The 72,089-nt window shown below is 41.3% G+C and overlaps 3 protein-coding genes across 3 annotated transcripts in view; 2 read left to right on the forward strand and 1 right to left on the reverse strand.

The window, feature by feature from the left end:
* Nucleotides 1-33,022: 33,022 nt before the first annotated feature.
* Nucleotides 33,023-35,354, reverse strand: LOC110492911 (cytosolic 5'-nucleotidase 1A). Its single transcript, XM_021567373.2, has 6 exons — nucleotides 34,963-35,354; nucleotides 34,724-34,846; nucleotides 34,318-34,447; nucleotides 34,103-34,225; nucleotides 33,758-33,927; nucleotides 33,023-33,506 (listed from the first exon to the last, which is right to left on the reverse strand). The coding sequence occupies exons 1-6, from the start codon at nucleotides 34,996-34,998 to the stop codon at nucleotides 33,234-33,236; spliced, it is 855 nt and encodes a 284-aa protein (XP_021423048.2). The 5' UTR covers nucleotides 34,999-35,354; the 3' UTR covers nucleotides 33,023-33,233.
* Nucleotides 35,355-35,818: 464 nt separating this feature from the next.
* Nucleotides 35,819-47,397, forward strand: syt8 (synaptotagmin VIII). Its single transcript, XM_036934029.1, is given in 8 exon segments — nucleotides 35,819-35,828; nucleotides 41,477-41,511; nucleotides 41,778-41,864; nucleotides 42,585-42,752; nucleotides 42,888-43,055; nucleotides 43,230-43,347; nucleotides 43,648-43,781; nucleotides 46,142-47,397. Coding segments are annotated over 8 exon segments (960 nt in total). The 3' UTR covers nucleotides 46,382-47,397.
* A 15,084-nt stretch (nucleotides 47,398-62,481) lies between these two features.
* The window catches only part of LOC110492948 (troponin I, fast skeletal muscle), a 12,001-nt gene continuing 2,393 nt past the window's right edge, over nucleotides 62,482-72,089 (forward strand). The window contains exons 1-3 of the mRNA XM_021567377.2: nucleotides 62,482-62,564; nucleotides 70,862-70,894; nucleotides 71,014-71,050. Coding sequence (XP_021423052.1) covers nucleotides 70,887-70,894; nucleotides 71,014-71,050 — 45 coding nt within the window. The 5' untranslated portion in view covers nucleotides 62,482-62,564; nucleotides 70,862-70,886. The remainder of the gene's footprint in view (nucleotides 62,565-70,861; nucleotides 70,895-71,013; nucleotides 71,051-72,089) is intronic.

The raw sequence follows: 72,089 nt of genomic DNA on the forward strand, positions 1-72,089 counted from the left end.
TGTATTCTAAATCTGTAACTTAACAGTAAATTGAGACCATGACTAAGTTCCTTCTGTAGGGCCAAACCGAATAATGTTGTTGCGGGCCAGGTTTGGCCCATTTTTTGGGGGACCAAAGTATTGGTTTTCAGACAACTGCAAACTTTATGGAGAAGGGCATCCATGATGTCGTCGGCCTCCTCCTTGCTTGATAAACAATAGAGGAGCAATCGAGAAACAAAGAGGTAAAACCACTCCATCGTCTGTGTTATTTCATGACTTACCTGGACCACCTATTGAGATGTGCCTTTTGTTATGTAAATCAGGATTTAAATGAGGTGGAAAGGAGATTTGAGTGCCACTTTAAAGAAAAGTTTATTTACCACAAGTTAAAAAGGCTTCCCAAATAGTGGTGAATCTGTTGCTATGGCAACTGGTTACTATCACCAACAGTATACTTTTCTTGTCCATTGAACTTCTTTGTCTCCAGTGCAATCTATTGTGTCTGCTTTGTTCTTGTGGTGTAACATTTGCATATAGAGTATAGTATTAGCGTGATTTAGATGTTAGTGCTGACATTTAAACAAAATGTTATTTCTTTCCTTATTGGAACTCTTCCTTAAGGCTAATGCAGGAAACAACTTGTTTTTCAACCACTCCACAAATTTCTTGTTATTAACAAACTATAGTTTTTAGCAAGTGGATTAGGACATCTACTTTGTGCATGACACAAGTAATTTTTCCAACAATTGTTTACAGACAGATTATTTCACTTATAATTCACTGTATCACAATTCCAGTGGGTCAGAAGTTTACACACACTAAGTTGACTGTGCCTTTAAACAGCTTGGAAAATTCCAGAAAATAATGTCATGGCTTTAGAAGCATCTGATAGGCTAATTGACATAATTGAATTGGAGGTGTACCTGTGGATGTATTTCAAAGCCTACCTTCAAAGTCAGTGCCTCTTTGCTTGACATCATGGGAAAATCAAAAGAAATCAGCTAAGACCTTAGAAGAAAAATTGTAGACCTCCACAAGTCTGGTCCATCCTTGGTAGCAATTTACAAATGCCTGAAGGTACCACCTTCATCTGTACAAACAATATTACGCAAGTATAAACACCATGGGACCACGCAGCCATCATACCGCTCAGCAAGGAGATGCGTTCTGTCTCATAGAGATAAACGTACTTTGGTGCGAAAAGTGCAAATCAATCCCAGAACAACAACAAAGGACCTTGTGAAGATGCTGGCAGGAAACAGGTACAAAAGGATCTATATCCACAGTAAAACGAGTCCTTTATCGACATAGCCTGAAAGGCCGCTCAGCATGGAAGAAGCCACTACTCCAAAACCGCCATAAAAAAGCCAGTCTACGGTTTGCAACTGCACATGGGGACAAAGATTGTACTTTTTGGAGAAATGTCCTCTGGTCTGATGAAACAAAAATATAACTGTTTGGCCATAACGACCATCGTTATGTTTGGAGGAAAAAGGGGGAGGCTTGCAAGCCGAAGAACACCATCCCAACTGTGAAGCAAGGGGGTGAGAGCATCATGTTGTGGGGGTGCTTTGCTGCAGGAGGGACTGGTGAACTCCACAAAATAGAGGGCATCATGAGGAGGAAAATTATGTGGATATATTGAAGCAACATCTCAAGACATCAGTCAGGAAGTTAAAGCTTCGTTGCAAATGGGTCTTCCATTTGCAAGGTTTGATAGTGTAGCTGAAAGACTACTCAATTTAACTGACTGATAAACCCCATAGAGTACATTATGTTCCTATGTAAAATAAGTCAAATCTTTCTTGCTTTATTTTTGGATTAATGCTTAAATGTCAAGGGCGTACAACTGATTTAGAAATGTTTTTTTTGACCCCAAGCATACTTCCAAAGTTGAGGAAAAATGGCTTAAGGACAACAAAGTCAATGTATTGGAGTGTCCATCACAAATCCCTGACCTCAATCCTATAAAAACTTTGTGGGCAGAACTGAAAAAGCGTGTGCGAGCAAGGAGGCCTACAAACCTGACTCAGTTACACCAGCTCTGTCAGGAGGAATGGTCCAAAATTCACCCAAATTATTGTGGGAAGCTTGTGGAAGACTACCCAAAACATTTGACCCAAGTTAAGCAATTTAAAGGCAATGCTGCCAAATACTAATTGAGTGTATGTAAACTTCTGACCCACTGGGAATGTGATGAAAGAAATAAAAGCTGAAATAAATCATTCTATTTACTATTATTCTGACATTTCACATTCTTAAAATAAAGTGGTGATCATAACTGACCTAAGACCGGGAATCTTTACTGGATTAAATGTCAGTAATTGTGAAAAACAAAGTTTAAATGTATTTGGCTAAGGTGTATGTAAACTTTCGACTTCAGCTGTATGTTGAAAACGTTTTTTGAGATACGATGGATCATTGGGGATCATTCAATATTCCCATTATTTTGTTGTTCAGTGAAATCACCCCATGTGAAGAGTCAACTCTTTTAGTTAAAGTTCAATTCGTAACAATTGTTTTTTTTCTATTGTAAGGATTTAATCATTTGCAATTATGTCTACTTATAATAAGGTAAAAGGTTTATGTTTCTTCCTCAATAGGATATGGTAAATATATCTAATGCAACTGGAAACCCGGGTATCTCAGACTTCAGTGAGCTCAAGACGACTGGGAACTCTGAAAAAAGCTAGCGCCTACTGGGGAAAATACAGAAAATTATTTTGAAAGGTCATCCAACTCGGAATTCCAAGTCGGGAACTCTGACCACTTTCTAGAGCGCACAAGATGGACCGCCGCACCACCTTCTTGTTCAAGTGAGCACAGCACAACAAGGTGAGTCCAAACATTTTTTGTATGCTGCTACATAAATTATGTAATATGCCAGGGAGATATGTACAGTATACAGTAGCCAAGAAAGTAATACTAAGTGTATGTTGTGTAGTAAGCTGTTAGTAGCCCATGTGCCTCAAGCTAATAATTTGGTCCCTTTCCCCCTCAGAACTTAGCCTACTGTTCTGACTTGGTGGTGCACATATAGCCTGTTTTAAAGAAATGTAATCATTGAACATTGTAAGAGCTTTCATTGTCTGCTTATATGCCCCCTTTATTTATCCTATGGCTATGACTTGGTGTACAGGGAGAACACTGTAAGTACGGCAGTGTTCTGAATTCTGTCGCTGTACATTTCAAAAGTGCTGAACACATTGTTATATTGACTACGTCCGTCCTAGCTCAGATTGCCTCTTATCCGCTCATCGTTCCCTTATGCCATTGTTTGTACATCTCAGAAGAAACCAAATTTGTTTCAGCAAGTCACCCATATCCACAGTTTTTTTTAAAGACAGTAAATGAGGCTGAATTAGCTGTTTCGCTGCCAAACAAGGCTCCGCTGATAGCCAGGTGTAGCGGTGATAAGGATTCACTCCATGGTGCTGAAAGCTCTGCTGTTGGAAGTAAGGGGCCTAGCCCGAATCATGAAAAACAGCCACAGATGATTTTTCCTCCTCCACCAAACTTTACAGTTGCCACTTTGCATTCAGCAGGTTGCATTCTCTTGGCATCCTCCAAACCCAGATTGGTCCGTCGGACTGCCAGAATATGAAGCGTGATTCATCACTCCAGAGAGTGCATTTCCACTTTTCCAGTCCAGTGATGGCGAGCTTTACACCGCTCCAGCTGACGCTTGGCATTGTCCATGGTGATCTTAGGCTTGAGTGCTCGGCCATGGAAACCTGTTTCATGAAGCTCACGACTAACAGTTATTGTGCTGATGTTGCTTCCAGAGGCAGTTTGGAACAAGGTAGTGAGTGCTGCAACTAAGAACAGACAAGTTTTACACGCTATGCGCTTCAGCACTCAGTGATCCCATTCTGTGAGCTTGTGTGGCCTACCATTTTGAGGCTGAGCCATTGTTGCTCCTAGATGTTTCCACTTCAGAATAATAGCACTTACACTTGACCGGGGAAACTCTATCAGGGCAGAAATGTGACGAACTGATTTGTTGGAAAGGTGGCATCCTATGACAGTACCAGATTGAAAGTCACTGAGCTCTTTAGTAAGGCCATTCTACTGCCAACATTTGTCTATGGAGATTGCATGGCAGTGTGCTCGATTTTATACACCTGTCAGAAATGGTTGTGACTGAAGTAGCCGAATCCACTATTTTGAGGGGTTTCCACATAGTTATGTTTAAATAGTATATGTTTTGAATTAAGTATTGCTACCTTTTAAAGCCATCCTACTCATACATCCTAGTGGAGCTAGGCCCTGCAGTGCCTAGCTCCACTCCTATTCCACAGGCGCTCTCTTTTGATGACTACTGTAACCGTAAAAGCCTTGGTTTCATGCATGTTAACATTAGAAGCCTCCTCCCTAACTTTGTATTATTCACTGCTTTAGCACACTCTGCCAACCCGGATGTCTTAGCCGGGTCTGGATCCTGGCTTAGGAAGACCTCCAATAACTCTGAAATCTCATCCCTAACTACAACATTTTTAGACAAGATAGAATGGCCAAAGGGGGAGGTGTTGCAATCTACTGCAGAGATAGCCTGCAGAGGTCTGTCCTACTATCCAGGTATGCTCCCAAACAATTTGAACTAAAAATTCACCTCTCTAAAAACAAGTCTCCGTTGCTGCCTGCTATAGACCACCCTCTGCCCCCAGCTGTGCTCTGGATATCATATGTGAACTGATTGCCCCCTATCTATCTTCAGAGCTTGTGCTGCTAGGTGACCTAAACTGTGACATGCTTTACACCCCGGCCATCCTACAATCTAAGCTTGATGCCCTCAATCTCACACAAATTATCAATGAACCTACCAGGTACAACCCCAATGCCATAAACACGGGCACCTTCATAGATATCATCCTAACCAATTTGCCCTCTAAATACACCTCTGCTGTTTTCAACCAAGATCTCAGCGATCACTGCCTCATTGCCTGCATCCGTAATGGGTCAGCGGACAAACGACCTCCACTCATCACTATCAAACGCTCCCTGAAACACTTCAGCGAGCAGGCCTTTCTAATCGACCTGGCCCGGGAATCCTGGAAGGATATCGACCTCATCCCGTCAGTAGAGGATGCCTGGTTATTTAAAAGAAAATGCCTTCCTCACCATCTTAAATAAGCATGCCCCATTCAAGAAATTTAGAACCAGGAACAGATAAACCCCTTGGTTCTCTCCAGACCTGACTGCCCTTAACCAACACAAAAACTTCCTGTGGCGTTCTGCATTAGCATCGAACAGCCCCCGTGAAATGCAACTTTTTAGGGAAGTTAGAAACCGGTATACACAGGCAGTTAGAAAAGCGAAGGCTAGTTTTTTCAAGCAGAAATTTTCTTCCTGCAACACAAACTCAAAAAAGTTCTAGGACATTGTAAAGTCCATGGAGAATAAGAGCACCTCCCCCCAGCTGCCCACTACACTGAGGATAGGAAACTCTGTCACCACTGATAAATCCACTATAATTGAGAATTTCAATAAGCATTTTTCTACGGCTGGCCATGCTTTCCACCTGGCCACGCCTACCCCGGTCAACAGCACTGCAGCCCCCACAGCAACTCACCCAAGCCTTCCCCATTTCTCCTTCTCCCAAATCCAGTCAGCTGATGTTCTGAAAGAGCTGCTAAATCTGGACCCCCACAAATCAGCAAGGCTAGACAATCTGGACCCTTTCTTTCTATAATTATCTGCTGAAATTGTTGCAACCCCTATTACTAGCCTGTTCAACCTCTCTTTTGTGTTGTCTGAGATTCCCAAAGATTGGAAAGCAGCTGCGGTCATCCCCCTCTTCAAAAGGGGGGGACACTCTTGACCCAAACTGCTACAGACCTACATCTATCCTACCCTGCCTTTCTAAGGTCTTGGAAAGCCAAGCTAAAAAACAGATCACCGACCAGAACGTTTCGAATCCCACCGTACCTTCTCCGCTATGCAATCTGGTTTCAGAGCTGGTCATGGGTGCACCTCAGCCACGCTCAAGGTTCTAAACGATATCTTAACCGACATCGATAAGAAAGAAATACCTAGGTGTCTGGTTAGACTGTAAACTCTCCTTCCAGACTCACGTTAAACATCTCCAATCCAAAATGAAATCTAGAATTGGCTTCCTATTTCTCAACAAAGCATCCTTCACTCATGCTGCCAAACATACCATCTTACCGATCCTTGACTTTGGCGATGTCATTTACAAAATAGTCTCCAACACCCTACTCAACAAATTGGATGCAGTCTATCACAGTGCCATCCGTTTTGTCACCAAAGCCCCATATACTAACCACCACTGCGACCTGTACGCTCTCGTTGGCTGGCCCTCACTTCATACTCGTCGCCAAACCCACTGGCTCCAGGTCATCTACAAGACCCTGCTAGGTAAAGTCCCGCCTTATCTCTGCTCCCTGGTCACCATAGCAACACCCACCCGTAGCACGCGTTCCAGCAGGTATATCTCACTTGTCACCCCCAAAGCCAATTCCTAATTTGGCCGCCTTTCCTTCCAGTTCTCTGCTGCCAATGACTGGAACGAACTACAAAAATCTCTGAGATCTTGTTCTCAACCTGCCTACCTGGTTAAATAAATGTAAAATAAAAAAATCTATTACAGAGTTCAAATTTGTATCTAATACATAATAGTAGATCATGATGGCACGGAATGTTTTCGGTCGTAGCCTGCAAAAACTGCCCATTGATAGTATGGCTGAAGCGGCAGAGACCACAGTGGATTAGCACATACGTTATTTCAACAAACAAAAAAATGTACCCCCTTTTTCTCCCCAATTTCATGGTATCCAATTGTTAGTAGCTACTATCTCCCGACCCGCCACAGGAGTCGCTGGTGCGCGATGAGACAAGGATATCCCTACCGGCCAAACCCTCCCTAACCCGGACAGCGCTAGGCCAATTGTGCATCGCCCCACAGACCACCTGGTCGCGGCCGGTTACAACAGAGCCTGGGCGTGAACCCAGAGTCTCTGGTGGCACAGCTGGCGCTGCAGTACAGCGCCCTTAGCAACCCGGGAGGCCTTATCAATAACAACGTATGTGCTTTCTACACTTAGGGATGGTACATTTCATGCTAATACCATGATTTTATTTGTGTTTGGAGCTCATTATCAGTTTATAAATTAGAATATTAAAAGCAACATCTCTCTTACCTTGGGCTAAGAGCTCATGGGGGAGCTAAGCCCTCATGGGGCATTTAAGTTCTGAACTAGCCTGACAGGCAGCCCTGTCTCCAAGGCTGTGTTCCACCCCCAAGACCAGAGCCAATCGCACGCAAGCAGCAACACAGATAACTTTGCTGGTCTTGTTAGCTAAGTAGTCTTGTTAGCTAGATAGCTAGCTAGTTATCTATGTTGATTGTTAGCTTGCACAACTGATATGTGTATAATTGCAAGGGACAAATCTACAGAGTGCCGTGAGCTCCATTTCTGACAAGCTGATCAGATTCAATTTCAGCCTCAGAGCTTTTTCAGATTCAATAGCAACATCAGAGGCTAACAAGTCAGGATGCTGCCTTGTAGGCTGTCTGCAAGGAACCTTACATATGGAACAGCCTTACAAGGCAGCATCCTGATTTATCAGCCTCTGAGGCTGCTATTGTATCTGATCAGCCGGTCTGAAATAGAGCTCACCAACTGTACATTTAAATAAAAAAATTACAAATAAAAGTAACACAATTAAAGAGCAGCAGTAAAATAACAGTAGTGAGGCTATATACAGGGGATACCGGTACAGAGTCAATCAATGTGAGGGGTCACCGGTTAGTCGAGGTAATATGTACATGTAGGTAGAGTTAAAGTGACTATGCATAGATAATAGAGTAGCAGCAGTGTAAAAGGGGGGGGGGGGGGGATCATTGCAAATAGTCTGGGTAGCCATTTGATTAGCTATTTAGGAGTCTTATGGCTTGGAGCTAGAAGCTGTTAAGAAGCCTTTTGGACCTAGACTTGGCGCTCCGGTACCACTTGCCATGCGGTAGCAGAGAGAACACTATCACTAGGGTGGCTGGAGTCTGACTATTTTTAGGGCCTTCCTCTGACACCGCCTGGTATAAAGGTTCTGGATGGCAGGAAGCTTGGCCCCAGTGATGTCCTGCACTGTATGCACTACCCTCTGTAGTGCCTTGTGGTCAGAGGCCGAGGAGTTGCCATACAGTCAAGGCCACGTTGTCTCCTAGCTCATAACTGTGTGCAGCAGTATGTAAATGCTTTTAATAAAACTCCAACACATATGAAGATGCAACTGATTAAACCATCAAATTAGATAGCAACAATCTCCTATTCTCCTTATTCACAGCCACAGTATCATGTTGATGATGATACTTTATTAACGATTTGTAATCCGGTGCTTCTTAGTCTGGTGATATTAAACGTGGATCACGCCAGCCAGGCTAAGTGCTTAAAAGACAGAGAGGGAAAATTAAAACTGCAGTGATGATCTACATTTCAGAGGATCCTTTGAGAGTGAAAAGAGAGGGATAGAGTAAAATCTCAGCTATGAATGTTATTTGTAAATTGAAAAAAAAATCCTGAATACATCTCCCTGTTATTGTCTCTGAGATCTCCACAGGTCAAATCATAATAAGGAATTTGACTTTGTGGGATGGAGTGAGTTACACAACCAGAATATTATGAAAAGTATTCAATGGTATACTGCACTTCCCAAGAACCTGACTTGAGGGGAGAGTGTGAGTTGCCTGAAACCATTATTTTGGGGGGAACTTCAAGCAGCTCACAGTAAGCTTCTGTGTTTGAGAATTTATCAATATACTGCAAACACAAAGTCTCATCCATAAAACTTTAAGTTCAGCACCCATGTATTTAATTTTTTAAATTTTTTTTAAGATTAGCTGAAGAATAAGCAACTCCACTTGAGACCAATGTGTATTCTTAGAAGCAGAAAACCACTGAACTGTGGCAGACGAGTCTCATTCTAAATGCTTGACGTTATCTCGTCTGTTCCTGTTGTCTCAATGCTGAAATAAATTGAGTATTTACCTTGGGGTCTTTCGTTGCCTTGCACCTGGGTTTGTTGTGTGTATGCAATGAAGTATAGATGTACTTGAGGATAGAAAATATGGTCCCGTCCTACTTAATAACTTAATTGAAGTTGTCATAACTTAATCAAAGTTATTTAAATATTTGTACAAAGTTATTCAACACTGTAAAGGGGTTGCCGTCAATTTGACAGTCACTTACAGGCAGCTAGTGAGGTATTATATTTCATAATGCAGTACAGCTACTGTAATCTAAATACAGTATCAAAGCAAGTACTGTGTAATGACACACAGTACAGTATCATAAAATGTAATTCATTATACTGTACAAAAAAGTACTGTAAATGCTACTGTACTTGTAATGAATGGATTAATTAATTAATGGAATTCATTGAGGGGAAATGGTGTTTGTATTTCACAGTATTTTACTTTAATTACATGGGATTGGTGAATGCATGTTGACTGCGAGGTATTGTGCTTACACATCACAGTGTTTAATATCACTTGCACTTCTAGAGGCCTTAACGAAGGCTTCCAAACTGACAGTGTCCTACTTAGCAAAATTATCAACCATCAAAGGGTTAATAAGACTTGCTTCCACTCCAATCTGTCCCCTACACATTTAAAGTGGATGGGGCACTACTACCACATAACAGCTAAGTTGGTATAGCACTCTCACCAAAGGGGGCACCAAATATAACCTCCAACAAGGCGCACCTGATAATGATGCAGGAAAAACAATACCATGCCCACAGTAGTGATCCAAAGTTTTTGGCACTTCCAAAAATATGGCATGGCACTGTATTCTGAAGGATGGAATGACAGTACCATTCAAAATGTTACTGTCGATAATACCCCAAATTACTATAACGATGACAGGTTTCCGTTGCAGTGAAGTTCATTCAAGTTTATTCAAGTTCACAGAAGTTTATTTAAGGCTTTATTTTCCTGAGGATATTTTTTTTTTCTTATCAATTGTATGTCCTTGAGGATTAGACTTTGAATATGGCCTAATTAGAATAACATTTGAATTCCCATTGAAAATGATGGAGGCTGACATTTGCTAACTGTTTAGAACACACACACACACACACACACACACAGGGAGAGAGGAAGAAAAATGCTACTAGAAGAAGCTCTATATGCCTTATAATTACTCTCTCTGTCCTGAATGGTTATGGAGGCAATAACATGTTCAGCCCGCATTGATGATTCTGGCTATGCTGGCTCCGTGCTGCCATCTACAGTTGTTTTTGTTCCCAACTATATTTATTATTGTCAAATACTGTAGCAGATCCAGCATGGACAGATTGTGGACTGAAGGATATTTCCAGAAACATTTAACCAATCACACAATATCACACTCATAGAGACATTTGTTGTTGAACCTTACACGGTCAAAACTGACCTGACTGGTCAGAGATTCTTACAGTACTTGTAATTGATACATCTGCCACATTAACGTGTCTGTTTTCAGTGCCAATGAGGCAAAATACCCACTGGGTTAAAACTGGTTGAATCAACGTTGTTCCACATAATTTCAACCCCAAAAACCTATGTGAAGACTTTAAATCAACATGGAAAACTGATTGGATTTGCTAAAAGTCATCAACGTCAGGGCATTTAGTCTTTTAACCTAAATCCAGTGAAATTGTTTTTGTTGATTTCATGTTGAATTCACGTTAATTGACAACTCAAACAAATGTAAATCAAAACTAGACATTGAACTGACATCTGTTCCCAGTGGGCAAGTACTTGATAATCTAGGATGAACTCCTACATTTTAATGTATGTCAAGCAATCAGTTCTCTGACATTTATTTTTTCTCAGATTTCATCATGTGAAAACACCCATATGACATGCCAAACAGTAGCAATCTGCAGCAGTTCAAACCAATTAAGGAAGTGAAGACCGGTAATGTGATTGATCTCTATTAAATAAAGTAAACACGAACATCGTGCCCTGATTAGAACACCAACTACACAGAGATTTAATGACTTTAGCAAATAGGAATGACAATAAAAGTATATGACAGAGGCAAAGAGGGTTCGTTTGATTGTGAAGGTTGCCGCTGACATCATAGCTCACCGGTTCCGTGAAGGGGGTCAATATTGTCCAGGGCTACATAAGGCGCCCGCTCAAAGGGACCCTGCATTCTCTCTGAGGTGAAGGTCACTCTTCTGCTCCACGCCGCTCCAGCCCAGGGTGAGTAGCTTACTGCCCTCATTCCTCTCTGTTAGATCTGGAGAGCCGCCACCACCACTTCAGCTGAATGGAGCAGCTCAAGGTACTTCTAAGGCATTGAGACTCTTAGTGCTAGTCTGGCGACTCTAGCCGCTAGGAACCGGGTGAATCGCATCTGGGATTGTTAGTGTTTCACTGTTGTGTTTCTGCTCAAATCTGGTGAAAAAGGTCTCATGTAGGCCTACAGTATGATTCATTAGACTTGGACAACATCTTTGGTCAGATTATGGGACTTGAAGACTAGATATACTGTAGGACACAGGTGATTCTCTTGTTAGTCCCAAACTATTGAAGGATTGTATTTTTCCAAGGTAAAACCATGGCCTTTCTCATCACCTTGGGACAGATGCTACTGCTCACAACAGTTATCTTCCACCACACAGGATCCCTTCCTCTGTGGGAGAGGTAAGATTCTCTTTTCCACTAATTTAGAGATCACCTTCACTCCATTTGGTCCTCTGCAACTACATAATTTCAACCAGTTTTGCCCGCTGGGATCATACATAGGTAATATAATAATTGATTTGATTTAGCAGACACTTAACTTGGTGGTTCCGGGAATCAAACCCACTATCCTGGCGATGCAAGTGCCATGTTCTAGCAACTAACCTATAGAGGACCATGTGTAATGGGTGTACGTAGCTGGTGTATGTTATCCGACAACATAATATCATATCATCTCATCACCACAGTAACCAAGGGGATCTGGAGGGGATCATTGGGAGTGAGATTAGTCGTTTAAACACCCGGTCCCTGTTCGCCAGGAACTATGTGAATGCCCTGGTTGAAGCCAGACTGAGGTAAGTTACAGAGCACATGCTCCTCATATCAACCAGTCTCTCTTACTATGGGGGCTTCATGTGTGACATAACGGCATTAGTTAAGTATCCTAATAAGACCATATTGGCAATATAAGCAAGAGTACTCACGTTTTCACCATTTCAATTATCCCCCTGTTGTTCCACTCAATCCAGATCGGGCCCACAGACGAGACAGTTGGGGGACATTGAGTTTTCCAACCGATACGCTGAGTACTTGAGGTCCAAAGCTAAGCACAGCTCAATCTGCGCGTTCCTCCGACGCATGCAGAGTGCTAAGAAAAGGTAACGTCAGTGTCACCCATAGAAATATAACTACTATCACAGAATGTTGACTGGAGTGTGGATGTCAGTTGTATAGGTTCTAGTTCTGATGACGTCGCCAGGGTCATCATAGTGTCTCTATCTCTCTGTAACAGAACATGAACTAAGTAACAGACATCTTCATGACCATGATGCGTTGGTGTTTCCTGCTGTACGTATCACAACTCATAATAGTTTAACACAGGGATGGGCAACATGCCCTTTTTGTAGGCCCGCTGATTTTTTCCCCCCCATGGGCCTACAAGTTGCCCATCCCTGTGTTAAACTGTTATGAGTTTTGATACGTACAGCAGGAAACACCAACGCATCATGGTTCTTAACCAATCTTTTGAATTGGTAGGGTAAGTCTAGTCAGCTATCTAAACTTGTAGAAATCATAGTCGAATTACTGACCGGGGGTTCATATTGAGTTTGTCACTCCCACTCAGATATCAAAATTTCACTTAGGGCCCCCAAATGGCTAGGTCTGGCTCTGACTGCATGTGTGGGTGCGGATGTGGGTAAGACCGGGCAAGCAGACCAGGCCGTGAGCCACTGTGGCTCCTCATGATGAGTTGATTTCTTTTTTTGTGGCCCCCACCCGCATCAAAAGTTCCCCATTCCTGATTTAATATATCATAATATATCACTCTGTATGCTTGTCCACAGTGGGTTAGGAGGAGATACAGAGAAGGTCAACCTGCTGTTGAAGCAGTACATGTGTCCCAATGTCTACCACTGGGCGGCTGAGTTATAACTGGAGGACAACAGGGCTGGAAATGTGGGAAACGACTGAAGTCTCCAACCTGGACTACTATGGAAGTCTGACTGCCTAATGTTACAGTAGTAACCAGTGGGCTGTTTGAACATTTTAAGATACTATTCTATTAGATTATGTTTAATCAGTCATGGAAGGTTATGACATTTGGAGGTCTCAGAGGGTAATAAATATGGTTTATTAATTTGACTAATCTGTAGTTATTTGAATGACTTTATTCTTCCAGAAGGAACTTCAGTTGTGGCAAGTTGGATAAGATAAATCTAACGATATATAGTGAACATATAAACAGCAACATTCACACATGACAGATATAAACGCTTACAAGGTATATATGCAAGGTAAATGTAAGTTACACAACTCTATTTAATTAAAGAGCTGTGCTCTACAAGACAAACACAAGTCACACAAATAAAATGTTCACTTAAAAACTGTAGTGGCTAAGAACCTGAGTCTGTGCCCTGATGGCAGTACCGTATATTGGCTGTTCAGTGGATGTGTAAGATCCAAAACTATTTCTTTACCCCTCTTACATGTGCACTCTTTGTAAATGTCTCAGAAAGCCATATCTATCTATCTCCTACCTGTACCACCAGTGTCAGTACCACTTTACAAATAATGACGTTCATGATTAAGCATTAACAAACTATTCATAAATATGTACTTCATTATCTGTAAACATATGAAAACATTTATAAGCATGATTATTTATGAGTATTTATAACACTTTTAAAAGTAATGGCTAATTTATGAAAGTTATTAAAAAAAACTTTACCCAAGAATCTATAGACTGGGTAGGTAAAATGATACCTGAACCTGATACTACACTCTTAGAAAAAAGGGTTCCAAAAGGGTTCTTTGGCTATCCACATATGAGAACCCTTTTTGGTTACAGGCAGAACTCTTTTGGGTTCCATGGAGAAAACCTCTGTGGAAATGGTTCTACATGGAACACAAAAGTGTTCTTCTACCTGGAACCAAAAAGGGTTCTTCAAAAGGGTTCTCCTATGGGGACCTTTTCGGTTTTAGATGGCACCTTTTTTTCTAAGAGTGTATATAAAGACTGTCATGGACTTACCCTTTTCTTTGTAAATGTACCTGATAACAATTCTGAAATGTCACATGATGTTCCTTCCTTTATTGTCATTGTTGTGAATAAAGAGTACTTGACTAGTTGTATGTTGTTTATGTCCATGTGTTCGGTGACAACACTGAAAGCACAAACTAGTTTTCCTCAAGCCAAGAGACCCTTGTCAACTAATTTGCACCATTTTATTTTTATTTCACCTTTATTTAACCAGGTAGGCCAGTTGAGACAAGTTCTCATTTACAACTGCGACCTGGCCAAGATGAAGCAAAGCAGTGCGACAAAAACAACAGCACAGAGTTGTAAGTTACACAAACAAATGTACAGTCAATAACACAATATAAAAATCTATGTACAGTGTGTGCAAATGTAGAAGAGTAGGGAGGTAAAGGCAATAAACAGGCCATGGAGGCAAAACAAATACAATTTAGCATTAACACTGGAGTGATAGATGTGCAGATGATGATGTGCAAGTAGAGATACTGGGGTGCAAAAAAGCAAAAGGTTAAGTAACAATATGGGGATGAGATAGTTGGGTATGCTATTTACAGATTGGCTGTGTACAGGTACAGTGATCGGTAAGGTGCTCTGACAGCTGATGCTTTAAATTAGAGAGGGAGATACACCTGCATTGCTTGCTGTTTGGGGTTTTAGGCTTGGTTTCTGTACAGCACTTTGTGACATCAGCTGATGTAAGAAGGGCTTTATAAATACATTTGATTGACTGAGATATAGGACTCCAGCTTCAGTGATTTTTGCAATTATTTCCAGTCATTGGCAGCAGAGAACTGGAAGGAAAGGCAGCCAAAGGAAGTGTTGGCTTTGGGGGTGACCAGTAAAATACACCTGCTGGAGCGAGTGCTATGGGTGGGTGTTGCTATGGTGACCAGTGAGCTGAGATAAGGCAGGGATTTACCTAGCATAGACTTATAGATTACCTGGAGCCAGTGAGTTTGGCGACGAATATGTATTGAGGGCAAGCCAACGAGAGCATACAGGTCGCAGTGGTGGGTAGTATATGGGGCTTTGGTGACAAAACGGATGGCACTGTGATAGACTACATCCAATTTGCTGAGTAGAGTGTTGGAGGCTATTTTGTAAATGACATCGCCGAAGTCAACGATCGGTAGGATATTCAGTTTTACAAGGGTGTTTGGCAGCATGAGTGAAGGAGGCTTTGTTGCGAAATAGGAAGCCAATTCTAGTCTAACCAGACACCTAGGTATTTGTAGTTGTCCACATATTCTAAGTCAGAACAGTCCAGAGAAGTGATGCTAGTTGTGCGGGAGGGTGCAGGCAGCAATCAGTTAAAGAGCATGCACTTAGTTTTACTTGCATTTAAATCCATTTATGGATGTTATATGGATGTAATTTATCCCAAATCATTTGTAGTGTCTGCTATACACTGTATAAAAAAATATTTTAAAAGTTGTATAATGCTGTAAAAACTAACACTAAAGTACTGTATGCATTATTTACAGCAAGATGTTGTAAATGGCTATGCATTCTGGGTGGTTTTAGGCATAAAAGGTCAATATTGGATCAGGTCTCTCTTAGAAAAGAGATGTTATCTCAATGAGGAAAACCTGTATAAATAAAGGTCAAATAAAAATGTTTAATAATAATAATAATAATAATAATAATAATAATAATAATAATAATAATAATAATATTGTTATTTCCAAAGAACTGTTGGTTTAACAGCACATTACCGTAACCGCACAGTATTGTTGGATTGGTAACTAGCAACTTTTTCAAACAACTCTGACTGGATTGAGAGACATCAAGGTCTGAAGTGAACCAACCAAGCAAAGTGCATACAACATACGTAAAAAAAAATTATCATACCGAATATTACACTGTAATGGAACACTGATTTATATGATAAATGTTTACATTCATCACCAGTAAAATACTGTGAAGCATTATACAGCAGTATACTGCAAATTATGGTGCATTGTGGGATATTGTTGAGGGCGGGGAGAGAATTGCTGCGTTTAAAATGGTACTGTAATTCCACTCCACAGAATACAGTTCCGTACCGTATTTTTGGAGCCCCCAAAACCTTCTGACCACTAGTGGGTAAATGGTATTGTTGTTTCTGAGGCATGCCTTGAAAGAGGCTAAATTTGTGGTATCCGTTAATGTGAGTGCTGTACCAATTTAACAGATATGTGGTAGTACAATGTCTTGCAAAAGTAATCATCCCCCTTGACATTTTTCCTGTTTTGTTGCATTACAACCTGTAATTTAAAATGGATTTTTATTTGGTTTTCATGTAATGGACATACACAATATAGTCCAAATTGGTGAAGATGAAATTGAAAAAAAAATTGAAAAAAAAAAAATACCGGAAAAGTGGTGCGTGCATATGCTATGAAGCCCCTAAATAAGATCTGGTGCAACCAATTACCTTCACAAGTCACATAATTAGTTAAAGAAAGTCCAAAGGTGTGCAATCTAAGTGTCATATGATCTGTCACATGATCTCAGTATATATATATACATACACCTGTTCTGAAAGGCCCCAGAGTCAGCACCATCATGCAAGCAGCAACATTAAGACCAAGGAGCTCTCCAAACAGGTCAGGGACAAAGTTGTGGAGAAGTACAGATCAGGGTTGGGTTATAAAAAATATCCGGAACTCTGAACATCCCACGGAGCACCATTAAATCCATTACAAAAAAATTGAAAGAATGTGGCACCACAACAAACCTGCCAAGAGAGGGCTGCCCACCAAAACTCACAGACCAGGCAACAAAGAGACCACAGATAACCCTGAAGGAGCTGCGAAGCTCCACAGTGGAGATTGGAGTATCTGTCCATAGGACCACTTTAAGCCATACACTCCACAGAGCTGGGCTTTACCTAAGAGTGCCCAGAAAAAAATAATTTTGGCTCTACAAAGTATTGACTTTGGGGTGGTGAATAGTTTTGCAAATGATACAAACCCCTCAAAAATATATTTTAATTCCAGGTTGTAAGGCAACAAAAGAGGAAAAATGCCAAGGGGAGGGGGGAATACTTTCGCAAGCCACTGTAATACTCAAAAAATGTGTATTGGAGACAGATTGGAGTAGCAGCCAGTTGACACCTTTGTTAAGGCCTCTAGAAGTGCTACTGATCTTAAAATATATATATATATATTATATATATTGAAATTTTGTAATTTCAACACATTACTTAGCAGCCAACCTGCTTGCACCAATCCCATGCAATTATGGTAAAATACTGTAAAATACAAACCCCATTTCCCCTCAATTAATTTAATTAATTACAATTATTGTAAAAAGATTACAGTAACGCACTGTACTGTTTTATGGTAAATTACAAGCAGCCAGATAATGTAAAAGCAACGGTAAAACATAATACAGTAACAGTATGGTAACATACTGTACATTTTTTTTTACTCTAACTTACAGACAACTCACTGCATGTACAGTAAGTTACCATAAAAACAACAGGAAATGTGTTACGGTGTAGTTAACAGTGATGCTTACATAGTCAGTAATATAGGCCTGTCTGTCTCCTGCTTTGTTCCCTCCTTATACGAGGCAGACTCCCACTGGCCAACGGTTTCCTGTTCTCTGTGTGCTTGGTTTGTGTGCGGTGCAACAGTAAAATCATATTGCGCAATCATTCGTCATGCTGTCCCTTTTCACAAAGTTAAAGCAACAACAAAAAAAACGGACGATTTCTTGTAACTTCTGTTATTTGTTGTCTGGCTCATGGGGATGGTTGTTGTAGATTTACAGCACACAGGCATGACATCTATAGCCACTGACTAAAAGTGCCTCCACACATTCCTGTTTTCATTATCCTTCAGAACTTGTGTCCTAGTCGTTCCATAATAGAACCATATATGGCCTTATTCCTCGTATTTTAGGAAGGTCATGCCTTACATCATTTCTTCATACAGGTTATTCACTCTACTTTAACACATTTTGGTTTAATTCTCCGTATGCTATAGCCTATTGGACTGGATACAGTATGCTCCCATACTGCCCTCAAAACGTGCACATTTCTCATATAATGATCAGACAAATAGATCTCATCTCAATTTCAAAAACAGATCTGCTTTCATTAACTTCTTTGCAAAGGAAACGGGAGTCATGCGGCTCGCATTATTGTCTGACGTCTCCAGAACAAATGTGGGTGTTTTATGAGTGGAAAAGTCCACCATAGACATGCTCCTCTCTTCTGATCGTAAAAGAACAGATAAGCCCTATAGTTACAAAGATTGGGACTGAAGTCAGTTCTCTCTCCTCAGGCCAGACTGACACTGCAGACAAGTACAAAGGCCACACTAGTCCTACCCATTTTCATTAGGATTGATAGTACAGTTGAACAGGGCAACGGAGCAGGGCATGTTTTAATCTTGGATGTAGTATTACTCAGTTTAGTAATACTTACTCTGTTGAGCTTTGAGTTGATCTGTGAAGCAAAAACACAAGCAGAAAGCTCAACATGGTCCTCAAAGAGAAGTTTGGATATTTGACCAAAAGTACAGTATGTGTACACCTGCTCGTCAAACATCTCATTCCAAAACCATGGGCATTAATATGGAGTTGGTCCCCCCTTTGCTGCTGTAACAGACTCCACTCTTCTGAGAAGGCTTTCCACTAGATGTTGGAACATTACTGTGGGGACATTACTGCCACAAGAGCATTAGTGAGGTCGGGCACTGATGTTGGCCGACTAGGTCTGGCTCCAGTCTGCGTTCCAATTCATCCCAAAGTTGTTTGATGGGGTGGAGATCAGGGCTCTGTGCAGGCCAGTCAAGTTGTTCCACACCGATCTCGACAAACTATTTCTGTATGGACCTTGCTTTGTGCATGGATGCATTGTCATGCTGTAACAGGAAAGGGCCTTTCCCAAACTGTTGCCACAAAGTTGGATGCACAGAATCGTCTAGATTGTCATTGTACGCTGTAGCATTAAAATTTCCCTTCACTGGAACTAAGGGGCCTAGCCCGAACCATGAAAAACAGCCCCAGACCATTATTCCTCATCCACCAAACTTTACAGTGGCCACTATGCAATCGGGCAGGTAGCGTTCTCCTGGCATCCGCCAAACCCAGATTCGTCCATCAGACCGCCAGATGGCGAAGTGTGATTCATCACTCAGGAGAACACGTTGCCACTGCTCCAGAGTCCAATGGTGGCATCTTTAACCACTCCAGCCGACGCTTGACATTGCGCATGGTGATCTTAGGCTTGTGTGAAACTGCTCAGCCATGGAAACCCATTTAATGAAGCTCCCAACGATCAGCTCGTGCTGACGTTGCTTCCAGATTCAGTTTGGAACTCTGTAGTGAGTTTTGCAACCAAAGACAGACAATTTTTACGTGCTTCAGCGGGCCCACTAGACATTTTCACTTCACAATAACAGCCCTTACAGTTGACCGGGGCAGCTGTAGCAGGACAGAAATTTGACAAACTGACTTCTTGTAAAGGCATCCTATGACGGTGCCACATTGAAAGTCACTGAGCTCTTCAGTAAGGCCATTCTACTGACACTGTTGACACTACTGACACTGGTGTGCTCAATTTTATACACCCGTCAGCAACACGCGTGGCTGAAATAACAGAATCCACTGATTTGAACGGGTGTCCACATACTTTTGTGTATATAGTGTATCTTTGAGGACCGTGTTGAGTTTTCTGCTTGTATTTTTGCATCACAGATCAACTCAAGCTCAACAGGGTAAGTATTAAAAAACAGATTATTATTGGACATTGACAGGGACACAGCTTCAGGGTCTACAGCTTTTGAAATATGTTTCAGGTTGGTTGTCCAATTACTTTTGTTACTCATGGATGACATGGGCATATATTAATATGTTATGTTTTTTTGTTGTGTGATGTATATATACACACAAAACTGTAATTTTACCCATAGAAACCCCATATTCATGGAAAAATACAGCATTTTTCATCAATCCTTTCATTACCAATTAAAGAAAGGCTATAGCCCACATGTATTTTCTCTCTATAATGTGTTACTTTATATCACTTTATACTAATTTCAGAAACACTTAGGGATCTGTTTTTTAGGCTCTATATTCTGCTGGCATTATGCCAGTGCAATTGTCAAACTCGCGCTAATTGGCAATTTACGAACTGTTAAAGCCAGCTCTCTTCTGTTTTCAATTCCTAGTGCCAGGATTGGTCAATTACTTGTCATTTACTTGTCACTGAGATCCACCTGCAACATCCCCTGTTCACTAAACTCCTGAAACTAACCCCATTCCGCTTTCCCAGATATCTATCTCCCCCTGTATCTTCCACCCTTCTTCCTACCATACACATGACTGGATAGTGATCGCTATCCACTGTAGGTTCCTCCCATACTTGCCAACTACATGTTCCTGCCGTTGAACTTGAGATCAGAGTAAGATCCAGAGCAGATTAATTGCCGGTTACTGGGTCAAACCTGTTTCCCCGGGGCCGTCATTAAGACTCACAAGCCCTTTCTCATCCGGGAGTTCCTCCAACATTTGTCCATATACATCAGTCTATGACCCTCCCCAGAGCATATTGTGGGCATTAAAATCCCCACACCAATTTACCCGTCTCCTATCTTGACCTTCTACATTCCCACGGGCCACCAACTATAGTCTTAAAACGGGATGTAGAAGTTCACCATTACCAGATTCCCCCCTCCCAACCACACTTCTACCACTACAAACTCCTGCACAACTCCCTTTCCCACAAGCCTATATGGGATCCTCTGCTTTATAAAGGTATGCAGACCACTTCTCCACATTCCCCGTATGCCTGTTCTGCCCCACACTTCACACACACACATCTCCTTTTGCCTTTACACACTGCCGCCACATGCCCAAACGTTTGACGGTTATAGCAACGCACTGGTTTTCGGGAACATAAGCTCGCACATATTAAATCATGTACCCAATCCTAACTTTTTCTGGCAGTACCAGATCCTCAAAGTTTAGTAGTACTGAAAGGTTATCCACTTTCTTCCTATATCGTGTCATCTGGAGCCTCTTATCATCAATAAGAGAGCCTCCCTTCAAGTGTTCCTTTATTTATTTTCCCTGTTAACACTTTCTGGAACTCCTGTAATAACTCACTGCCACGCGGTTTTATCCGGCACTCTATCAACCACACCTTTACACACCTGCTTGAGTTTGAGCGCCTTCTCACGCTGTTTGGCATCGGCACACAATGCCACCAAACTTCCATTACGAAAAATGTACTCTTCAAATCACTAGTCAATTCGATCGGACTCACTGCCGTGACTACACCCTTGAATTCAAGTTCTCTCCGTACAACACTGCAAACCAAACCTCTGTCAACCCTACTCTCCCCTGACGCGACCTGCAGCCACAATGATGTCCAATTTCTTTGATTTCCATGCTACGTGAGCCATGGAGTTTATCACAGTTGCAATGAACGCCACAGAATCCACTTTCTTCACGTACAGTATGTCTGGTTATCTTGGTTGACAAATTGGCCTATCACTATGGGCTGTGCCCCATCCACTACTATTTCTTCAACTTCACTTGCTCTCTCAATTTCTTTGATTGTTTCCCGATTGGAGAGCCGATGGACCACCTTAACTTTTGCCACCTCGACCTCCTTCACTCTTACAGGGCACTCGACAAACTCTGAGTCATGATCCCCACCACAATTGCAACATGGCCGTTCTTCATTCCAATCTTGTGTATACTCCACCTGTCAGCACACCCTTGAAACATGGCCAAATACTTTGCAAACCACACCTGGGATTATCGTCAGGAGGTTTTCTTCCTTGACTTCCACCGACACCCTTGTGAGGCCCACTGCCATCTTCCTTTGTTCCTCAGACACACCATTTATCAGGATAAGCCCACTGCTGGACTTTCCCAACATACGATTCACCATCTTTGAGACCCCAAACGGATCTCCCAGGTAAACATCCTCAGCGAAAAATAATTACAATAAATAAAACAATTATAATAGTCGCACCCCATCAAGAAACAAATCCTTGTTCGAAATACACTTGACATCCCCTTCAATTAAAGACAATTCTATTTCATTCCATTCTTCGACACTACTGTTGTCTGTTCATCTTCTCCAACTCCACTCGACACGCTTCTCGTTTCAAACTTGGCATTCACTTCCGCCAAGATTGGAGGCCCATGGTTCCACTAGGACTTCTATCAGCTGTCTTCTTTTCACAAGCATATCTACAGCCTCACATGAGTCTCTCTGAGCCAATGAACATTTAGCAGGGACTGTTACAAAAATAGGTCATGTAGTACCACTTACATCCACTGTATGGCAGTATGATGCACACCATTGGGAGCACAGCGGAGAGCTGAAAACCAACCATGTCATGTTTATGTTTGACTTTTCAGTTTTACTCAATACATTTTATTTTATTTATTTAAACAGCCTAGAACCTGTTTTTGAGGACTAGGATTTTTTGTCAGCTCAAGAGGTACCCATGACCAGTGGTGTAAAGTACTTAAGTAAAAATATTTTAAAGTTTTTTGAGTATCTGTACTTTACTGTTTCCCTGACACCAAAAAAGTACTCATTACATTTTGAACGCTTAACAGCACAGAGAAACGGTCCAATTAGCACACTTATCAAGAGAACATCCCTGGTCATCCCCACTGCCTTTGATCTGGCTGACTCACTAAAGACAAATGTTTTATTTATAAGTGTGCCCCTGGCAATCCATAAATGAAAAAACAAACAAGAAAATCATGCCGTCTGGTTGGCTTGAGATAAGGAATAAGAAATGATTTATACTTTTAATGCTTAAGTATATTTAAAAACAAATACTTTTAATCAAGTAGTATTTTACTGGGGGACTTTTACTTGAGTCATTTTCTAGTCAGGTATTTTTACTTTCACTCAAGTATGACAATTTTAGTGCTTATTCCACCACTGCCCATGACATACCATGGGGTCAAAAAGTCTACTTCTCGAGCCAGTCAATAGCACAGACTTAATTACATTTGTTGCTGTTATTTATCACTACAGTGTTTGTGTCAAATTGTCATCGAATTGTAATTGCAGGTAGCCTAGCGATTAAGGTTGCTGGTTCGAATACCCAAGCTGACAAGGTGAAAAATCTTAGCAAGGCACTTAACCCTAATTTGCCCCAGGGGCCTGTAAAACATCACACATCTGGTTTATGTGACAATAAAACATATTTTGTACATTTGTGTACTCAGTCTTGGACAGTGAAGACTCAATTTTCAGCTTCCATTCAGTCAGGGCAAATATATAAAGTATTTTCTTTAAACACTAAGGTCTTAGAAGGCTTTATATCTATTATAGACATGTGTGCGCAATGGCAAACCTATAGGACTTGAGTGTGTGACAGGTTTGTGATACTGAAAGGACAGCAACCATAATACCAGCACACTCATGTAGGAGAGCGCACTTTCTGTAAAACCAAAGGGCTAGTGGTGTAGTGAAGGGTATGCCTATGCAGGTATAAGCCCCATACCCACTTTCTTTTCAGTGGGCATTGCGTATACTCACTTCTTAATCCCTACTGATGGGTATCAATGTTGTGTAGTGGAGGTATTATGCAGTACAATAGAGAAATCATGCACAAAGTAGTTTACACGATTTCAAAGCACGTGAAATATATTCACATGCGTGCCACACACAACGGAATATCATCTGCAGGTAGCAAGAGTGTGCAGCTGTCAACTGGTTTTGGCATGGAGCAGCTCACAGAAAAATGACATCGTTAGCCGGTAGGGTAGGCAAGAGGTATCAATTTAAGATATCTACCAGTAAATGCTAACTAAGACAACAATGGGTATGCAAACTAGGTTTCAACTCAAAGTTCCATGATGTACACTAAGGTATTGTTGGCAGATTAGATGGATGCAGTTCAATGCATGATTAATATAATTCACCAATACATTTCTTGGTAGTCCAAAAAATATTGCTATCAGGTTGTAAATCACAGCCGGCCTGGTACATTGTTTTCTGCCTCCATTCGGGATGCACTGTTTCAGTTTCAATGACTCAATATTCTGGGCACAAACAGACAAATGTAACTAAGGCTGGGATTGTCAATACAATCAAACTAGCTAGGGCAATGATCACAAGTCAGTCAAAACTTGGCTAATAGGCTAGAATATCTAATTATGTAGCATGCTAAAAAAAAATGGAGCCTAATGTTAGCTAGATAGATGAATGTCATGTCATGCCATATGAGGAGTGGGTGTATGACTGACTTTTCCCCCTCATATCGTTTTTCGGTGGCTACACAGCTAGAGATGCAGGTGTTATTTGGTTAGCTCGCAAGAACTTGAATGACTGTTATGCAGTTAGCATATCTCTTGCGGTAGCAAATTCACTCTGGCTATCTACTCCGATTTCAAAGCACTCTTGTCTGAGTGTGCCAGAGAACAGAACAACTGATGAATTTATTAACGCACAACACCTTATGAATATGACTGGCGTCAGTAAACTTAGGCAAAAAAATGAATAGTTAGTGAAGAACACTCTAGATAACATGTAAACAGCCTAACCAGCTTTGCTATGGTGAGTAAAATGGTCCAAGTGAGGTGTTCTCTCATTTGTGTCTGGAAGTACCTAGCTAGCAAGCTAGCCAACTTTAGCCAGTTAGCTCAGGTGCTTGGTTGGGACAAGCATGCATTGGCAAGCAAGCTGCAGAAGGACAATGAGGCTATAATTCCCCATTGTTTATCAGTGCAATTTTGACAGCCAACTAGCTGAAAAAGTTTGAGAGGGTATATCTAATGTTCCTTCGTTAGATTTTAGCTCATTTCGCTCTGGCTAGCATTAGTTGTTGATCTTGTTGTTGATGTGCATAACTGAAGGAGAGAGAGCCTACCTTTTCAATAGGACTGTAAAGTTCCCAAATGTGAGAGGACACCTATGGTGTTGACATATTTGCAGAAATTCATCCAGGTGCATTTTGTGGCTTTTGGTGAGCGCATTCTAATGATCTAAAGGTGCGCTGTTGCAACTGCCTGTAAACACACAGTCCAGTTCAAAGTGAATAATGGCAGGCCCTTGCGGCATATGGCTAGTTTGTATAAAGGCCTACTGTAGCTCTGATTGGCTATAGTGCACATGTCTGTGTAGATTCCGGTCCTGGACAAGACAGATGTTTTTATTCCATTTTATTTATTGCAGTGTCTATTAATTGTCCAAACGCACAAACTCTTTCCCACTCTATATTACTATAGAGCTGTCACAAATGCCTTAGTATACCTAATTCCCAAACATTCCAAGAATTTAAGAATAAAAAAATGTAAAAGTGTAATTCTTCCTGGGGCTGTATATAAACAGATTTTTAATAAGATTTCATGTTGCTAAAATGCTTTCAGTTCCACTTTAAATGCAGCAATGTTTCACACACATATTTCAAAGAGATGGCTAACAACAGCAAGCAAGCTGCAATAAAAAACACAGTTCCACTCACCTTCTTGTTGAAAGTTATTCTTGAAAAGGGAGACGCTAACAAATTAGCAACAACATCCTCTTTGATAACACCTGCTGAAGCCGCTGCAAACTAGCCAACAACAAAAGCTAGCTAGCTAGACCATGGGAAAACTATTGCTCTCTATTGCTATTGTGACCTGTTGCCTTTAAGAAGGCAGAAGTTTCCATACGTTTTTGTAAAAATGGTCCCACCCATTAAGTCAAAATGTGATTGGTTGATTCCACTGTCACTCCAAAAAATTGTCCAAATACAGTTGAATGGCAGATACCTTTATCTAGCCTTTATCTAGCTTCTGATGTAGCTAGCTAGATGTATCTCCCCGGAGAACAGCAAAGAAAAATCCTGATTGGATCTTTTTTTTTCTCTTCAGTTTTAAAACCCTTTCCTTTCCAACAAAAACTGAAGAGATCAGTAGGTCATTGAAAATAATAATATAATTATTGTTCTTGTTATATTACTGTAATCATTATTTTTTATAAATCCTTAGGCCTTTTCTGAAGGTGTAGAAGGCTCATTGTTCCCCACTGTGTTTTGGTTATTAATCATTTGTAGAGTGGCTCTATTTTCCCTCAGTATGCTTTTTTCACTATTCTGAATGTCTAAAGCAGGGCTGCCCAACCCTCTTCCTGGAGATCTTCCGTTCTGTGGGTTCAGTCCAACCCTAGTTTAACACACCTGATTCTACTAATTAGCTGCTCAACAAGACCTTCACTAGCTGAATCAGATACGCTAAATTAGGGTTGGACTGAAAACCTACAGGACAGTAGATTGCCAGGAAGAGGGTTGAGCAGACCTGGTCTAAAGAATCCATGTGTTGTTCTGAAATATGAACACAGAAATACGGGACATTTTGAACTCTTATTATGGTGGTGATTTGACAAAATTGCAATCATCGTCTTGAATTGACCTCGCATTTTTCTGATCTCGGTCTTGACTTGGTCTCAATTTGCTCCGGTCCTGGTCTTAAATCCGTCTCGCTTTAGGTAGTCTTGAACATAACACTGGTAATATCACTGTTACCTAATGTCAAATTCCTTGTTCAAATCGGAACATAAAGTAGCCTATTATCCTCATGACATTGAATAATGCACATGTACAGTATGCATGTACCCAGGAAGAAAAGCATGTAGAGGGCATCTGGGCTAATGACAGTCCATATACTGTAGATGGGACTGAAGTGGAAGGGTCAAAGGAAATCACATTCATTTCCTCATGGCAACAGCCAACCATAACACACCCTGATAAACATTGCTGTTGGTGCAACATCGCAGCTACACCCAATCAGCTGCAACTACTCTAAAAGAACACAATGTACACAGGAAAGGCCAAATAACTGGGTGTTACGTCTTTATTTGATTCATTCATATCTTCACATACAAAAACGTAAAAAATACGTAATGTTTAAATAGGGAGATTCACCAGGGCAATGAACACAAAAAAATGCACTAAACTAGTCATAGATTCAACGGACACACAATTTAAAAAACTAAACTTTGAATACTGTGATAAAATCATTTATAATAAATTATACCAGCATGAGAGAAGTTCATTGTCTCCTTGCCTCATTTTCAGGCCAAATATAATTTTACATAGTTTGTTATTATAAAATAATACTTCTAAACCTATGAAAGCACAGTGCAATTAATCTCAGCAGATAATTGACAGTATAATGAGATGTGTACAGGCACGCACACACACTCACAGTTAAGAAGGTAAGAAAGAGCATCAGTGACATCTACAGATAAACCAAAAAATGAAAGTCATTGTCCACAAAGCGGCACTGCGGGCTGCCTATCCTTTCTTTGGATTGGTGGATACATCTCATTATTGTAATCCTTTTTTGAATATTCGATGAAATTGCTAACGTCAACCGCCTGTAGTCAATGGAGAGAGCTGCTACGCTACTAGCCTCATACCATGAATATGCATAGCCTTCTCGAGACAATTTCAATAGAAAGTGTTTGTTCTCAAAGCTGCTGGGATGTCACATGCCCTACTTATATCAGTACACTTGTAACAAATTAAGCATTACAAAACTTCTATTCAATCAAATAAACCTCATGTAGCAAATAAACCATACATTTTTTCGTAGAACAAATTCAACACTCTCTCATTGACCTCCATACAAAAACTAATTGATTGGTGGGCAAAACAATGAAAAAACGCCACCTGCTGGAGGGAGACAGATTTTCTGCTGAGTTGGGACTCTCTCTTCCCCTTCCTCTCTTGATCTACTAACAAGGTTGTATAGTGATGGAAGGCTGCCCTCAACTGGTCAAAGTGAGTAGTACATTGAGTTTATTCTACAAACTGCCTGTTCATGAAGGGACTTGTAATCTACTGTTGTTCTCCAGTCAGAGGTTAGACCCTTCAACTGATCTTGAAAGAGACAGTGGGGAGGCAGTTTCTCACAGTCAACCGTGTACTGTGAAACAACAGGGAAATGACAGCTAGCGTTTAACAACAGTAACCAGCTAACTCCCTCTCACAGTTTACATGCTTGAATGGCATTAGAATCTCTAGAGGGTTGTGAAATGGGTATTCAAGGACCTCTTTAAGGATCTACCTAAACGCAAAATCATTTTTACCTTCTTGAATTTGGGAGATACAAGGATGTGGACATCAGAATGTAAAAAAATAAAGGATTATTGGGTGATTCTAGAAATGTAATATGTCATCTGTTCTGTCCTACTTTTTCCATGGTTCCAGGACACAGATCCAACAGCCTTCTGCAGAGCGTTGATCTCAACATAGCGGCTGAGGATCAGGGAGGTGCCAGTGCCCACCACGACCTCACCTTTACACAGTGTACGTCCCCAACACTAATTCTGCCAATGACACTCAACTATTTAGTTAGGGAAACAGAATATAGTAGAGCAGTTGTTTTTAAGAAGTTTGATCATGCACATAAAGTTGATCTCTCAAGTGGGTGTGGGATGGGGGTAAAAACAGAAGCCTTTAGTCTTCATATAAAGGAAACTAGAGAGACAAATTGCACTTTGTGGGCCACAGATACTGAGGTCTCCATTGGGAAAGAGGTATTCTGACGTCAATGGAACAGAAGAGAGATCATATTGTTATATAGGGTAGAGCAAAAGGGATCAGCAAGGAAGATGTTTTAAAACTATATCATCTGTCAGTGGCAAAAAATGTATTTCTCCTCCATTTCAAACTTACTGTGTATGTATCCTGGCTGAGATACCTAGTTACACTTCCAGTCCATAATACATTGAATAGTCTCTTCCATCCTTGACATATGTGCTGGACTTGGTTTCATTGTATTTCCGATGAATCCCTGCAATACAACACTAAACGTCTCATCCGTTTGATATGGTGTTTTCTGAACAAACTAGCTAAGACATGAAGCTACAATTCCCATGTTTATTCACATCTTAGAAAAATAGGTGCAAAGTAGAACTATATAGGATTCTTTGGTTTGTCCCCATAGGGCAGGGGTGTCAAACTCATTCCATGGGTTTGACACGTGTCATAGGGGAACCCATTTTGGTGGTATGTAGAACCCTTTGCAGAGGGTTCTACCGAGAATCCTCAATTTTGGTTTCTTCATAGAACCACCTGTAAATTATTCTATATAGAACCCTCTATGAATGGTTCTGCCTAGAACCCCCTATAAATGGTTCCCCTGAGAACATTTTTATCTTTGAAGGGTTCTTCGTAGAACCCTCTATGAACGGTTCCACCAGCCTTATTAGCCTTTATAATTAGACTTTTTATGACAATACATTACAAATATCATAATACATATATTTGAGGTCCTAGTTATACCCTAACACAGTGATGTTAGGAAACTCCAGGTTTCCAGGCTACATCAGACCTGCATGTCACATTATGCTGGCTTGCAAAGTGATGTGTAATTCCTATTGGAATCCAGCCAGAGTGAGGACATCCAACAATTGGAATTAATCACCCTCAACCTGCATTCAGAATGACTACCAGTGAAAGGAAGATTGAGTAAGGACACTACCTAAATCATCTAAACATCTCAGTAACGGGTGCAATAAATCCAACTACTAACAGATTGGATTATTTTAGAAAAATGTATGTTAATTATCTTTGTGTGTAGATTCATATTAAACAATACATGAATGTACATGCAATAAGAAAGATATTGAAACAAACAATTCTGAAAATCAACCAGCACTAGAGTATGCTGGGAAATATAATAATGACTGGTGTGGTTCTGTGTTTTACTTTACACAGAGTAAATATGACAAAAGCACACTCAACTCTGGTTATGAACACTAACACTGTGGTTCTTTTACACCTGTGAGTGTCAAGTTAATTTAACTCCTGAATCAACACTATACATGTTACAGTGAAAAATCAACACTTGGTAAAACTGGCCAATTCGCTGTGTAACATACAATACACAGATGGTTCACTTATTCCCTTTTGTTCTCCTACTCTCAGCTGAATAAAATCACAGAAAATAATCATTTGAAAGACAGAAATCCTGTCAAAAATATCCACTATGTCTACTGTTTATGTAAAATGATCAATGGAATACCAGATACATGCACACATATTCCCATACAGGTAGAGTTTAAAACATTATCAAACCTATATTTTTTACACTATCAGATTACTCACTCCTGATGTTAAAGTTCAAAAACTGAGGTAAACACTAATGCTCGGTCACTATTTCAAATAAAGGAAAGAAATATGATTAAAAAAAAGCTTATTCAGATTCAGAAGGGTTCTATGTAGAACCGGATTTTTGCCTTACAAAGATCCATCATCTCCCAAAAAAGGGTTCTTCAGATAAAAACTGTTCTTGGTAGAACCCTATCCCTCTGCAAAGAACCCTTTTGGAATCATTTTTTTTCTAATAGTGAAGTATTGGCATGAAATATGTCACTCAGACAAGAAATCGGCCTTGAGTTTCAACTCTTTTAACTCTCTCTTTCTCTGAACCTTATATCAATTTACTCCAAATATCATGGCTATGTAAGATTTCTATAGTCTGAGAAAATGCTACACGTGTACAGTATATGATGAGAGACAGCACCTGACATCAACGATGGAGGGTTTGATCCAGTATCAAAGGTCACCCCGAACAAAAAAGAGATAAGAATAACAAATAATTAAAGAGCAGCAGTAAATAACAATAGCAGGGCTATATACAGGGGGTACCGATACAGAGTCAATGTGTCAATGTGCGGATGGCACCAGTGTCGAGGTAATTATGTGCATGCAGGTAGAGTTATTAAAGTGGCTATGCACAGACAACAACAGAGAGTAGCAGCAGCATCGAGGGTGGGGGGGTGCAAATAGTCTGAGTAGCCATTTGATTAGCTGTTCGGGAGTCTTATGGCTTGGGGCTAGAAGTTGTTTAGAAGCCTCTTGGACCTAGACTTGGCGCTCTGGTACCGATTCCCCTATGGTAGCAGAGAGAACAGGGTGGCTGGAGACAATTTTTAGGGCCATCCTCTGACACTGCCTGGTATAGAGGTCCTGGATAGCTGGAAGCTAGGCCACGGTGATGTACTGGGCCGTACGCACTACCCTCTGTAATGCATTGCAGTTGGAGTTCGAGAGGTTGCCATACCAGGCAGTCATGCAATCCGTCAGGATGCTCTCGATGGTGCAGCTGTAAAACCTTATGAGGATCAGTCACCTGAGGGGGAATAGGTTTTGTTGTGTGCTTGGACCATGTTAGTTTGTTGGTGATGTGGATGCCAAGGAACTTGAAGCTCTCAACCTGCTCCACTACAGCCCCGTCGATGAGAATGGGGGAGTTCTCGGTCCTCCTTTTCCTGTAGTCCACAATCATCTCCTTTGTCTTGATCACGTTGAGGGGGAGGGGCTATCTCATCGTTGTCGGTGATCAGGCCTCCCACTGTTGTATCATCTGCAAACTTAATGATGGTGTTGGAGTCGTGCCTGGCCGTGCAGTCATGAGTGAACAGGGAGTGCAGCAGGGGACTGAGCACGCACCCCTTACCACCTGGGGGTGGCCCGTCAGGAAGTCCAGGATCCAGTGGATCCAGTTCTCACGTATTATCGTCTAAGCCAAGCCACCCGGACAGCTGATGAAACTGAGGAATATTTCCACCTGTAATAAAGCTCTTGTGGGGAAAAACTCATTCTGATTGGCTATGCCTGGCTCCCAAGTGGATTGGCATACGCCCTCCCAAGCCCATCCATGGCTGTGCCCCTGGTCAGTCATGTGAAATCCATAGATTAGGGCCTAATGAATTTATTTAAATTGACTGATATGAACTGTAACTCTATGAAAATCTATGAAACTGTTGCATTTATATTTTGGTTCAGGATAGTTCCTTTGCTGGGCTCACCTTCATCGTCGTCAAAGGTGTTGCTGTAGGAATCAAGGAATAGATGACAGAAATCCCTTTCTGAGTCAAACATAGATTTTCTCAAGGTCTTGAACTTTGTGAAGGGATAACTGGATAGCAAAACAAACAGAAATGGTACACAGGATGCTATAAGGATCTCCTCAGTGCCCCTAGGACCTGTCAAGCCGTACGAACAAAAAAGGTCCTTAGACTACTAATAATGGTTCAAGCAGTATCATTTTACCGTGATCTGCAGAAATCTTATCTTTGTCACTATGTAATTCATATATAATTACTGCATAATATAGGCACTGTCCAGTTGCTAACCACACATGACTAATGCAGTTAATAGTGCACTCCACTGATGTTTTATGAATTAACTAGTATTTTATTTTGAACCTTTATTTAACTACACAAGTCAGTTAAGAACAAATTCTTATTTACAATGACAGCCTACACCGGCATAACAAGGGCCAATTGTGTGCCGCCCTATGGGGCTCCCAATCACGGCCGGATGTGATACAGCCTGGATTCGAACCAGGGACTGTAGTGACACCTCTTGCACTAAGATGCAGTGCCTTACGACAGCTGCGCCACTCGGGAGCAGCAAGTGTTAAAAACATATCTACTTTGTATCTTACTGTATATGAGTGACTCAGACATCAAGCTGCTAATACACAGAGATTTCAAATCTTTATTTTATTTATTTGTTTGTTGTTTATGCAAGTTCTGATGGCTTCTCTACCACTTCTGTGGTGTTCGACTGTAAAGGATCCATACACTGGACACAGTCTCTCCTGAGAGGTGTTCATGCACATCATTGGTTACTTGTTGCTATTTACCTGTCATTCCTGTCACGCATCACATGACTTACCTGAGGCTAATTCACAGGCTCAAATATTGGAGTTATGGTCATTCTTATTTACGAAGGCTATATGCACCGCACCACCTGAGGAAAATTGTCAGAATGCATTATGTGCTGCTCTTGGAGTTTATTCAATTTTTGTAGTTTGTAAAAATGAAATAATCAAGATTAAAGGAATATTTAAATATTTATTCACACAACAATCTGTTCAAGCAGTTGGTTCATTGACATACTGAAGGTGGCAGCTGTTGTATGAATGATAAAAATGCTGGTGAGGTAAAATAAAACTCGAGACAAAAAGCGTACAAGAAAGCTTGAACCAAAAATGTAACAGAAAAATACCCAAACATACATCTTCTTCCCATCGGTCTGCCGTCCATCATGACATCGCAGTGAACCCCTCCATGTGATACAGGCCATCGAGGCAGACGATGTGCGGCCGTACCAAGTTAAGGATGGGGCTACGAGGGGCTCCGGCCAGGCAAAAGGCCTCATCCACAAGCAGTCCCCAGCCTCGTAGAGTCTTCAGGGCGCTGGCACACACATCCCTGGAGCTCCATACTGTCATCAGGCCGGTGCAGAGGGGGCTGCCCTCCAACCCAAACCTCCTCCTCATCTCTCCCATCAATACGGCAAACTCTTTCACGGAACCCTTGAGTACAAACAGCAATACTTTAATTTAGTGAAAGCGAGTAATTAATCCAACTCACATATAGTAAGTGCATTATCAATGGAAACCCATACAGTATTATGTACACTGCTAAAAATAAAAGTGCTTTGCAGTTCTAAATAGAACCTTTTTGAAGGCCATATGAAGTAAGCCATTGAACCCGTTTTGGTTCTACATAGTCATGTCTTCTAGAAGGATAGGACAGGTATGTTGTTATAGGACAACTACTGTACCTTTGCAGTTTTGAAGGCCTGCAGCTGGGTCTCGGTGAAGCCCTGTTCTCTTAAGCCATGCAGCATCTCCTCTGAGGATCCAATCACGTCTCCCGAGAACACCACTTTGAGCTGATCCTCTGTCTGATGATGCGGGTCTGTCCGACGGTACAGTAGGGCTGCTGGAACACCTGACGCAATGTCCAAAGAAACAGGGGAATTTAACAGTTGGTTTGAGGGAAAGATTGTGTGTGTGTGAGAGAGTGAGTGAGTGAGGGCGGTATTTAATTAAAACCTTTACGATAACAAATGCTCACCAAATGAAGGTTAGTTTCTGAGTTAATGTAAGACTTCGAAACACCATACCTTTTTGTAAGGCCTTGCACACATCATTAGTATCCGTTGACAGGAACAGTTTCACGTTGTTTGATTGCAGGCTCTCAATGGAATCCTCCTTGTTGCAGAAGCAAAATCTGCCAATATCAAGACCTTTTGAGGAGTACAAGAAATACAAAATAGTGATTAATCTTACATACAGTACATACCCCTATTGTAGGCCTAATTCGGAGTGTATGCCGTACCATAATGTTTTGCACTGGCAATGATCCGTGAGTGTTTTTCTTCGCTGTCATTGGACAGCAGAATCACATCGAACAGCAATGTCTCATCAGAGTTCAAGGTCAGCAGTCTTTCATTCACTACCTGGATGGCCTGATGAGGATGAAAGCATGCAAAACCACAAAAATATAGTAAGGCCAACTATTTTTCTGTAAAGACTGTAATTCCATTTCTATGTGCATAACACTTTTAAATGACACTTCATAATACTGAGGATGAAAGCATGCAAAACCATAGAAATATAGTAAGGTCAACTATATTTCTGTAAGACTGTAATTCCAGTTCTATGTGCATAACACTTTTAAATGACACTTTGTAATACTGCTACCTGTGCATACATTATGGGTGCTTAAAACAATGAATATTCACCTTCATGAAAGAAAAAGCATCTCCCTTTCTCAAAGGTTCTGTTGCTCCATGGACTTGCTCAACTTCTGGGTCAAAAATTGCGTCTGATGACACTGCAACAACCACAGCCTGAGCTGCGTCTCTCTAGAGACAGACATAAACATTCAACAGCAGTGCTCGAACATAGACGTATACAAGTCGTTTTTCTGTTGACGATTATGAAAATACAGTTTTGCCGCAGGATATCTGACATGTCTCACCTGCTTGACATCCGGGTTGCGCACCATTGAATCCATCTTGCTTGATAAAGCAGTTTGAAAGATAATAGTTTGAAAAATAATAACGCAAACAATCTCCAAACTCTAAAGTTTCTTCACCATGAAAACGAAAGTACAAAGCCAATTGACTTTCAGGAATACTTTAGAATGCATTTGGTCTTGCAAAATGGTCTATTTGAATAGGCTATAATGACAAACTTCCACATATGTTGAACAGATTATGCCGAATAAAGAACCATTTGAAACCAGTAGCCTAAGAGTGCCTGCGAGTGCCTAAGCGAGTACCGTAAAATTGCCCTCCCTTTCTACAGTGTTTTTCCGTAAAAAAAAAACATCTCAGATATTTATCCAATACTGCCACCCGCTGTACAGGAGTAGTAGGACTAGCAGAACTCCACAAATTGAGATTATGTTGTTTATTTGTCATGGCAACCATATTTATAAATTGCATATTTATAAAACCAAGAGGACTCAAAAACTTGCATCATAAATACAAAGTAGTCAGATGTGTGTAATTTGAATACAGGAACGTAATGGGATAAATATAAATAGTTAATGAGATGATAGGAGAGGTGACTATTCACTCATGGAGGGACGGTTGTCACTTTGCACAGTGGTGTAACAGAACCGTCGTTTATGCTAATTCATATGTAAATGAAAATGCTTCTGTTTACTCTTGCTTTCCCTCCAAGATGTTATTTGATACTATACTATTACCCCATGTGTATAAAACATTTCCAGACTATTGTACTATATATTAGTCAATCGAATGTCTCTCCTCTTCTAATCCTGAGATGGAGCAAAGCATTCCAATGTTGTGTGACACACAAACACCCGCATGCGTGCCCGTACGCACACACACACACACACACAAGCACACTGTGTGGTGTCACTGTGTGTCCATGAGTTGTTGTAGTCACTGCCTCTGTTACATGTGTTAGGGTATACATCAAAGTGTCCTACAGTGGAGGCTGGTGGGAGGAGCTACAGGAGGACCGGCTCATTGTAATGGCTGGAGTAGAATAAATCGAACGGAATGGAACACAGGTTTTGATGTGTTTGACGTGTTTGATACCGTTCCGTCGATTCCATTCCAGTCATTACTATGAGCCCGTCCTCCTATAGCTCATCCCATCAGCCTCCACTGGTTTCCTACCGTACCTATTTACAAGTTGTAACAAAATAGAGGGAAGGGATGATTGGGATCAGTACACATCATTGGAATGACAAGTTCTGGAAACAAACTTATCTGTTAATATTGCACAAAAGTTAAGTCAAGCAATATACCAGTGTAATATTTACACATTTAAAAGAAACCCACTCAAGCCTCTCCAAAATGTGTTTATCACGTGACTGTCTAACAGACATTATTTTTTTAGTAATATAGTCAAAACCATGGGTGGTTCATTCTGGAAACGTCTTTGTTGTGTTACTCATTAGGTATACTGACACATGCATCAACTCTGTCAATAGATTACCTAAATGTGTGTTTGTAATGTGCAAACACTGTATGGCTGAAGATTGAGTACTTAAACACTACAGAAAGATGTGTTTAAATCAGAATACACAGCTTATTGTGTTGTTTAATACTAGTAATACGCACACCTGTAACTTTGGTTACTCAAAAATTATATTCTAAATGAAACTGTGATACTGTAGTTGGAACAATATTAAAGGCTACAGCCTAATTAAGTTGGCCTTTATTTACTTAGCAATGAACTATGCAAAATGCATAATGGTATAATATTTATCTTCCCCATGTGATCACGTCTTCTTCTCACTGATCAACACTTCATACAGAACGTTTATGGGCTGGTCCAGCCACTTTCAGACTTTCAGGGCAAAGTGACTTCCTTCCCCTCATTTGTTGTTATCCTGTAACTCCCTTTTGCTGGAGAACTGCATGGATGAAGGATAGAGTAATACAGTCTACAAGTAGGCTACGGTAATAAGGATACAAACTGCACTGGTCCTGAAAGTGAGTGTTAACTCTGTGCTTACATATTCCTTTTCCTATATTGTAAAACTTGATTCTGTCAGAATATAGGTATCTATTGATAATGTGTTTTTTGGGATATTGTATGGTTGTTGGTTGTCTTCATGGGAACAAAGACTCAATCTCTTGTGAGACAAGCTCTTGTGGTACTTTGTCTTTCCACTTTTGTTCTAACGCTCAAATAATGTGAACTGTATTTACTGCACGGCAAATTCTCCAGGGTTAAATAAACACAGAGTTTTACATTTATCACTGTTCCAGTGTCTCTACGGGTCCACACTTTTCAGTGTTAAATTAACACACTGCTTAGTTTAAAGCCTTATTTGCATATTTCCCAAAGTGCTTTTCAATGAATTGTAGAGTTACCACCCATGACTGTATTGCTTACTGAAGGAGACATCTTTGCTGCATTCATTCAGTTTCAGTTGGGTGGACTTCACCAAGTGAGATCCTAAGTGAATATGTTATCATTAAAATGTAATTCCTTAAAACAATATAATATGTATTTCATAAGGCCTTATTTTGAGGGCCTAATTTTAACCTAGTTTTAACTTCAAACTCATGGTTTACAGGCCACATCAGGTCTGCAAGTCACATTATGCTGGCCGGTGTGGGGTATCCAACATTTATAATTTTTATTCACCCGCAACCTGCATTCAGAATGATTGCCAGGGTCAGGAAGACTAAGATATGAGACTACCTAAAGCATCTAAACTGGAACAACCATTTTAGTAATGGTGCAATAAATTAAGTAGCACATTGGTTTATCAATCAATCTATGTCCCTGCAAAAACATAGATATTGAAACAAACAATTCAAAAGAAAAATCAACCTACAAAAGAGAATTCTGGGATATATGATACTGATGGGTGTGGTTTTGGTTCAACACTGGTTGTTAACACCAACACGGGGGTTAACACCAATGAGTGTTAATTTAAAACTTACATAGATAATTTAACTCCTGAATCAAATCTAGAAATGTTACACTGAAAAATCAACACTAGGTAATACTGGCCAAAAGTAATTCCCTGTGCTATGGCCATTTTGTCTCACATAATGTTATCAGGGTGTGCAGCACACCCTCTTTTGATGGGCTACTGCCTGTGTGGAGCTGTCAGCACTCAACTCTGCAGTTGTTTAACAATGGTTATGGCTAAGTATCCGCTCTCTGTCACGGCAACCAAGTTTTTGCAAGCAGAGGCACAATGTTTTTAAAGAATGGATGTTAAGAAAGAATGGGTGGGGGCTTAACTTGAGTTTGAAAATAGTTTCAACATCAAAGCTATGAAAATGATTAGTGCTTTATGTAACCAGAAGAGGCTGCTGTGGAGCAACAGTACAGTAGCTGTGTTAAAGTAGCAGTTGCTGTCAGCAGACACAGTAACAACCTGAGCTATGAATTACCCAAATTGCTTTTCCTCATAGCCTGTTTTTGCTGTTTCCTCTTGATTCTAGGTCTCAGCTATTCACCCTATACATATACCATGTTTCTTTAAACCCCATTAGCAAACAGCAAAATAACCCCTACCGCGACTTAATACCAAAGCTACTGCCAGCCCCACTAACGCCGCTGCTGCACAAGATTCACTGTAAGTAACCACCTAACTGCCCACACCTCTTCCACCACTCCCCCACCACATCTCTCCCTCCATCTATCTTTCCACCCCCTCTCTTCTTCTGACACTCCCCCTCCACACACACTCTGTCATGAGTGGGCACCCCTACGCTGCCCCCCATCTGTCCCACTTTCAACAGACATAGCCGAGTGGAGCAGTCTGCCTGCCTGGGCACCTGTTTCTATGTGACATATCTAATTCCAAATTCCACTTCAAGCGCACATTTTTTAGCTCTCAATTTTCACTTGTTACATACGTTCATATCTCCTGCTGGCTGTGCTCTTTGCTGCATGATTCAGATGTGTGAGACTACTTGACTACACTGACTCCCAGGACTTGGCAGCTAGGGGCTGCTGCTGTCAAATAAAAGCAGGCAAATGCTTTCAAAAAGCTCTCCATTTCAACTTGTTACAAGTTGATCTCTCCTTAATCTTACTGGCTGTGCTCTTGACTCATGCTTCAGAAGTGTGTCATAATGAGACAAACTGCTGTCTTTTTCTATCTCACGCAGTGCCAAGATGGGCCATTTACACCATCTTTGCCATCATCGTCTTGCTGTTTTTGGTGTGTATTATTTGGGTCTTTGTGAAATACTGCTGCAAGAGCAAGAAAAAGAGAAAGAACAACCCAGACCATCAGATAAATCTACAAGGGGTGACTGGTTCCACGACTACATCGCTAGTAAGTAAAGGTAGTAGTAGTAGTACTAGCTTGGTCTTCGTGGGATAACTCTATCCATTTCTTCTTGCTTGGATTGGTCGCCGTTGTGGAGGAGTGAAGTGGAGGTGTAGCCTTAGCTCCTTATGTACAGCACCAGTCAAAAGTTCTACTCATTCAAGAGTTTCTCTTTATTCTTTTCGCTATTTTCTACATTGTAGAATAATAGTGAAGACATCAAAACTATGAAATAACACATATGGAATCATGTAGTATCCAAAAAAGTATCAAACAAATCAAAATACTGTATATTTTAGATTCTTCAAAGTAGCCACCCTTTGCTTTGATGACAGCTTTGCACACTCTTGGCATTCTCTCAAACAGCTTCATGTGGAATGCTTTTTCAACAGTCTTGAAGGAGTTCCCACATATGCTGAGCACTTCTTGGATGCTTTTCCTTCACTCTGCGGTCCAACTCATTCTAAAGCAATTGGGTTGAGGTTGGGTGACTGTGGAGACCAGGTCATCTGATGCTACACCATCACTCTCCTTCTTGGTCAAATAGCCCTTACACAGCCTGGATGTGTGTTTTAGGTCATTGTCCTGTTGAAAACAAACGATAGTCCCACTAAGCGCAAACCAGATAGGATGGTGTATCACTGCAGAATGCTGTGGTAGGCATGCTGGTTAAGTGTGCCTTGAATTCTAAATAAATCACAGACAGTGTCACCAACAAAACACCCCCTACACCATCACACCTCCTCCATGCTTCATGGTGGGAACCACATGCGGATATTATCCAAAAATCTCAAATTTAGATTTATCAGACCAAAGGACAGATTTCAACCTGACTAATGTCCATTGTTCGTGCCTATTGGCCTAAGCAAGTCTCTTCTTATTATTGGTTTCCTTTAGTAGTGGTTCCTTTGCAGCAATTTGATCATGAAGTCCTGATTCACTCAGTCTCCTTTGAACAGTTGACGTTGAGATGTGAATGTTACTTGAACTCTGTGAAGAAAGGGCTGCAATCTGAGGTGAAGTTAACTCTAATTAACTTATCCTCTGCAGCAGAGGTAACTCTGAGTCTTTCTTTCCTGTGGCGGTCCTCATGAGAGCCAGTTTCATCATAGTGCTTGACGGTCTTTGCGACTGACTTTCATGTCTTAAAGTAATGATAGACTGTCGTTTCTCTTTGCTTAGTTGAGCTGCTCTTGCCTATTTTACCAAAAAGGGCAATCTTCTGTATACCACCCCTACCTTGTCACAACACAACTGATTGGCTCAGATGCATTAAGAAGGAAAGAAATTCCACAAATTCCATTTAAAAAGGCACACCTGTTAATTGAAATGCATTCCAGGTAACTTCCTCATGAAGCTGGTTGAGAGAATGCCAATAGTGTGCTAAGCTGTCATCAAGGCAAAGGGTGGCTACTTTGAAGGTCAAATATAAAATGTATTTTGATTTGTTCAAGTCTTACTACATGATTTTGCTTACTAGATTATTCCCTATGTGTTATTTCATAGTTTCATATGTCTTCACTTTTATTCTACAATGTAGGAAACAGGACAAATAAAGAAAAACCCTTGAATGCGTACAGTGCCTTGCGAAAGTATTCGGTCCCCTTGAACTTTGCAACCTTTTGCCACATTTCAGGGTTCAAACATAAAGATATAAAACTGTATTTTTTTGTGAAGAATCATCAACAAGTGGGACACAATCATGAAGTGGAACGACATTTATTGGATATTTCAAACTTTTTTAACAAATCAAAAACGGAAAAATTGGGCGTGCAAAATTATTCAGCCCCTTTACTTTCAGTGCAGCAAACTCTCTCCAGAAGTTCAGTGAGGATCTCTGAATGATCCAATGTTGACCTAAATGACTAATGATGATAAATACAATCCACCTGTGTGTAATCAAGTCTCCGTATAAATGCACCTGCACTGTGATAGTCTCAGAGGTCTGTTAAAAGCGCAGAGAGCATCATGAAGAACAAGGAACACACCAGGCAGGGCCGAGATACTGTTGTGAAGAAGTTGAAAGCCGGATTTGGATACAAAAAGATTTCCCAAGCTTTAACCATCCCAAGGAGCACTGTGCAAGCGATAATATTGAAATGGAAGGAGTATCAGACCACTGCAAATCTACCAAGACCTGGCCGTCCCTCTAAACTTTCAGCTCATACAAGGAGAAGACTGATCAGAGATGCAGCCAAGAGGCCCATGATCACTCTGGATGAACTGCAGAGCTCTACAACTGAGGTGGGAGACTCTGTCCATAGGACAACAATCAGTTGTATATTGCACAAATCTGGCCTTTATGGAAGTTTTATATCTTTATGTTTGAACCCTGAAATGTGGCAAAAGGTTGCAAAGTTCAAGGGGACCGAATACTTTCGCAAGGCACTGTAGGTGTATCCAAACTTTTGACTGGCACTGTATGTTAGGATGGGCCACTGCTTGAGGGATTGTGTAGCAGATGAATGTGATTGGCTGGTTCGAGCTATGACAGTGTTCTTGATGGGCAGGTCCAACCTGACTCGGATGATGCAAACTACGGCACAGCTAAAAACCGTGGAAGACTACTCTACTCTCTGGAATACAAGGCACAAGAGGTTAGTTAGTCTTTTGAACTTGTAACTTTATCAAAACACCCTAGCCACCACAAGCCAACATCGCATTCCAAAATCATGGGCAATAATTTGGACTTAGTCCCTACTTTTCTGCTGTAACAGCCTTTGCTCTTCTGGGAAGGCTTTCCACTAGATGTTGGAACATTGCTGCGGGAACTTGCTTCCATTCAGCCACAAGTGCATTAGTGAGGTCAGTCACTGATGTTGGGAGATTAGGCCTGGCTTGCAGAGAACGCGTTCTCGCAGAGAATCAACGCTTGGCATTGCTCATCGTGATCTTAGGCTTGTGTGCGGCTTCTTTGCCATGGAAACCCATTTCATGAAGCTCCCGATTAACAGTTAATGTGCTAACATTGCTTCCAGAAGCAGTTTGGAAGTCGGTAGTGAGTGTTGCAACCAAGGACTGACAATTTTTACGCGCTTCAGCATTCCCGTTCTATGAGCTTGTGTGGCCTACCACTTCAACGGCTGTCCCGTTGTTGCTCCTAGAGGTTTCCACTTTACAATAACAGTATTTACAATTGACCGGGGCAGCCTTAACAGGGCAGAAATGTGATGAACTGGCTTGTTGGAAAGGTGGACTTCAGTGTGTCTATGTTTATACCATACAGCAATTGGAATTACAGTGATCTTGCATGTGTGTGTGGCCCTTTTTCTTCCCCTACTGTCTTTGACTCTCCTGCCATCACTCATCCCCTGCAGCTGACAGTGGGGATTAAACAGGCTGCAGCACTGCCAGCTATGGACCTGGGAGGCACCTCTGACCCCTATGTTAAAGTCTACATCACCCCCAACAAGTCAAAGACATTCGAGACTAAGGTCTACAGGAAAACCCTTAACCCCATTTTCAATGAACACTTCACATTTGAGGTATTAGATTGATATTCCTATTGTATGTTTTATATGTTTAAGAGCTTTTTAGCCAGGCTATTCTTTCATACACAATGTTAGTGAGTCTGTGTCTCTGCCCCACTCTTCAATCTCATCTGACTGTCTTGTGTCCAGATTGACAAAGCTGAGCTCAATGAGTCCACCCTAGTCATGAAGGTGTTCGACTTCGATAGGTTCTCCAAACATGACATCATCGGGGAGCTGAGGCTGCAGCTCGGAACCATCGACTGGAATCATGTGATCGAGGAGTGGAAAAACCTTAGTGACCCCTCCAAGTCTGAGGTTAGGATGTGACTTGATTTTTGGACCGGTCATAATGCTGATACAAGAACAGGAAGCAAGATGTGTAATTGTAGTCTACCTCTTTAGTCTACCTCTACCTGATTTTCCTTGAGATAATATTGGCTTACATACTGTCACCTGGTTGTTCATGTCGGTTACCTTCTGTGATTACAGGATATCATTCTGGGGGAGATCTGCTTCTCATTGCGTTACGTCCCGACCACCAGCAAACTGACTGTTGTCATCCTGGAAGCCAAGAACCTAAAGAGTATGGATTAAGGGGGCTCATCAGGTAGGTCCAAGCCCTGGCTCTCTGAGAGGAAGACTGAATGGTTGTTTTTGTGAAGAGTTATGATTAGCCTTGAATCCAGACCGGTTTTGTACTGAAATTCCACTCCTTGTACTTATCGTCACATGCCAAACATATAACATGGAGTAACAAGGAGTGGATTGTTACAAAACAGGTCTGGATTCCAGGCTAAAATTATGAATATTACAAATAATACTACAGGATTATTGTGGCTAGTTTCGATTATTACAAATAATACTGGATGCTCAAACTACATTCTACTGTCATTCATGTACACTGTAGATCCCTATGTAAAAGTACAGCTAGCTCTGGACAAGAAGAAGTGGAAGAGAAAGAAGACATCTGTTAAAAAGTGCACACAAAATCCCTACTTCAACGAATCTTTTACATTTGTGGTGTCATTTGAACAAATTCAAGTAAGTATGATCGTATCTCAGAATATGGCTAAGATGAGGCATTTTTGGCTCATTTATACGGTAATTTACGGTATTATCAACAGTTAAATACTCAGAAACGTTTTACCGAAGCATACTGTAAATGATGGTGCATTGTGGGAAAATGTTATAGGCTGGGACATAATTGCTGTATTTAGAATGGAATTCCATTCCACCCCATAGAATACAGTACTGTACTGGACCTTTGGAGGGTCAAAAACCTTTTGACCACTAGTGGGTGCATGGTATTGCTGTTTCTGTCTCATTATTCTATTTTGAGTTGTGCCTTGTAAGAGGCTAACCTCTTGCACCCATGAATGAGAATGCTGTACCAATTCAACTCATATGTGGTTATGGTGCCCCATCAATTTAAAATGTATAGGGGTCAGATTGGAGTTGCAGCAAGTCTTAAACCTTAAAAGGGGGCTGAACTTCCTGTTTGAGCCTCGGTTCCTCGACTGAGAACGAGATGTGTGTCTTGGAGTGCTTTGATATGTGTATCTCTGATGTGGATATCTCGTGAGAAGCGTCTTGACGAATTGACGATTACTTAGGTGCTGCCAGCTGTGGGCATGATTGAAATAAATGAAACCCAAGGAAAACACCACTGAATAATGTAAGGTGACATTTAGTTTTTCCTGTCGTAACACATCGTGGTTTGACAGGTACCCCTCATTCCGTGACATACACTTTTTTTCTAATTATCTCAAATCTGTATTTTAGACGATACTGACTTTATGACCAACATTATCCTATCTACACTTTGTGGTCTATTGTGACAGTGGAATAAATGTTTCGGACTAATATCGATGCCACATAGGCTGTTATTGCCTTCAGTTGCTCTTTAAGTGTTTGCGCATTTTGCCATTTCCTTTTGGTCCGTTTTGCAGTAACTGCCATTTTGGAAGCCTATAAAAGGTCCAATCCATCTGTTTTTCTGTCAATATCAAATCCTTTCTGGGTAAAAATTGTGTACCTTACTGTGATTGTTAACAATTAAAATGGTAAAAAAAAAGACACAACAATAGCTTCTTAGCAAATAGCAATTTCTCAAGCAAGAATTTTGCGAGAACTGTCGGACTGGCCTGAGTGGGGAGTGGAAAACTGAACCAGCTGTTATTGGGGTTTGAGTGGGGAGGGGTTTGGAACTTTGTTTCTTATTGGTCTATTAACTAATTTACCACCTGGTGATGTCACTATGCAAGACAACTCCCTCCCACCAAAACAAGCAGAAATTTTCAGGTGGTCTTTTCAAACAGCTTTTTTACACTAAAAGGGCATCATCATAATTTTCACGATTTCACAGTATTATTCCAACCTAGTTAGGACTTTTAAGACCTCTAGAAGTACAAGTGATATAAAACACAAAAATGCATTAATATGCTGTAATGTTTAACACTTTACCTAGCAGCCAACCTGCTTGTACCAATCCCTTACAATTACAGTGAAATACAAACCCCTCCCTTCAATGAATTTCATTCATCCATTCATTCCTTCAGATTACGATAACATGTACTTTTTTCTACAGTAAGGTATAGTCAACTTTACAGTATTGTACCGTATGTCTATCACAGTACTTGGTTTGATTATTTATTTATAGTAGAGTAGGTGTACGATGTCTGATATATAGAATTTTACTTGCCACTGAGCTGCCTGTAAATTACTGTCAAATTAGCAGCAACCCCTTTGCAGTGCGATATAAACAAATACATTTTTAAAGAATATAACTTAAATTACACTGAGTAAACAAAATATGAGTATTGAGTTTCACCCCCTTTTCCCCTCAGAACAGCCTCAATTCATCGGGGCATGGACTCTATAAGGTGTCTATAGCGTTCCATAGGGATGCTGGCCCATGTTTACTCCAATGCTTCCCACACTTGTGTCAAGTTGGCTTGATGTCCTTTGGGTAGTGGACCATTCGTGATACACACGTGAAACTGTTTTAAAAAAACCTAGCAGCATTTTACTTCTTTACACGCTTAAACCTGGATTCACCTGGTCAGTATATGTCACGGAAAGACCAGGTGTTGGTAATGTTTTGTACACAGTGTATAAGCTTGTTTTACTCCACAATTTGTAAACATTTTAATTGTAAACAAACACTGTATAGCATCAAAACATGGTTAAACTATCATTTTGGTATAATGGATGGTCAGTCCTTGCATCCATAGCTCTGTCTATAAATTTGAGAGTGGTTATATATTTTCAACCCCATTCCTCAGCTGTTAACCAAAACCAATATTGTTTGTACTGCAGATTGCACCTTTAAACACAAAGGTGATGGGACCTCCTCTGTAGTACAGTTTGCAGTGACTGTTGTCTGCTATTGCTCCTTCCAGAGGCTTCAGCTGGTGATTTCCGTGTGGGACCATGACAAGTTTACCAGGAACGATGCTATTGGGAAGATCTTCCTGGGTTGTGATGCTACAGGGAACCAGCAGAGGCACTGGGCAGACATGCTGTCCAACCCCCGTAAACCTGTGGCCCAGTGGCACAACCTGTTTTCCAGTGAACAGGTGGACTCCATTCTCGAACTCAAACACTCAGTCAGGATCCCCTTCATTAATAAGAACTTTTGAGAAAACTTAGACTTGCTTGCCAGACTCATGGCACTCCAGCGACTGTGGGAAGAGGCTAGAAATAACCTACTTCACGTCCTCTACTTCACTTAGCTAATAGCAGCTTGGAGGCTCGAGCACTTTTAAATGCTGATAAAATATTCCAATATGCATGCCGGATTTAAATAGTTGCAATTTTTATAGACATGTTATGAAATACATACGTGATACGTCCAGTTAAGAATAGGAAAATAATCTATTTTCTATGTAGCCCATTGTTTATTGGTTTTATACTCAAGTTGAATATAGCATTACAGTCAAACCTAAATGCTGCACAGACAGTATGACTAGCATACAAAAAGACTCCATGGCCTGGGAGAGCATACTGTAGGCCCACCCACTTGGGAGCGAGGTACACACACTGGGAAGTCAGGCCCAGCCAATCAGATTTGTTTTTCCCAACAAAAGGGCTTTATTATTCATCAGCTGTCCTGGTGGCTGGTCTCCAATGATCCCGCAGGTAAAGAAGCCGAATGTATGGAGGTCCTGGGCTGGAGCGTTACACGTGGTCTGCGGTTGTGAGGCCAGTTGAATGTACCGCCAAATCTTTGAAAACAACGTTGGAGGCGACTTATGGTAGAGAAATTTACATCAAATTCTGGTGGACATTCCTGCAGTCAGCATGCCAATTGCACGCTCCCTCAAATGTTGTGGCATTGTGTTGTGTGACAAAACTGCACATTCTAGAATGGCCTTTTCTTGTCCCCAGCACAAGGTGCAGCTGTTTAATCAGCTTCTTGATGTGCCACACTTGTCAGGTAGATGGATTATCTTGGCAAAGGAGAAATTATCACCAACAGGGATGTAAACACATGTGTGCACAAAATTTGAGAGAAATAAGCTTTTTGTGCATATAGAACATTTCTGGGATCTTTTATTTCAGCTCATGAAACAACAGACAAATACTTTACATGTTGTATGTATACTCTTAATTGATGGAAATATGCAATAAATCCATGTATGGCTTCTCATTTCCACAACCGTCTAATTGACTGTGTCTGATTGAATTTCAGGTGATAATATCATGTGCCTTACCTTGGCTCAATTAACCTGAGTTCAGCAGCCTCCTCTCTCCCAAGTGACACAGGGTTAGGGCAGTGGGAAATCAGGGAGCCACAGCAGTGTCAGCCTATAGGACCTTATGACACCTCATTAGCAGGGATGAAAACAACAGATCAAGGGCTTAGAGTCTCAGCCAGAGATGGTTTATAATGTTTCTACCGGCTTTGTCTCAGTGTCATCACTGGGATATTGCTTACAGCTCTCACCGGTGGTCTGGTGTAATCACATTAAATGGTATGACAGAAGTGAATACATTTATTTTATCATTTGAGGGCATGTTGTCAGACATATCCTCAATGCAAATAATATTGCAATATTGCAACAAATATGAAAGCTTGGGTGTAACTCAAAGGTTTTTGACTTTGAATGACGGTACTTTATTTGACCCTGATTGTAGTCATGCTAGGTTTCACAGTCGGTCGGACAGTCGAAGACAAAGAAGAAGCTATGACTTTAAGAGGAAATATAACTCAATAAGGATTTAAAGAAAATGTCCTCAATTTCCAAATTTTTTTTTTTTTATTGGAAATCAAATGGAGTTTCTCCCGTTTCCATTTCAAATGTTTCGTTGGAAATCAAATAGATTTTTTTTCTGAATCCTCTGAATGATTCTGGTGAATTGTTGCTACTTTCTGGAAAGAGATGAATGGATGACAAGTGTGTGTGAGTGCAGAACTGCAGATGTGTTCCCAGAACCTGAGTATCTAAGTGATCCAGCATCAGAGCCAAAACCAAAGGTTTTGCTGTCTATTCAGTCAGCTCTGATCCTTTTTCTGATCCGCTCTGGCCCATCCATGTTCACGGTCCTTTGACACATGGCCTCCAGCTGGGTGACCTGGCCTGTGGGAAGCCTCCCAAGCCTGGGCACAGTTACATCAAAGAACCATGAAACCTCTGTTTTCTGATCGTGACTACGGGCCTAATCAATAAACCATGGATGGCATACTCCCTGGTAAAGTATCAGATGCATCACATGACACCAAGAGCCATTTGACATGAGGCCAATGGACAGAAAACAAGCAGATTATCTGTCAATGGGGCTCCATCTAATTCATAATGTTGGTGTTAGCTGCCCAAGCCACGCTGCACGCTCAAAGTCTTTGAAGTCTGTTGTCAATGTTTTCGTAACTGGCGTTGAATAATAGGCAGGGTGGAGAGAGAAAGGCCTTTGGGGGGCAGGTGTCTTGACAACAGGCAGGTGAGGCCTTCCCTGTTCGTCTGGCGATGTTCTTATCGACGCACATCATGCACCTGAAAATGAAGAGCCGAGGAGATTAAGGAGGCTCTTTGAAATGTAAAATATGCTCACCCATCCTGTGGATGTTGTGTGTCTGTCTCCATGCAATCATAAGCGTCCAACACTGCACCAACACTTCGTTCACACCGACACCGCAAATGCCCTGGACGTTTCACAACGACACCTCAGTCATGATATTTGTCAGTAAATGTGCAGTATGACACAATGCTCACGGACTCTTCTGTTGTCAATACTATAAATACCTTTTGAGTTGACCTATTGGTATGAAATACATCAAACACATGGTTTCCATTCCATTCACTCCGTTCCAGCCATTATTATGAGCCGTCCTCCCCTTAGCAGCCTCCACTGGTTTCAAGGACGTAATTACAACATCTGGCCTGTACTCTCTCCCTATCCCACACCCTATCGCTTGAGTTCCCTCTGTCCTCCATAGGCTATTATATCTATTATGTTTCTACGGGCTGTGTGCTCAGCTCCTCGGTATACAGCAGGGTGACATCGTAGGACTAGCGTTTCCAGGATACCTGGAGTGCGGCTAAGCTGTCCAATTAAAGCGTGCCTTGAAATCATTGCCTCCTAAGTGAGTGATTGCTCTTAGTGAGGGTTTGCTTCTTGCAGATTTCAACCAGTGCATGATAAGAAGGATCTGTTGTCATTTCAGAGACGACGAGAGCGAATCCAACTAATTCATAGGCTACCACTACACACGGTGAGTGTTTAACCTTTTTTGAATGCGAATTAGGCATGCAACTGATTAAAGGAGCAGATTTGTGATAATATGCTGTTCAATGGCCATTTAATGTAATGATATGCTCATCTGATTCTTGAATAATATAAACATGCTATGAGCCTACTCTATCCTAACACAAAATAAGGTTGTTTTATACCATGTTTTTGTTATCTGAGGTCTTTAAAAACACACACATAGCTTCAAAATATGTTTAAAACAAATATCATGTCATTCTCATGGGCTGCCAGTCCCTTGCATCCACAGCCCCATCCATGAAATTGAGTTTGCCTAATTTCCCCAGCCCAGCAGATTTATACCAAACCAACTGGTTTAGCTGGATTACGTTAGGCTGTTTAATGTTTTATGTTTGCTTATTTTATCAAATAATCATTTATTACATTTGGACACGTCTAATTCAGCCAATATTGAGCTTTTTTTTTTTTTTTTAAGTTTCCTCTCACAAGCTCTTCAAACCAGAATGTTGAATAAAATGATATTTTAATGTACTTGACTGGTTGTCCATGTGGTTGGTCCTTTTGGCGGTAGGAATGTGATACATTATATCCACAGGAATGTAGAATTACTTTTCAAAGCACTGGTAGTGCTACGTGTTCAGATGTTCAGCATTCACAAGATAAAAATAAAAACTCATGCATACTTGCCGAGCTCGTGAACGTGTTTGCATGTTTTATGCAAGCTTCAGGTGATTGAAATCTGAACGCACTAATTCCTGTGGATATAATGTCTCACATTTCTACCGGCAAAAAGGACCAACTGCGTGGACAACCAGACTTCCTTCATATACTGTATCTTAGTACAATAACCAGTGGTATAGGCGAGTCCATATGCAACCAAAAATCTACTTTATTTCTCATTATTTAAATTCACAAGATATAATGAATGTGTGTGTCAGTCATCCAAAATGTAACCTCTGCAATTTTTGAGCTTGGACGCCACCATTGGATGTGACAAAACCGAGCACAACACGGGCAGTATAGCAGCTTTCATTGATTTCAAAGGAAGCATTTCCTCAATGGCTGATGGCGATGCCAGACGCCCGATTGGCTATAGAGTAGCAGGGCTGTAACTGTACGTATGCTAACTGCATTCTATTGTTTTTGTTAATCTAGTATTTTAATGTATTGCTGACCTCCCAAAATGAATATCCTTGAAAACTGACGATTGTCATGTCATATGGTATCGTATCGCACTTAAATGTAGAGTCCTGCATTGGGTCGGATTTCCACGGTTTCCCTCCAGTGACCTGGGTGGAAAAAACATTCTCTCAGCCAGTGGGTCGGCTCGCAGTTAAGATCAATTATATTGTGGGTCGAACAATGTTTTTTAAATTAAGATAATAATTGATTTTAGAACCCAGGAGCTTGTTGTGTTGCATTGTGTTGCGAATTATTTGGTGGGTAATAGCTCGGTTCTCGGAACAATTCTATGTGGGTGGGTCGGGTTGCAGAGAAAAATAGGTCCTGATGGGACTCGGAAGTGACGGGACTCGGGTGGGGCTCGGAATTGATATGGACAGCACGGGTGGGTGCAGCTCCAAAAAACCCATGCAGGACTCTATATTAGTGTGTTGTGTGTGTGTGTGTTTGATATCGTTTGCATCTTCCTACAAATGGAGCAGGCCCACAGTGCAGGAGCAGCCGGCAGCACAGGCTCTCTGGAGAGGGACTTTTTGTGCCTCTGGTTCCACCACGGCCTCCAGCTCCGTGGAGAACCTCACCAAGATCACCAGCCGCTTCTCCCTATTCTTCCCTCCCTGGAACAGCAGCTCAGAGTCCGACTCCAACCCCCCCTCCTGCTCCGGCTCCAAGAAGCTGCGTAACTACAGCATTAGGGCGGCCACAGGTCCGGCAGGGGTAGACGTGGGGTCAGTGGGCAGGGTGGGTCCTCCAGACACCCCAGACATGCACAAACAGAATGGCCAGGAACAATTCCAGTACTCTGTGCCCGTCATATCGAAAGTGATGGACTACATCTTCTTGGGCAACCTGAACACTGTGTACAATGGGCGCGTGCTGTGCTGCAACAACATTGACAGTATCATCGACATGAGCAGTCTGCCGGGGGACCCTGGCCCCAGCCTCTGCCTTATCCCCTGCACCTGCTCCCAGGGCACCCACCACAGCTGGTCCCGCCTCAAGGTGGACATCTGCGATGTGCCGGACGAGCTGGGCGAGGGCAGCCCCACCCTAAAGCAGCGCTGCTTCGAGGACATCAACGAATGCATCGAGGCGTCCAAGGAAAAAAGGAAACGTGTGCTGGTCCACTGTCGTGACGGGCACTCCCTGGCACCGACCTGTATCATCCAGTACCTCATGGTGAAACAGAATATGCATCTGATCGCTGCCTATGAGCTGCTGAGGGCCAAGTATCCTGTCAATATTAGGGAGTGTCACCAGAATGTGCCGGTGACCCTGGAGAGAGCTCTGCGTCCTGGAGGAGACGTGCACCCAGAGTGCTTCAAGCAGGCCATCTCAAGGAAAGTGGCTTGGACTTGACTGGACTCCCTCCCCCTCCTCTTCACTCCCTCTTCTCCCTGCAATTCGGCCATCTTTATTTTTCTAATCTAATCGTGGCATTCAATGGATAATTTGTTATGGACATTTGTTTTAAAGGCAGCATTTCTTTCTGTCATTGTCAACTGGGTATATTGATGTTGCACCTACTTGCGGAACATGCAAGTTGATGTAAACTCAGCAAAAAAAAGAAACATCTCTTTTTCAGGACCCTGTCTTTCAAAGATGATTTGTAAAAATCCAAATAACTTCACAGATCTTCATTGTAAAGGGTTTAAACACTCTTTCCCAAGCTTGTTCAATGAACCATAAATAATTGATGAACATGCACCTGTGGAACAGTCGTTAAGACACTAACAGCTTAAAGACGGTAGGCAATTAAGGTCACAGTTCTGAAAATGTAGGTCACTAAGAGGCCTTTTTACTGACTCTGGAAAACACCAAAAGAAAGATACCCAGGGTCCCTGCTCATCTGCGTGAACGTGCCTTAGGCATGCTGCAAGGAGGCATGAGGACTGCAGATGTGGCCAGGGCAATAAATTGCAATGTCCGTACTGTGAGACGCCTAAGACAGCACTACAGGGAGACAGGACGGACAGCTGATTGTCCTCGCAGTGGCAGACCACGTGTAGCAACACCGGCACAGGAACGGTACATCTGAACATCACACCTGCGGGACAGGTATAGGATGGCAACAACAACAACCCGAGTTACACCAGGAACACACAATCCCTGCATCAGTGCTCAGACTGTCCGCAATGGGCTGCGAGAGGCTGGACTGAGGGCTTGTAGGCTGGTTGTAAGGCAGGTTCTTACCAGACATCACCGGCAACATCGTCGCCTATGGGCACAAACCCACCGTCGCTGGACCAGACAGGACTGGCAAAAAGTGCTATTCGCTGACGAGTCGCTGTTTTGTCTCACCAGGGGTGATGGTTGGATTCGTGTTCATCGTCAAAGGAATGAGCGAGGTCTGTACTCTGGAGCAGGATCGATTTGGAGGTGGAAGGTCCGTCATGGTCTGGGGTGGTGTGTCACAGCATCATCGGACTGAGCTTGTTGTCATTGCAAGCAATCTCAACACTGTGCGTTACAGGGAAGACATCCTCCTCCCTCATGTGGTACCCTTCCTGCAGGCTCATCCTGACATGACCCTCCAGCATGACAATGCCACTAGCCATACTGCTCGTTGTATGCATGATTTCCTGCAAGACAGGAATATCAGTGTTCTGCCATGGCCAGCGAAGAGCACGGATCTCAATCCCATTGAGCACGTCTGGGACCTGTTGGATCGGAGGGTGAGGGCTAGGGCCATTCCCCCCAGAATTGTCCGGGTACTTGCAGGTGCTTTGGTGGAAGAGTGGGATAACATCTCACAGCAAGAACTGGCAAATCTGGTGCAGTCCATGAGGAAGAGATGCACTGCCACCCCAGAGACTAATTTTGACCCCCTCTTTGTTCAGGGAAACATTATTCAATATCTGTTAGTCACATGTCTGTGGAACTTGTTCAGTATATGTCTCAGTTGTTTGATCTTGTTTTGTTCAAACAAACATTTACACATGCTAAGTTTGCTGAAAATAAACGCAGTTGACAGTGAGAGGACGTTTCTTCTTTATTTGCCCACTTATAACCCTTTGAATGTATGACTTGGTGATGTTTCTCAGAAGAGGAAAGAGATTAAATGTTTTACTGTATACAGGTGTTAAATATGGAGGAAAAATGTTTTCTAGACGTGTCTTCAATCTGAAGAAGCTCTGTGTCAGGTCGGTTTTATTGCGCCCATGCCAGTTAGAACGCCAGTGTCCCGGAGTCGCTTTTTCACTGATGACGTTGAGACTGGTGTTTAGGACTTGTGAGGCGCCTGTTTCTCAAACTATACATTCTAATGTACTTGTCCACTTGTTCAGTTGTGCACCAGAGCCTCTAACTTGTGCTCTAGTGTTCGAATCAGTTCATTTGGTCCCAATATTTCCTCCTTGAAGGGGCAGTTTGTTTAATCGTAATATTTCCATCATTTGAATTATCTGGGAATATGCCAGTAGTGACTGTGTCTATGATTAGAGTTTCATCACCTTGTTTCAGTCACCACAGGCTGAAGCAAAACCCAAGGGTTGAATGTTGCCCAGTTTAGCACTGTCTGAATTGCAAAATCAACTCAAAGTAACATCACATTGGGAAGCAGCACTTTATCAGAGGAAATTGTGTAGAGGCTCATATGATTTCAAAAATGGTTACATTACTGTTTAAAAAACTCAAACGGGCGGCTTGCTACAGTAATTTACGTTATTTGTGAAATGCCTCTGATCTAATGCTTTTGAAATATAATAATGATCATCAACTGCTATTTTCTCTGACAGAGATGTAGTATTAGAATTACTTATTTTCGTCGGCAGTGGTGGTAATACATTTTTGTTCCTTTGTGTCCCGTTTGGGTGGAATGATAGCTATCAGAGTACTGTACGGTGACACTTGCACACTTTGTATGCAGTTGTTGGGCATCAATACGTTTTTTATGCTATACAATGCTGTCTATTAATTGATGCTATCAATGTTTTTTATTGGCATACATGACGTAATGAAATATGAAATAAAACTTTTATGTAAATTGGTTATTTCTATATTGCTGTAACTGTTTTGGACCCTTAACATATTTTTTAAGCTACCAGAATTTTGCAACCCTAGATGTGGTCATTGAACATTTTGTGCACTTCTGCACACCATATAATTTAGGCCATGCTATATCTAGACAGATGTTTTATTATTTTCAACGGGAAAATGCTATATTGAAAAATAAACTGTTATTGAAGGTTAATTTGACCCTTGTGGTGAGTGTTTGGGTCGTCTCTCAACTTGTTTGGTTTTACAACTTGTTCTTAGGTGAACTGTATAATCGTGGCCCAGAATGTTCTGACTGAACTGAACATAAAACCAGAATATGTGAAGAAATGTATTTCCTGTGTCATGTTTTTAAGAGTCAAATGTATTGGTAGGTCTAAATATAAAATAAATACCTGATACATTGTTGCCATTATGTATATTGTTTGACTGGATTGTTCTGTATAGGCTTAAACAAAAACCTGAATGGGTTTTTGCTTGATAGTGTTCCCAGGAATGTTTTCATTCGTGCATTCCATAGCAAAACGTTTATGCAACAAAAAGGATAGCTTCTTATCGGTTAAGGTAGTTCCTACCCATTTCAGTCCATTTTCTTCTGTTTGGTGTCTAGTGAATACAACCCAGTATTTACATAAGGCTCATTTCATCTAGGATTCCCCCATCAATATCAGTCGTGATGCAAACAAATGCACACTCAGGGAAAAGGAATCCTAGGAAACAAGGAGAATAGGGGCTTCAAGGTCTGAGATTCAGTATAAGGAAACTCTTATTCTGCTCTCTGAAGAGGAGAAAATCACACACAACACCCAATGCTTAAAAAGGAGCCAGGCAGCAGTTATCATGTGGTGATAATCAACTATAAATTCCACATTCATTAAGAAATTTAAAGAATGGCGCCGGAGGGTATGGCTGTGGTTTTACGGGTTCCAAACCAATTGTGCTATTTTGTGGGTTTTTTTTGCATTGTTTGTAACTTACTTTGTACATAATGTGATGCTATTGTCTCTTATGACCAAAAAGAGCTTCTGTATATCAGAACAGCAATTACTGGACAAAGATTTTTTTCTTTAATGAGTGTGACGCAAAGTATATAATGCTGCTCCCAGACAAGGCCCAAATCCCTGCCATTCGCATGAAGAAAATAAGAAATACAGGGGTGCATATCAGGGTGCCTTGTGAGAATTAGTCGGCGAGTGGGTAACCCGCCTTTACCATCCGTTCTATTGGCCAACTTGCATTCACTGGAGAATAAACTGAGCTCCGTTCAAGACTATTCTATCAAAGGGACATTAAAAACTGTAATATCTTATGTTTCACCGAGTCGTGACTAAACAACGACATAGACAACATACATACTGGGTTTTCCGTGCATCGGCAGGACAGCTACGTCTGGTAAGAAGAGGGGTGGGGTTGTGTCTATTTGTCAATAACAGCTCGTGCGCAATGTCTAATATTAAGGTAGTCTCGAGTTATTGCTCACCTGAAGTAAAGTACCTAATGATACATTGTAGACCACACTATCTATCAAGAGAATCTATATTTTTTGTCTATTTACCACTACAAACCGCACTCAACGAGCCGTATAAGGCCATAAGCCAACAAGAAAATGCTCATCCAGAAGCGGCGCTCCTAGTGGCCGAGGACTTTAGTGCAGGCAAACTTAAATCTGTTTTACCTCATTTCTACAAGCATGTCACGTGCAACCAGAGGAAAAACAACTCTAGACCACCTTTACTCCACACACAAAGACGCTTACAAGGCTTTCCCTCTTCCTCCATTTGGTAAATGTGACCATAATTCTATCTCTTGATTCATACTTACAAGCAAAAACTAAAGCAGGAAGTACAAGTGACTCGCTCAATACGGAGGTGGTCAGATGACGCGGACTCCACACTACAGAACTATTTTACTAGCACAGACTGGAATATGTTCCGGGATTCATCCAATGGCATTGAGGAGTATACCACCTCAGTGTCCGGCTTCATTAATAAGTGCATCGATGACGTCGTCCCCACCGTGACCATACATACATATTCCAACCAGAGCCATGGATTACAGGCAACATCAGCACCGAGCTGAAGGCTAGAGCTGCCGCTTACAAGAGCGGAGCACTAATCCGGACGCTTATAAGAAATCCAGCTAAGCCCTCAGACGAACCATGAAACAGGCAAAGCGTCAATAAAGGACTAAGATTGAATCCTACTACACCAGCTCTGATGCTCGTTGGATGTGGCAGGGCTTGAAAACGGATAAGGACTACAAAGGGAAACCCGTCCACGAGCTGCCCAGTCATGCAAGCCTAGCAGGTGGGCTAAATGCTTTCTTGCTCACCTCGAGGCGAGCAACACTGAGGCATGCATGACAGCACCAGCTGTTCGGGACAACTGTGTGATCACGCTGTCCATAGACAATGTGAGCAAGACCTTTAAACAAGTCAACATTCGCAAGGCCGCAGGGCCAGACGGATTACCAGGACGCGTATTCAGAGCATGCTCTGACCAGTGTCTTCACTGACATTTTCAACCTCTCCCTGACCGAGTCTGTAATACCAGCATGTTTCAAGCAGACCACCATAGTTCATGTGCACAAGGAAGCAAAGGTAACCTGCCTAAATGACTACCGCCCCTTAGCACACACGTCATATAGTGCTTTGAAAGGCTGGTCATGGCTCACATCAACAATTTCATCCAGGAAACCATAGACCCACTCCAATTTACATACCGCCCCAACAGATCCTTAGGTGACGCAATCTCAATCACACTCCACACTACCTGTTCCCATCTGGACAAAAGGTACACCTACAGTGCATTGCGAAAGTATTCGGCCCCCTTGAACTTGGCGACCTTTTGCCACATTTCAGGCTTCAAACATAAAGATATAAAACTGTATTTTTTTGTGAAGAATCAACAACAAGTGGGACACAATCATGAAGTGGAACGACATTTATTGGATATTTCAAACTTTTTTAACAAATCAAAAACTGAAAAATTGGGCGTGTAAAATTATTCAGCCCCTTTACTTTCAGTGCAGCAAACTCTCTCCAGAAGTTCAGTGAGGATCTCTGAATGATCCAATGTTGACCTAAATGACTAATGATGATAAATACAATCCACCTGTGTGTAATCAAGTCTCCGTATAAATGCACCTGCACTGTGATAGTCTCAGAGGTCCGTTAAAAGCACAGAGAGCATCATGAAGAACAAGGAACACACCAGGCAGGTCCGAGATACTGTTGTGAAGAAGTTTAAAGCCGGATTTGGATACAAAAAGATTTCCCAAGCTTTAAACATCCCAAGGAGCACTGTGCAAGCGATAATATTGAAATGAAAGGAGTATAAGACCACTGCAAATCTACCAAGACCTGGCCGTCCCTCTAAACTTTCAGCTCATACAAGGAGAAGACTGATCAGAGATGCAGCCAAGAGGCCCATGATCACTCTGGATGAACTGCAGAGATCTACAGCTGAGGTGGGAGACTCTGTCCATAGGACAACAATCAGTCGTATATTGCACAAATCTGGCCTTTATGGAAGAGTGGCAAGAAGAAAGCCATTTCTTAAAGATATCCATAAAAAGTGTTGTTTAAAGTTTGCCACAAGCCACCTGGGAGACACACCAAACATGTGGAAGAAGGTGCTCTGGTCAGATGAAACCAAAATTGAACTTTTTGGCAACAATGCAAAACGTTATGTTTGGCGTAAAAGCAACACAGCTCATCACCCTGAACACACCATCCCCACTGTCAAACATGGTGGTGGCAGCATCATGGTTTGGGCCTGCTTTTCTTCAGCAGGGACAGGGAAGATGGTTAAAATTGATGGGAAGATGGATGGAGCCAAATACAGGACCATTCTGGAAGAAAACCTGATGGAGTCTGCAAAAGACCTGAGACTGGGACGGAGATTTATCTTCCAACAAGACAATGATCCAAAACATAAAGCAAAATCTACAATGGAATGGTTCAAAAATAAACATATCCAGGTGTTAGAATGGCCAAGTCAAAGTCCAGACCTGAATCCAATCGAGAATATGTGTAAAGAACTGAAAACTGCTGTTCACAAATGCTCTCCATCCAACCTCACTGAGCTCGAGCTGTTTTGCAAGGAGGAATGGGAAAAAATGTCAGTCTCTCGATGTGCAAAACTGATAGAGACATACCCCAAGCGACTTACAGCTGTAATCGCAGCAAAAGGTGACGCTACAAAGTATTAATTTAAGGGGGCTGAATAATTTTGCACGCCCAATTTTTCAGTTTTTAATTTGTTAAAAAAGTTTGAAATATCCAGTAAATGTCGTTCCACTTCATGATTGTGTCCCACTTGTTGTTGATTCTTCACAAAAAAATACAGTTTTATATCTTTATGTTTGAAGCCTGAAATGTGGCAAAAGGTCACAAAGTTCAAGGGGGCCGAATACTTTCGCAAGGCACTTTACATGAGAATGCTGTTTATGAATAAAGCTCATCGTTCAACACCATAGTGCCCTCAAAGCTCATCACTAAGCTAAGGGCAGTGGGATTTAACACCTCCCTCTGCAACTGGATCCTAGAATTCCTGATGGGCCGCCGCCAGATGGTAAGGGTAGGTAACAACACATCTGGCATGCTGATCCTCAACACGGGGGTCCCTCAGGGGTGTGCTTAGTCCCCTGTTGGAGTCGCCAAGTACGACTCCAGCACCATCATTAAGTTTGCAGATGACACAACACTGGTAGGCTTGATTACCGACAATGAAGAGACAGCCTATAGGGAGGAGGTCAGAGAAAGAAAAAAAAAACCTCTCCCTTAACGTAGGCAAGACAAAGGAGATGATTGTGGACTACAGGAAAAGAGGGACTGAACACGCACCCCATTCACCTCGACGGGGCTGTAGTGGAGCAGGTCGAAAGTTTCAAGTTCCTTGATGTCCACATCAACAACAAACTATCATAGTCCAAACACACCAAGAAAGTAATGAAACGGGTACGACAATGCCTTTTAACCCTCAGGAGACTTAAAATATTTAGCAGGGGTCCCCAGATCCTCCAAAAGTTCTGTAGCTGCACCATCTAGAGCATCCTGACCAGTTGCACTATCTCCTGGTATTGCAAATGCTCGGCATCCGACTGTAAGCCACTACAGAGGGTAGTGCGTACAGCCATGTACATCACTGGAACCAAGCTTCCTGCTATCCAGGACCTATATACTAGGCGGTGTCAGAGGAAGGCCCAAAAAATAGCCAAAGACTCCAGTCACCCAAGTCATAGACTTTCCTCTCTGCTACCGCACTGCAAGAGGTACCAGAGTGCCAAGTTTAGGTCCAAAAGGCACCTTAACAGCTTCTAGCCACAAGCCATTTGACTGCTGAACAAGTAATCAAATGGCCTCCGGACTATTTGCATTGACATTCCCACCCCTTTGTTTTTACACTGCACTTACTCGCTATGCATAGTCACTTTACCCCTACCTACATTTAGAAATTACCTCGACTAACCTGTATCCCCGCACAATGACTCGGTACCGGTACGGAGTCAATGTAGCCTCATTATTGTTATTTTATGATGTAACTTTTTTTTCTTCTTCTTTAGTTTATATAGTAAATATTTTTTCTTAACTCTATTTTCTTAAAACTTCCTTGTTGGTTAAGGGCTTGTAAGGAAGCATTTCACGGTAAGGTCTAAACCTTCGGCGCATGTGACAAATACATTTGATTTGATTTGAAATTGCATCTTGATGACAATACACATTTCTGTAGAGGGGGGGTGGCTTCCTAACCTTGACCCTATCACAGTATTATTAGCCTTATCCCACACACTCAGGGAAAACACAACCTCTGCTGTGGCCTGTCTGTCACCAGCCTCCATGACTTCTATAACCGGCATGACTTCAGCTCTCCCTTTCATCATTCCACCACCCCGGGGTCCTCCCTTTCTGGCGCTCAGTGGTGCTACATTTCCCTTACGGTTTTCCTCTCTTCTCTTCCTTCCCTTCTATCTCCCCCATACCCTGATTGCATGCTGAGGCTGCTGTCTTCACTAACTTGTCTGTCCAACCCATCAGCAAAAAATACCCTTTTTACATACAATCGGGGATTTGTATACCGAAGTCTAGAACTGAACAGTACATGAGGTCACCAATCCCATATTCCTACTCATAGATTAATGAATCACTTTAAGACTGCAGGACATGATTGATTTACATTTATTCTTATTTTTTTATATATATTTTTTACCCATGATTATTTTGTATGCACATGGTACTCAGTTTGTATTGACTGCTATATTCCCATTGCAACACAGTGTTGGATTCAATGTAGTCTGGCTGTCTAAAAGAAACAGCTCCTTAGCTAACATCATACACTTTATCAAATCATACAATACTTTCTTCTGTTCGGATGAACCCTTTTTCTCAGTGCTGTTCTCTGTTTAGGATGAACACTGCTCAGCGCCACCTCAACCCGGTAAGTTCTGGAAGAAAAGCCCAAGCACGATGCTGTTATATACTGAACAAAAATATAAATGCAACATGCAACACTTTCATAAGATTTTACTGAGTTTACAGCTCATAGAAAAAAATCTGTCAATTAAAATTAATTCATTAGGCCCTAATGACTGGAAAGGGGCACAGCCATGGGTGGACCTGGGATGGCATACTGTAGGCCCACCCAGTTGGGGGACAGGCCCACCCACTGGGGAGCCAGGCCCAGCTTATCAGAATTATTTTTTTCCTCCACAAAAGGGCTTTATTACAGACAGAAATACTCCTCAACACCCCTCCCCCCACCTCCCTCAGACAATCCCACAGGTGAAGAAGCCTGGACTGGCGTGGTTACAGTTGGTCTGCAGTTGTGAGGCCGGTTGGACGTACTGACAAATTCTATAAAACGACGGCGGCGGCTTATAGTTGAGAAATGAACATAACATTTTCTGCCGATAGCTCTGGTGGATATTCCTGCATTCAACATGCCAATTGCACGCTCCCAAAATATGAGACATCTGTAGCATTGTGTTGTGTGACAAAACTGCACATTTTAGAGTTGCCTTTTATTGTCTTCAGCACAAGGTGCACCTGTGCAGTGATCATGCTTTTAATCAGCTTCTTGATATGCCACACCTGTCAGGTGGCTGGATTATCTTGGCGAAGGAGAAATGCTCACTAACAGGGATGTAAATTTGTGCATAACATATGAGAGAAAATAAGCTTTTTGCGTGTATGGAACATTTCTGGGATCTTTTATTTCAGCTCATGAAACATGGGACCAACCCTTTACATGTTGGGTTCATATTTTTCTTCAGTATATATTTCGTCACCATTAACTGCTCACTGTTTCTCTACAGTAGCTTGCACTGTAGGCCACACTGTTGTCAGTTCTTGATCATTATAAGTCTATGGTCACTTGATTAACAGCTTCCTGAACAGTCTCCTTCACTATGCAGACAAAACAAATTCACTGGGACCTTTTATCACGTCACACTTACACCTGCCGTCTCCTTAACGTTCATCACTGAGTGTTCCCTCCTTTCCCTCTTTTCTTCTCCCTGCTTAAACTGGTGGTGGTACACTTCCATATCACACCGCCACTTCTTTGTTGACATGTTTTTCTAAATCTCCCTATCAAACACACTAGCAACTCTAATCCGATCTCTCAATTCTTCACACTTTCTAAGCGAAGGTGCCTATCTAACTGGCAGTAGTAAACCAAGATACCCACAACCAATCAAAAAGGAAGTACTAAATAAGGCTGTTGTCTAAAGGAAAGTGTGAAGGAGGGGGTTCTTGCTTGACAGCCTATTGGCCCGTGGATGAATTTACTTCCATAAACAGAAAGATTGGATTTCCTTGGCCATTGGGGAATGCAATATATACCATCTTATAATTCCATCTGCTGCTGTAGCCACTTGCCAGTCTCACCTATCCCTCTGCCAAAATCTGTCGCTCTCCTCTTCCTACTTAGCTCTTAGGTAAGAACTGCTATTCTTTCAGCCTGCTCTGCTGGTGAATTGGTTGGATCTATTCATTTAGTCGTTTTCTGTTTCCTAGTTTTAAATCCATTGGTGCTGGTTTATGTTAGCTTTATATTGGGGGTTTTGGACTTAATGCATCTGTTTGGACCTGGAGGCTTTTGTAGTGTTGCTTTCTTGAATTCTGTCGGAGTTGTTGTTTCAAGCAGATTTATTGCCCAAATGTTTATGATGACAGCATGTTTTTATTGAAGTACCTTGCAAACATTTGTGAAAGAGAGATCCAGCACTTTCTACATTACAGGAAGGTGTGTCTCAGTTGTTCTCGACTTAGATGCTGTTGGGGGCCGTTTGACATTGCTAATATCAACACCATGTCCATTTCTGAGGTAAAGAGGTAAACAAGAGGTAATCCAACCAATATTGCGGAGATATAGGTGGGCTATGTTCATACAGTCACCTGCCTTGATATGCGGTCCGACAAAGTGCTGAAACATGACACATACTGTATAATTGATGGATAATACCCCCAGTGTTTATCTTGGTGTCAACACAAACTATTTTGATTTAACTAATACTTTAAAGATGAAGGCTCGGGCTGGAGTATTTCAAACTTGAGGATGGTTATGTTGATGGTGGGGATGGGAAGCCATGTTACCGTGGTAAAGCAGCTACCTCAGGTTGATTAATTGGGTTCGCATAATAAAGGAGATCATAGAGGATTATACTATGTTATCACAGAGGTGATATCAGTTAAGACTTTTGTCCTGCCATTGCAATGTGATACAGTGATTGTCAGCTTTCTAAACATGTCTTTGTGCGCTGAATGAAGTCACTGCATTTGTATATCAGTGTTTAATCAAGTGTGAAGTTAACTTCAAGCATTGAAGGCTGCATGTTGATATTCCATGGTTTTATGTATATGTAATGATACCAACACTCATGTCACAGAAATCTTTTTTTATCACATGCGTTGATACGTTTTAGTATGCAATATCCTCAAATAATGTTTTTCTAAAGATGTGTACATATCCAAAGTACGACAAGAAGAGTTCCCTTTTGGTCAGGAGTGTAACGCCTGCTTCCAAATCACACACTCAAACACGTAGATCCCCTGAACGCAGCTCACTTTCCAGCTCACACTCTCAAATACCTGGATCCCCTGAACGCAGCTCACTCTCCAGATCCCAATCACCTGAATTCTAATCACCTGTTCACACACCTGTTCAATCACCTGTTCACACACCTAAATAGTATCACACTATTTAGTTCAGTTCTTTGCACCCCGTCACTGTGAGGTATTGTTTGTTTCGTGACACATGTCGTTCAGCGCTCTGGGTTGCCCATGATGCACACCTCCCGTGTATGATAGTTTTGCCTGCCTGATTAACGATGCTTTTTGCCTATTCCCTGCCTGTACTTTAGCTGGATATCCTGTTCTCTACCCATTGCCTGATCTCCCGGACTACTTACTAGCCTTTTCCCTGCCTGTACTGTTGCCCTTTTGGACCCCCTGTGTATGACATTCTGCCTGTTCCTGGACCCAGCTACCTGCATCATCCTGTGGTCCTTTGCAAAAAACATTTGCTGTGCACTGTGCTTGAAACCAGCACTCTGTCTCCCCTCATGTTCATTACAAGGAGAACACAGATCTACTTTTTATGTATATTTTGAGGAATTAGATATGTTTTTCACTGATATCAATGTCACCGATGATGACCATCTTTGAAAGAAGTTTCCTTTTCAAACTTACCCAGCTGATAAGCCTCTTTGATTTTTACTGAGGATAGTCACTGTCCATGGCACCATCTGCCAAAGAAGAAGAGCCAAAGGCACATCTAATAATTTACGAAAGCACTGGGATTATCAAATTCACAATACATGTTTATAGGATATTTAGGTTTAGCAGATTTATCCAGGGGCTTTTATTGTGGTATTTGACATCAGTTCTGACCACAGGTGTTTAAACGCCAACTCAAAGTAGTTGTAAGTCTTGAAGCACTGGAGTGGTCTCATTGGTCTGTTGCAGGCAGGGGAACCTTTATGTCAGATGGTGTGGAACATCTCTGCCATCCCAGAGATGTTCTAGAGGGTAAGGTGGGCATCAACAGAGGTGGTATCAGGTTGTTGATAATCTCTCAGCCTTCCATTACGGCACTTCTCATGGATAACAGCTGGTTCTCATATATTTAGCCTAATTTAGACCCTGCTGTTTTTTTCCAGGGCCAAATGGCCCTCACTTGCATTGGTAGGCTATAGTGTTTCCCCTTAGCAGAACACTTATGGCAGAATCCACTGTATAGGGACATTCCTAGGTGACTCAACTTGGCATGACTACTGCACAATCCTCCTTAAGAGATTCCGGGAGAGGTTAATTGGTACATCTGTTTAGGTTAGGTGAACACAGTCGTGTAATTATTTTTGGGATGTGGTATCCTCCCACGTTCCATCAACGTTAATCTGAACAGGAATGGAAAACACAAACAATTTGATAGTTTGATAATCTTTAGAATATGTGAAAAGTTAAGACCTTTAACCATTGTAGGTACATCACATAAGTTGACATAATTGTGAATTGTAATTCTTATTTTTTTACACTGTAAAACAAAACCAGGTAGTTTATAACAAAAAGTTGCCAAGGAAATCAAAAACTAATTCATGATACAGACAAGATTTGAAATGTCCCACTTTCAAGTGCAGCAATGGGAAAAAAAACTGGTAATTTCTCATTGGCAAGTAATGTACTAAATTAGTTAGAAATGTATATAAAATAATTTGTGGTGGGCACCAATATCAATAATTCGATGTAATATTGGTATCGATATGAAATGGGTATATCGTAATAAAATAAAATCTTATTTGTCACATACGCTGAATAAAACAGGTGTAGTCGTTACATTGAAATGCTTACTTACAAGCCCTTAACCAACAATGCAGTTTTAAGAAAAATAAGTGTTGAGAAAGTATTTACTAAACAAACTGAAGTAAACAAATAAATACAAATAAGAATGAAGAAAATAGAAAAACAACAATTAAAGAGCAACAATAAAGTAACATTAGCTAGGCTACATACAGGGGTACCAGTACAGAGTCAATGTGCGGGGGCACAGGTTAGTCAAGGTAATTGAGGTAATACAGTGGGGCAAAAAAGTATTTAGTCAGCCACCAATTGTGCAAGTTCTCCCACTTAAAAAGATGAGGCCTGTAATTTTCATCATAGGTACACTTCAACTATGACAGACAAAATAAGAAAAAAAATCCAGAAAATCACATTGTAGAATTTTTTAATGAATTTATTTGCAAACAAAATATATGTCCGTATACCCAGTCACTACAAAGATACAGGTGTTTAGTTATCAGAAAGGAAGGAAACCACTTAGGGATTTCACCATGAGGCCATGATGATAGATCAACAACATTGCAGTGAAAAGAAGGAAGCCTGTACATAATATAAATATTCCAAAACCTGTTTGCAACAAGGCACTTTAAAGTAATAATGATTACAAAGTGTTATGTTTGGGGCAAATCCAATACAACACATTACTGAGTACCACTCTCCATATTTTCAAGCATAGTGGTGGCTGCATCATGTTATGGATGTGCTTGTAATCATTAAGGACTGTGGGGGTTTTCAGGATAATAAAACAACTGAATGGAGCTAAGCACAGGAAAAATCCTATAGGAAAACCTGGTTCAGTGTGTTTTCCATCAGACACTGGGAGATAAATTCACCTTTCAGCAGGACAAATTACAGTCTTGACGTAAATCTCCTTGAAAATCTATGGCAAGACCTGAAAATGGTTGTCTAGCAATGATCAACAACCAATTTGACAGAGCTTGAAACATATTGAAAAGAATAATAGGCAAATGTTGCACAATCCAGGTGTGAAAAGCACTTACAGACTGACCCAGAAAGACTCAAAGCTGTAATCACTGACAAAGGTGTTTCTACAAAGTATTGACTCAGGGGTGTGAATACTTACAGTACCTACTCATTCAAGGGATTTTCATTTTTTTTTTTACTATTTTCTACATTGTAGAAGAATAGCGAAGACATCAACACTGTGAAATAACACACATGGAATCATGTAGTAACCAAAACAGTGTTAAACAAATCAAAATATATGTTACCTTTGAGATTCTTCAAAGCAGCCACCATTTGCCTTGATGACAGCTTTGCATATTCTTGGCATTCTCTCATCCAGCTTCATGAGGAATGCTTTTCCAACAGTCTTGAAGGAGTTCCCACATATGCTGAGCACCTGTTGGCTGCTTTTCCTTCACTCTGCGGTTCAACTAATCCCAAACCATCTCAATTGGTTTGAGGTCAGGTGATTGTGGAGGCCAGGTCATCTGATGCCGCACCATCACTCTTGTTCTTGGTCAAATAGCCCTTACACAGCCTGGAGGTGTGTTTTGCATTATTGTCCTGTTGAAAAACAAATAATAGTCCCACTAAGCGCAAACCAGGTGGGATGGCGTATCGCTGCAGAATTCCATGCTGGTTAAATGTGCCTTGAATTCTAAATAAATCACTGACAGTGTCACCAGCAAAGCATCCACATACCATCACACCTCCTCCTCCATGCTTCACGGTGGGAACCACACATGCGGAGATCATCCATTCATCTCATCTTATTATTGGTGTCCTTTAGTATTGGTTTCTTTACAGCAGTTCGATCACAAAGGCCTGATTCATGCAGTCTCCTCTGAACAGTTGATGTTGAGATGTGTCTATTTACTTAAACTCTGTGAAAAAATGTTTTTGGGCTGCAATTTCTGAGGCTGGTAATTCTAATGAACTTATCCTCTGGGTCTTCCTTTCCTGTGGTGGTCCTCCAGTTGAAGAAACTTTCGAAGCCACTTTAAGAAAATGTCAAAGTTCTTGAAATGTTCCATATTGTCTGACCTTCATGCCTTAAAGTAATGTTGGACTGTTGTTTCTCTTTGCTTATTTGAGCTGTTTTTGCCATAATATGGACTTTTATCAAATCGGCCTATCTTCTGTATACCACCACCAACCTTGTCACAACACAACTGATTGGCTCAAACACGTTAAGAAGGAAATAAATTCCACAAATTAACTTTCAGCCATGAACACCTGTTAATTTAAATGAATTTCAGGTGACTTAAATAAAGGTTAAATAAAATAAAAAAGACTACCTCATGAAGCTGGTTGAGAGAATGGCAAGAGTGTGCAAAGGCAAGCGGTGGCTACTTTGAAGATTCTCAAATATAAAATATATTTTGATTTATTTAACACTTTTTTTGTAACTACATGATTCCATATGTGTTATGTCATAGTTTTGGTGTCTGAATTAGTATTCTACAATGTAGAACATAGTAAAAACATACAAAAACCCTTGAATGAGTAGTTGTGTCCATACTTTTGACTGGAACTGTATGTAAATGAGATATTTCTGTATTTCATTTTCAATACATTTGCAAACATTTCTAAAAGCATGTTTTCACTTTGTCATCATTTTTTAAAATACAAGCTAGCTACACTTGCTACCCTAGCTAGCTGGCTGCTAGTGTAGTTTGAAAACAACAATCAAAACAAGTAATCCATAGTAGCTATAACACTCACATACATATTTTTAACAACATAGCAAACACAACATATCACTTTATTTAGCAAAATATAGCTATCTCTTACCTTTTCAGCCATCCGGTATTGAATCCCTTAGCTAGCTAGCAAGTAAACTCTCTCCACTTTGTGACACTAACACAAAGTTATTTCCATTCCATAGTCCACAAAATAAAAGTAAATGTGAAAGATGTGTAAAAGTCTGGGTAACAAGTTTTAAATGGTAATGACATTTCAGACAAATTGTCACGTCCTGACCTTAGTTCCTTTTTTATGTCTCTATTTTAATTTGGTCAGGGCGTGAGTTGTGGTGGGCATTCTGTGTTTTGGTTCTGTGTGTTATATTTCTAGGTGTTTGGCCTGGTATGGTTCCCAATCAGAGGCAGCTGTCAATCGTTGTCTCTGATTGAGAACCATACTTAGGCAGCCTGTTTTCCCACTATGGTTTGTGGGTAGTTGTTTTCCGTTTCAGTGTTTGCACCATACGCGACTGTTTCGGTTTTCGTGTATTCACTTGTTCAGTTTATTAAAGGAAATATGAACACGTACCACGCTGCACCTTGGTCCTCACTTTCTTCCACCACAGACAGCCGTTACACAAATGGAAAGTCCAGTTCTCACTCTGTTCACCTGCCAACAGCTAGCATTGAAGGAGATGGTGTCATGGTGGTTGCCTCTGGACAGCATACTCCAGTACAAAACCCAGACAACATGTTGATGCAATATGCATCTCAAAATATATAATCGTCTCGATTTAAGCTACTTCAAGCAAGGCAAAGCAATGATGCCCATGCTGACCCTGTCTATTAACAGTGACTGGAGTCAGATAAGATCTTGCGTCGAGGATTCTAATGGATTTGAATGGATGGATAGAATGGCATGAATACCCTGGTGCCTTTACTTAGGTTTTGATGCAGTTTTAGACAATTTTGAGATTTTGAGCATAAAATCACCAGAATCATTGAGGAAAAAAACATTAAATAGCATAACAGCTTTTTGAATTTGATTATCACATGGGTACGCCCTGCCTACCCTGAATGCATGCCACTATTGCAATGTTATTTATAAATCTGATATGATATAATTTAAACTGCAACTTACGGTACATTCGGAAAGTATTCAGACCGCTTGACTATTTACACATTTTGTCACGTTACAGCCTTATTCTAATGGATTAAATATTTTACACACAATCAATCTGCACACAATACCGAATAATGACAAAGCGAAAATCGGTTTTTAGAAGAAAAAAAATGATATACCTTATTTACATAAGTATTCAGACCCTTTGCTATGAGACACGAAATTGATCTCAGGTGCATCCTGTTTCCATTGATCATCCTTGAGATTTTTTCCACACTTTGATTGGAGTCCACCTGTGGTAAAGTCAATTGAATGGACATTATTTGATAAGGCACACACCTGTCTATATAAGGTCCCACAGTTGACAGTCCACGTCAGAGCAAAAACCAAACCATGAGGTCGAAGGAATTGTCCGTAGAGCTCAGTGACAGGATTGTGTGGAGGCACAGATCTGGGGAAGGGTACCAAAAAATGTCTGCAGCAGTGAAGGTCCCCAAGAACACAGTTGCCTCCATCATTCTTAAATGGAAGAAGTTTGGAACCACCAAGACTGAGATGGCCGGCCAGCCAAACTGAGCAATCGTGGGAGAAGGGCCTTGGTCAGGGAGGTGACCACGAACCCGATGGTCACTTTGAAAGAGCTCCAGAGTTCCTCTGTGGAGATGGGAGAACAGTCCAGAAGGACAACTATCTCTGCAGCACTCCACTAATCAGGCCTTTATGGTAGAGTGGTCAGACGGAAGCCACTCCTCAGCAAAAGGTACATGACAGCCCGCTTGGAGTTTGCCAAAAGGTACCTAAAGGACTCTCAGACCAGGATAAACAAGATTCTCCGGTCTGATGAAACCAAGATGGAACTCTTTGGCCTGAATGCCAAGTGTCACGTCTGGAGGAAACCTGACACCATCCCTATGGTGAAGCATGGTGGTGGCAGCATCATGCTGTGGTGATGTTTTTCATCAGCAGGGACTGGGAGACTAGTCAGGATCGAGGGAAAGATGAACGGAGCAAAGTACAGAGAGATCCTTGATGAAAACTTGCTCCATAGTGCTCCGGACCTCAGACTGGGGCGAAGGTTCACCTTCCAGCAGGACAACAACCAAGACTATGCAGAAGTGGCTTAGGGAGGGGCCCAGCCCGGACTTGAACCCGTTTGAACATCTCTGGAGAGATCTAAAAATAGTTGTGCAGTGACGCTCCCCAGCCGACCTGACAGAGCTTGAGAGGCTCTGCAGAGATGAATGGGAGGAAGTCCCCAAATACAAGTGTGCCAAGCTTGTAGAATCATACCCAAGAAGACTTAAAGGCTGTAATCGCTGCCAAAGGTGCTTGAACAAAGTACTGAGTAAAGGGTCTGGATACTTATGTAAATGTGATATTTCAGTTTAAATTTCTTATGAATTTGCATAATATTCTTAAAACCTGTTTTTGCTTTGTCATTATGAGGTATGTGTAGATTGATGAGTGGAAAAAAACTATATAATACATTTTAAAATAAGGATGTAACCTAACAAAATGTGGAAAATCAAGGGGTCTGAATACTTTCCAAAGGCACTGTATATCAATACAAATTTTCCATATCAGTGCCCATCACTATGAATAATTGACCTCTCTTTTTTCACAGGGTGTGAAATTAAAGAAACGCCAAGATGTCAGAGTGAGTAACTTAGAACGAACAAAGATTATGATCAAACATTTATTATGACGTAAATGACCCAGTCCAAGTTTTCCCTTAACCTTTTTAAAAAAATCAAACAATATATTATACCTCCACAGGAAAAAGATGTCTTCGAGTCGGCGGCATTACCTGAAGGTAAACATTTTCAAATATCTGATGTTAATCATTGTTTCATTATTATAATTTTTTTACTGCAGTAGCAACCATGGGAACATGCTTTGAGTTGGGGGTGCTGGTGGGGGGAGGGGGGGAGAGTGAAAACTCCTTTATCAATAAATTACATTTGCAATTTATAATAAATTGCAAATATAGTTGAGGCGTTTTTTGTGTCTGAAAAAAAAACCTTTTATAAACTAATTCCATGCAATTCTACGTCATTTACATGACATTACCAGAATATTTTTTAATGTTTTTTATATTTTTTTAATACTCTGACCATGACAAACTGAGAGTAATAAAAACGACCTGGTCTTAAATTCAAACAATAGCTCTGGCCAATGAAGAGACCCTAGGCTAGTAAACAAACTTTCCAGTGGCAGTGACTCACCCAATGGTGAATATGAAGCCTAGGCTACTCACCGGTGATGTTTGATGCGCTCGTGCCTATAGCCTGACAGTGACAACCAACCATAGAAATATAATCCGTAGATAGCAGTTCCCATTCAAGTCAGGACTGACAGCCATTGCTATCTCACCCATGAGTTTAACCATCAAATTTCCAGGGTTAGAGGTTCCAAAACCCTTCTATGGATTATATGTTTATGGCCACAACGTAATAATATGTTCCATATTAGGTGTGCGTGCTGCCCAAATTGCGGCCTTCCCGACTGTAAATGCTTGTGATAAAACTTAATCCACAGTTATTTTTAGAAGCTTTTGATCTTCTGTGGCTAAATTATGCTCTGTGGTGTAGTATTTTATTTATGTCTGTACAGACAGGAGTAATAAAAATTTTAATTTAAATTTAAAAAACTACAATTTTGCCCAAATTATTTCAATGAATCAGGGAGTGATGCAGCACCTCCAGCACCCCTGCTTCCTTCGGCTATGTCAGCAACCATAAATACAAGGGTTATACTGGAGAACACATGAAAGCCTGTTTACAAAAAAGTCTACCTGATTCCGGTCGGGCTAGGCTTTTCATAAGTGTAACCTGCATGCTTTTCATTGTCTC

The sequence above is a fragment of the Oncorhynchus mykiss genome, chromosome 2 (genome assembly GCF_013265735.2).
Source record: "Oncorhynchus mykiss isolate Arlee chromosome 2, USDA_OmykA_1.1, whole genome shotgun sequence".
NCBI classification, from domain to species: Eukaryota; Metazoa; Chordata; class Actinopteri; order Salmoniformes; family Salmonidae; genus Oncorhynchus; species Oncorhynchus mykiss.

What these genes read in the sequence shown, in the direction of transcription:
- LOC110492911 (XM_021567373.2), bottom strand. Translation starts at nt 34,998, where the DNA reads ATGGATTCAATGGTGCGCAACCCGGATGTCAAGCAG. An exon ending in ATGCTTTTTCTTTCATGAAG is followed by an intron (nt 34,448 to 34,723) that starts GTGAATATTCAT and finishes CATCCTCATCAG; the next exon opens with GCCATCCAGGTAGTGAATGA. An exon ending in AGGCCTTCAAAACTGCAAAG is followed by an intron (nt 33,507 to 33,757) that starts GTACAGTAGTTG and finishes TTTGTACTCAAG; the next exon opens with GGTTCCGTGAAAGAGTTTGC.